The sequence below is a fragment of the Pyrus communis genome, chromosome 14 (assembly GCF_041283825.1).
Source record: "Pyrus communis isolate YQ-2024b chromosome 14, ASM4128382v1, whole genome shotgun sequence".
In the NCBI taxonomy this organism is placed as follows: domain Eukaryota; kingdom Viridiplantae; phylum Streptophyta; class Magnoliopsida; order Rosales; family Rosaceae; genus Pyrus; species Pyrus communis.
This window is the reverse complement of record NC_142578.1, coordinates 13875477-13947565: the sequence shown is the minus strand read 5'-3', so window position 1 is coordinate 13947565 and position 72089 is coordinate 13875477. Positions and strand designations below refer to the sequence as shown.

The 72089-nt window shown below is 37.4% G+C and overlaps 2 protein-coding genes across 7 annotated transcripts; one reads left to right on the top strand and one right to left on the bottom strand.

Moving 5' to 3' along the window:
* The first annotated feature begins 29461 nt into the window (after positions 1–29461).
* Positions 29462–33325, top strand: UBC22 (ubiquitin-conjugating enzyme 22). Of its 3 annotated transcripts, none has more exons than XM_068452053.2 (7): positions 29462–29692; positions 31145–31284; positions 31774–31918; positions 32016–32093; positions 32295–32407; positions 32520–32623; positions 32767–33325. In XM_068452053.2, exons 2-7 carry the CDS (start codon positions 31282–31284, stop codon positions 33131–33133), a joined length of 810 nt encoding a protein of 269 aa, XP_068308154.2. In that variant the 5' UTR covers positions 29462–29692; positions 31145–31281; the 3' UTR covers positions 33134–33325. The 3 variants fall into 3 exon arrangements, with proteins under 3 accessions (XP_068308154.2, XP_088540875.1, XP_088540876.1); XM_088684749.1 differs by having other exon boundaries at positions 29524–29692; positions 31132–31284; XM_088684750.1 differs by having other exon boundaries at positions 29527–29687.
* A 2110-nt stretch (positions 33326–35435) lies between these two features.
* LOC137713857 (protein kinase and PP2C-like domain-containing protein) lies at positions 35436–64655 on the bottom strand. Of its 4 annotated transcripts, none has more exons than XM_088684447.1 (6): positions 62334–64655; positions 42060–42605; positions 41886–41955; positions 41657–41786; positions 36261–36530; positions 35436–36042 (listed from the first exon to the last, which is right to left on the bottom strand). In XM_088684447.1, exons 2-5 carry the CDS (start codon positions 42109–42111, stop codon positions 36474–36476), a joined length of 309 nt encoding a protein of 102 aa, XP_088540573.1. In that variant the 5' UTR covers positions 42112–42605; positions 62334–64655; the 3' UTR covers positions 35436–36042; positions 36261–36473. The 4 variants fall into 4 exon arrangements, with proteins under 4 accessions (XP_088540573.1, XP_088540574.1, XP_088540575.1 ...); XM_088684448.1 differs by having other exon boundaries at positions 35436–36195; positions 36282–36530; XM_088684449.1 differs by having other exon boundaries at positions 36282–36530.
* Positions 64656–72089: the final 7434 nt, after the last annotated feature.

Genomic DNA, 72089 nt, shown 5'->3' with positions numbered 1-72089 from the left:
TTGGCACGAGTTTCATGCTCATCATAGTAACGAATGCCTCGTCAACACTTATAGTTTTCATAATGCTTAATGATCTTTGATTGTATCTTTATTGTGCTTTTCACGTAAAGGACTTTTGGAGAATGTTGTGAATTGTGTTGCGCAAACCCATCCAATTCATTAACTTAAGGAAAACTTGACGGTTAATTTAAGCGGACCTAATTAACCCGGAGTGTGGAGTTTCACAACTTATCGAAAGACCAACTGAGAATCAATATTGTATGCAAGTGTAACATGTGTGGAGAAGAACCCCTTGGCTATTCCATCATCCATATTTTCATCACATTCATATTTACGTTTTGCCTTTAATTACAATTTGTCCATTTAATTTAATCTCGTTCAAACACAATCCCCCCCATCTTTTGTTAAGTCTTAATCATTCGTATTTGTTTTATTTTTGTGTTTTCAAGTATTTAAGTCTTGTGTACTTGTTTTGAGTTCTTGTTAAGTAAGTTAAGTGTTCTAAAAATTAGTTTTATTTATTTGAATCAAGTATTTAGCACCCCTAGTTAATCCCCGGTTAGAACGATCCCTACTTACATCATTACTACAATTGTCACAAATAGGGTTTAGTTTGTGTGCGTATAATCTACGTATCAGTATCCTTACCTGAAATGGGTATGGTTGAACTTCTAAGGACCTCACGAGCACCAATATGTAGTTTGTTTCCTCGATCTACCACGATTTCGAATTGTTTTGGTGTTGTCCGTACATATGGAGAAGAAGATAGGAAAGGGAGAGAGAGAGAGGGTCTCGGGACAGATAGGGTCAACAAGAGAGGGGGATGAGGATGATGATGGATGTGTGGCTGGGATGCAACCAACCAAGAACCCAAAACAACCACACAAACAACAACTATACATTAGGGGCAAAACCGTCATTTCACCCCTACAGTACGAAAAGTCCGGGACAGGCTGTCACACATTATATACTTGTTCCCCATGTTTTCATTATGTTCCAATACTTCATAATATATGTGTCATTCTATTTTGTAGTTTATGATGAAATTATATATATTTTATGTCACGCCCTGACCCCGAAATATTTATTTTCGGGAATTAATTTTGTTGATAGGCCCAAATTAAAATCATTGCTAATTTATTTTTATTAATCTTAATCCTCTAAGTCAAACATTCAAATCCTTACAAGCTATCCATATTTTCTTAATGTCAAAATCATATCCTTAAATTAACAATTGAATTCACTATCATTAGTCATCATTCACCAAATAATTTCCTTCATCCTATGTGTAATTCATAACCATTATTCATTTACCAAACATACAATTCATACTTCCAATTTAAAACCATTTCCTTCTCTTAGGTCAAAATTTCATCTAAATATCAATTCTCAATTATTAAATCCCACTTATTTTATGGTTGGATCTAATATCTCGTTAGACTGCCTACGTACCCTAAACAGGGATCAAGCCATTCGTGGTTCACATTTTCAAAATTTTAAACCCAAAACTGAAAATATCCAACATATACCACAATCGTATTAGCATTCAAACCACATCAATCTAGATCTCAAAAGCATGATTCGAATAATGAAATTCGCATAAAAACACCATGTCGGCTCCCTAGCCGTGCGCCGCCGCACCCGCCACCGCCAATGGTGGACGACCGCCTAGGCTAGCCGGAAAATACAACTATTTCTAAAAATTCCCAACTTTTACAAAAATGAAGATCTCAAAGAGTAGAGCAAACTTTATACCTGAGGCCAAGTCCAATTTGGCCTGGAAAGGCTCCAATTTGCCTCGAACCCACCGGAAACCTGTAAATGGATGGCCTCGATTCGTCACCTCCGGTGCTCCGCCGCCCTTACAATTGTTTGGGCTTTGTTCCATACCTCTAGGGAAGTTTATTGGTGATAGTAATTTGATGGAATTGTTATAGAATTGGGGAATCGAAGACACGGATGCATCGCATCCACTGGTCCGGGTTACGCTAAATCAAAGCCAATTCCCCAATATTTTAAGTTGAAATTGGAATGAGAGTCACTGAGTTGAGTGAAGGAGGTGGTGATGTCCAACTCACCAGAAAAATGCCAGAATTGGCGTTGGAGCTTGATATCTCGGACCGGGTCATGCGGGTCAAAGAGGAGACCCCGTTTCCTTCTCTCCCCTTCCTCATTTCCCTCATTTCCTTCTTTTCTGATTGGGCCATGCCCAATTCCTTCTCTCACAGCCCGCCACGTGGCTCCACTCCTCTCTGCTCCAGAAGATTTGGAGTCCTCCAGAAATTGGTCAAATGACCATTTCACCATTTTCTTTGCTCGTTTATATCTTCGTTATAACTCCGTTTCACGAACGATTTGCGCTCACGTGTCGGTGAGGTCGGGCTCTATTCAAAAATATAAATTATGACCTAAAAAGATCAACAGATTTTAAATAATTAATTTCCAACTTCAAACTTCGTAACTAGTATAATTTAAAATTAGATTCAAATAAATTAATATAATTTCTCAAAAAAGCAACATAAAATCTCGATAACACATTACGTAACTTATAATAATTTTCAGAAACAAAACTTCAAAATTTCCCAATTCTATTTCCATAATCATAAATCAATTTATTCTCGATTTTCTCCACATATTCATAATTATGAATATGTATTTCATATATTTAAATTTTTTTCTAGGGTATTACATTTTAAGTATAAACATATACTTATTTACCTGAAATATAATGGATTTTGTTAAATCTGTCTAGTCCGCCTAGGTGCTAGGCCCCAGCTCACCACCCAACTAGCGCCTAGCGTCTTTTAGAACCTTGATTGGGACACATACCTTGATTACTGTAGAGATATATTTTGACTTGAAATTAAGAGATGATGGAGAAATGATTAGGAATGCTACTGGCAGCAAAACATCACAACTAATCAAAACCAATTTTACTAATTAGGACAGTTTCTATCACCAAAACTTGATCATGAAAAAATCCAAGTAATGCTGCCTTGCTTTCTTTTTCTCTCACCCCCCCTCCCTCCCCTTTCTTTTTCTCCCTCCCTCCTCTAACCATTTTTATTTAATTTGATCAACTATGTTATTGATTGATTCTGTGTTTCCAGCATTTGGATGGTTTTTTTTTTTTTTTGGTGAGAAGGGCCTAAGTGGCTCTAATCCTGTTTAATTATGTTTATTGTCGTCATTACATTACATTAATTGAGTGTCCTTGCCATCTTTCGATCTTTCATTTTCATTTTCGTGATACACAGGTATGTTGAAAACTTTCCCAATTCATCTGTGCTTACACAATTATACAAGTGTGTATGTACAACTTTATACATGCATATGCGGAAATACATACGTTTGAGCTTGATTTTTTTTATGTGGTAGAAACTAACACACAAATTAAACCCTATAAATTATGCAATCATAGCACGAGTAAATAGGGATCGTTCTATTCTGGGGATTATAAGGGTTGCTAACCAACACAAATTAAACTTATAAAATTGAAAACTAAGTTAAACTAACAACAAAACAATGGGGGGGGGGGATATTTTGGACGAATTTAACTAAAACAAAATTAAATGACAGCAAGTAAATTAAGTTGTGAATGAAAATATGGATGAAATGATAGCTAAAGTATTTTTCTCCACACATGAAACATATGCATACAAATCGATTACCAGTTATTCTTCCTATAAACCATGAATGACAATGCCCCAAATTAACTGTGAACAATACTAATTAACTCTTAGATTTTCCTAAGTTCATTGAATTGGACTCAGCGACACAACCAAATTATTCTTCTCAAGTTCCCTAACTATGAAAAGCATGATAGAGATACATCTCAAAGATCATTAAGTTTTGTGAAAATCATAAGCATTGACAAAGCATGCATAACTATGAAAAACATGATACTCCTGCCAAGAATTTACTTAACTCAATCATAACTAGTGACTTTTACTACTTACAAATATAAGTTCAAAACGATTAGGTGGAATTCCCTTATATTCTAGCATCAAATCCCTGCATACAAACTAAGTATGCATCCTTAATAAACATACGAGAATAAGTTTTCTATAAAGCATATAAGTAAATTGCATTCATGTTTTATGAAACAATAACTGGATGGAATCAATTTATATAAAACATATGATCATGGCTTCAAATTCACCTCTAGCTAAAAAGAAACTTAGTTACACATGTTTATCATAACTGAAAAGCAATCTAAAATAAACATTGAAGCTTAAAACAAAGATAGAAAGAACTTTGAAAATTCTAGCAACTTCAATGGACGAATGGTAGGAGCGGCACACCCTAAATCGTTGTAGGAATTTCATATATATAGGGGAAACGGCTGAATCCAAGGAGGAAAGGGTTTTGGCGTTTTAAATTATTTTAGAACTTTAAGAAATAGGTGGAAAGTGTTGGAATATGATCAAGATTCTTCCTTGCAGCTGGAGATAAGATAAGATAGAATAAGATAAATTTCCTCTCCAACTAGGATTCCTCTTTCTTGTGTAATTCCTTGTCTTCCAAGTCTCAACTTTAATTTCTTCAGAGTTTAGCACATGTCTAACACCATTTAAACACCAAAAACGTCTAGCCCATATGCTATCCACGCATGTTATCCAATCGTAGTCCAAAATTGCTCCAAATTGCTCCATTTAGCTATTTATTGTCATCTTTACCAATTGGACCTACAATAATATGAAAATAACTTAAATTAGCAAAATAAATGGAAATTAACTAAGTAAATACAAAGAAATAAGATAACAAAGTCGGATAAATATGCTCTTATCATTTTTATTTTGGATTTATATGTTGGTTGTGAGATTCTGGCTGTTTGAAGTTTATGATTTTTATTTTTATTTTTTATGAAAGTAACTTATGTTTGCTTACTCGACGGTGGTTATTCCGATGTAGTGGTTGTTGGGGAACTTTTAAGTCGAGGTGGACTTGGGCTTTGAGAATTTCCTCTTGTCTCCCTTGGTTCGGTTTAGTAATAAGTCCCGGAATACCTCGAAAGAGTTAGCTTGTCTTAGGAAATATCCCGATTAGATCAAAGAGTCGAAGATAGCATGATTTAGGCAAATAATGACTTGACTGAGAAAAGCGTGGTGTGGAAGCTAGAAGTTCATCAATTTAGCATGTTTAGAGAGAGTTGGTGTGGTTGCATGGTGTTTTCTGGTAGACAATCTGGGTTTCCTAGGGTAACAACAAGGCTTATGATGGCTGGGATTTTAGTGGAAGGTTGTAAGAAATACTAAGGTTGCATGGATGATGATTCTTTAGGCTTGGAGTATGTTTTTGGGTTAAATATAACTCTCTGGCTTATTTCCTAGGTGGTTTTTTCTTCCTGCGTTTCTTCTATCTCTTTCTGTTACTTCTTATGTGTTCTAACTCCCTTCTTTATGTAAGTGAAGGGCTCTTCTCTAGGTTTCAAGGGAAATTCCCTTTATGGCTTGATCTTCCCCTTCTTTCTCCCTAAGCCTCATATTATTCCTTTTTTGGTGTAAGATAGCTGCACTGTTAAGACCTGCATTTTGCTTCTTCTTTAGACACATCTTTCCCAGGGCGACCTTCCGCATGAGCTAATTTTGGTAGCACGCTTCACGGCTTTCTCGCATTGGTTGTTTGTGCAGGCTGGGAAGGGAAAGTTAGCATTAAATGCCTGACTTACTGGGGTTAACATGCATTTAATGCAAGAATCTAGTTTAGTCATAACTAAAGGAGTTGGCTTGCTAGGGAAAGAGGTAAACTAGGCTAGTTTTCTCTCAAAGATGCTTGTGTGAAACAAGGTTCTAAAAAACGCTAGACGCTAGTCGGGCAGCGGCTAGCACCTAGTGTCTAGGCGGCTAGGCGGGGTCTAGTAATGTGAAATATTATAACACTCAAATTAAAATCCTATGATTGTAGTGTATGAAAGTAGGGATCGTTTTAGACCGGGGATTAGAAGGGATGCTAATCTACTCTAAACTGACTTAAAAACACAAAACAAAACTTAAAAACACTTAACTAGACTTATATGACTCAAAACAAACTAAAAAGACTCAAAACACACAAACTAAGTTAAATTGACTCGAAACAGACTCTAAGAAGTTATTTGGACGAATTTTAGACTATTAAGACTCAAAACACTAAATTGGACAGATTTGAACACATTTCTAACTAATCTAACACACTTAATTAAAGGGGAGATTGATTTGGACGAAATTGAAGTAAAAACAAACAAATTTAAAGACTCTAAACAATTTGAACGAAATTGGGTGAAATATGGGTGAATGGCTAGCTAGAGGGTCCTTCTCCACACATGACACACATGCATACAAATCGATTTCCAGTTATTATTCCTTTAAACCATGAATGACAATGCCCCAAGTTAATTGCATCGCACAACCAACCATCAGATTTTCCTTATTTCATTGGATTGAATGAATACGCATTACAACCAAATTATCTTTCTCAAGTTCCCTATATGAAACGCATGATAGAGATACATATCAAAAGTCATTAAGTTCTATGAAAATCATAAGCATTGACAAGGCATTCATCACTATGAAACGCATGAGACTCCTGCCAAGGATTCACTTAACACAATCATGACTAGTGACTTCCACTACTTGTGAATATAAGTGAATAACTATTACGTGAAACTCCTTTATATTCTAGCATCAAATTCATGGATGCAAACTAAGTAGGCCTCCTTAATCAACATACAAGAATAAGTTATCAATCAAACAGATAAGTAAATCGCATTCATGATTTATGAAACAATAATTGGATGAAATCAATTCATATCACATATATGTTCATGGCTTTGAATTCACCTCTAACTAAAACGAATTTAGTTCCTCATGTTCGCAAAACAAAGATAATTAAACTTAAACATTAAAAACAAAGATAGAATACACCTAGAAACACTCCAGGTGGCTCCTCCTTCCTTCCTTGCTGCCCACAATGGGGATTTGTGTGAATTTAGGCTCTTGAGGTGTGGTGGATGGTGTGGTGTGAATTTGGGGTAGAGGGTGATGGTTTATGAGTGTTGCGGCATCATGTATTTATAGGGTGAAGGGAAGGCACGAAATTAGGCTGAAAATGAGAGGAATTAGGACTCCAAATCACCAAAGAACAAGGACACATTCAATCAGATTCCAAGGAGGACAAGGAATGGTCATTGTGGTAGATTCTAGAACTTCTAGAAGGGTTACATGTAGCATAAACTTAGGGCACGAAAATAGGGCTTCTAGAACCTAATATTTAGGTGATTTAATGTGAAAAAGAGTCCTCTTTGAAGTTGGAATTAAGGTAGGAAAATATTAGGATAGGATAAGATAAGATAAGGTTGGATAAGGTTTGGTTAAGAAAAGGAAATTTGGATAATATTCCTTCTTTGTAGCTGATTCCTTATCTTCCAAGTCTTCAATTTAATTCTTCCAGATGTTAATCACATTCCTAGCCTCTCTTGATCTTCAAATTCGTCCATCCACCTTGCTCCATGCATGTGCAATCCATTCCAAGCCCAAAACTGCTCTAAAATGCTCCAAATTACATTTTCTTGCCAACTTTGTCAATTGAACCTAAAAGCACACGAAAATAGCTTAAAACACTCTAACAAGTAGAAATTAGCTATGTAAATGCAAGAAAACAAGCTAACTAAGTCGCATAAATATGCTCCTATCATCTAGGCGGACGCCTAGGCGGATTTAGGTAATTTTTATGTATATCTTGTAAATAAGTGCATATTGACACTTACAAAAAAATTATACTTGTATGAAATCTATGGATAAGATAATAAAAGAATGATAAAATGCAAAAAAAGTATCCAACAAGTCCAAAACACATTAAGCATATATGCCATATAACCATAGTGAGGAGTATTATAGGATGACACATGTACAACAAACTCACAATTTAAAACCACATATTTAGCGGATTTAAGTAAATTTATTATATATCGTATAAATAAGTGTTTGTTCATATCTAAAATATACATAATTTTATTTAGAATGATAAGATAATCAAATTTAAACATTAAATAATATGTTCTTTTTTAAAGCAAGAGCTTTAGCATTTTAAGTACATAATAAAAATACATATGGTATGGTCTTAAAAAATAATAATAAAACATTACAATAAAAAAAGAATGAAAAGTAATAACGGGGTTAAGATTGGAAAAAGAAAAGGGTATAAAATGTAGTAAAAAAAATGGTGAGGACCATTCAAAGAAAACATGCAGGCTGCAATAGATGCTCTTCCTAGATGAAAGATGGTGGAACCATCTTAATTGAATCATGCAAATTGAATAATGATCCATGTTTACAACCAGACAAAAATAGAAACAATATTAAAAACAAAATAAATATGTTATAGTCGTAATAAACAAATTAGCCTTATGCAAAAACAACGATAAAAAACAAATAAACAAGTTAAACAGCGCAGGAAACTAGAAGAAAAAAATAGATAAACTAATTAACTAGCACAAGAACCAAGGAGAAAGAAAATAAAGTAAAGCATCATCTTCATCTTCCTCGCGCTGAGTTGCACAACGGCTCTGCAACAATTTTTTCCAAATTCCGGTGTGCTCTACATATGCTTGCCTAGCCTCCGCCTAACACCGCCCAGACATGCATAACTCTGCCTAGTCCCGCCTAATCCCACCTAGGCGTCCGCCTAATATATTTATGATTTTGTGCCCGACAGGGCCGGTCCTGAGTTTTTTGGTGCCCATTACAAAAGCTCAAAATGTGCCCTTTTTTAATACGGAAACATATGTTTTAAAAAAAATATTTAACAAGGATAATCACATGTATGTGTAAAAAAAATCTTCACTAATAGCATGCAAAATGGCTTCCAATTTCTATCATGTATGTGTAAAACTTTATTCACTTCAACCAAATTATGATTAAAAACAGATGGATAATCACATATACAAACCTGCAAATGGCTTTTGACTTCATCATTAGTAAGCCCATCAACCTTCATTAACTCTCTAATTTGTTTTGGTGTAGCAGCTGCAAGAAAAAAAAAAACCAATCACAAAACGCATTAAACACACATCCAATACATCCCAGTCCAATCAAATATTCATCCAGTCATATAAAATAGAGGTATTCATCCATTTACCCCTGAACTTTTAAGGATTGGCCAACACAAATCTCCCCATGCAACATTTCTAGAAAAATGCTTTCAAAATCTTCACTGCAAATCCACAAAGACAAGTAATTAATGTTTCATATCAATCACATCGACAAACAAACTAAACAACCTCCTCAAAATTTTAACCCAAAAAATGTACCAAATTTGATATTTATTAACATAATCAAAGCAACTAAACAAAAACCAAAATTGAAAGTAATAAAAATAAATTGACCCATAAAAAATACACAAATAAAATGTATGAACAAAGGTCAGAAATTAGAGAGGGAGTGTATTAATACATACATAGAGGAACCAATTCCTGAGAAATCTGATGTCAAACCTGTACTGAGCTTAGTGAGATCCGACCCGGAATCCCTTCCAAAGTGAAAATCTTCTAGGGCTTGCTTCACAGACCTGGTTCGGTAACTAATTTTAGTAACAATTTGAAGAAATGGAAGGGTAAGAGAGTGAGAGATTTATCAATTTTGCAGAGTTTGGGAGAAAACAACAGACAGCGGACAAAGTGGGGGTGGGGAATTGAAAAAAAAAAGGGGACAAGTGGTCCCCTTATGTTATTTTTTTTAATGCCCAAAATTTGGGCCGTTCTATGTATTGTCAAAATTTGGCTCTTGCCTTCCAATCCTTATTTTGGCATCTGGACAATTTTTTTTATACCTATTTTGGGCTCTGGACATTTTTTTTCATACCTAATTATTTGTATTTTTTTTTTCGTGGTGCCCTTTTCAATTTTGGGCCCTGGACAGTTACCCTAGTAACATTGGGCCTAGGTCTGGCCTGGTGCTCGATTAAAAGCTAATCGCAGCGGCAACCGAACTCCCAGAGCCTAGGCGGCCGCCTATACCGACTTTTAGAACACTGGCGTGAAATACAAAGGGTATAGGCTTGGATCTTTGGGCCCCCAAGCAGCCTAAAGTCCTCCATGACCTTGATTCCATGTAGGCACGATAACCTTCCAAACCATCCACACCACAATCCACTTGACAAGCCCCGAATATATGACTTGGGCTTAGCATGGCAACGATTAGCATAAGGAAGCATCAGCATGGCGTGAGTATTCGGCTTAATCACCATGGCATGGCATGTTTGTAAATATATTTCTTGTCGATCCGGCGCCTTGGCATGTGTTTGAGCTTGAATGTAGGCTTTGCATGACAATTGGGCCTTGAGACTTGGTTGGATTGGTGTGTGACATTTTGGGGCCCCAATAGTGGTTAAAAATGGAAGTTTCACTCGTAGTACGAGATTAATTGAGGTTCATACATGCATCATTGGTGTAAATTTTGAGAGATGGAATTATATATATGTGTAAAGTCCTTTCTTATTGTGAGGCTAAGCCCACCCTCACCGTTAGTGTTGATAATATCATTTGTTCAAAAAAAAAAAAAAAAAAAACAAACAAACAAACAAACAAACAAACATACAAACAATCATTTGACAACTATTTGAATCACATTATTATGCGCATATGAAAGACCTTTTTTTTTTTTTTTTATAACCAACACTATATGCCTATTAAGATGTTTTGAACATATTTAAAAATAGAGAAAATAATATTTAATAAACAACTGATTGAATCACATTTTTGCTAGCCCATTGTGAGGTCAAGCTCACCCCTCCCCCTTAGTGTAGATAATATCATCTATTAAAAAAATATTTGACAACTAATTGAATCACATTATTATGTGCGTGTGTTTGGACTCGATTTTACACTATCGCCCCGAGTAATCAAGGCTGTTGAGTGAGCATAGCTCTCAACCGTTGGATGGAAAAGTGGAGATAATTTTGTTATTGTTAAAGGATAATATTATGGTTTTTATCATAATAATTATCTTTTAATATGAGTTATCTTGGCATTTTCTTAAACTAGATAAATAGAATGCGAATTATATCCCAAATAAGCAGTACAGTTCGAATTGATTTGCGATGTTTGACGGCACTAGGAAGCTTAAAATGAATTTGGAATTCATTTGATCAGAATGCATGCACGACGACAATAAAGATGATGGCTTTTGGTGATGATGTGAGGATGAGATGAGAAACCTAGGTAGGCTAGGTTTTTAATGCATGGTGATGGTGTTGTCAGATTGAGTGCAAAGTCGTGAGAATTGATGGTGGGATTACAGTGTGCATGCCGTGTGGAAGACTACCAACTATATATATATATATATATATATCGAATTTGGTTGCATTTTTTACTAAGTTCAGAGTCTTGGGAGTAGTAAGACTTATCCGAGGCTTAAGTTAGTGGAAGAGTTTTAATAGCATGGTAGTCTTTATCAGCTTATCAACCAGCGCGTACTCGTCCCTATAAATACAAGACACCGTGCAACATTTCAAGCACCTCCAATTCAACACATAACTGCCCTGCGCAAACCTCTTAAACATCTTGAGATTTTTTATTTTCTTCTTTCGCCAACACATCTTCAGTTTGGATAAACAGCAATGTGAAGGCAATCGGTGAGCATCTTCAGTTTGGATAAACAGCATTATTGCCGTAGAATCATCTGACCAAGGAGCACCTTCAGTTTGGATAAACAGCACTGCGTCGAGGCCGACTGGTTACCTATCCAAGTCTCGATCGAGGAGGGTTTCCAAATCCTTATTGGCAGAGGTCATCTTATTAGCCTTCTCGGTAAGGTAAAGTATTATAAGTTACTACATTCGGCACATTGAACGCCGAGTGATTTTATGATTGGATACTCACAAGTGAGTTTCAGAGTTCGGCATTCTGAAGGCCGAATTGCATTTACTATCAAGACATACAACTCTTTTGAGTACCTATGTCCATATAATTTGGAGCCGGTTCGATGTGCTTGTACTCTTACGAATATAATCACCGTGATCGAACCCGTCGCCGGTGATTCGTGAACTTTGTAGAACTAGGAGCCTTATCTTCAGGGTCGAGAACCCGAAGGCCGAGACGTGTTCTTTCCTCGGCTGCAGTCGCAAGATCAAGAAGTCAGCAATGCACTCAACGTAACATCAAGAAATTTTACTCCTTGGCTGAGCTCGATCGACGAGTTGGCACGCCACGCATCAATCGAATGACGTAGTTAGCTTATTAGTTACTCGGCCTGTGCGGCACGTAGGCTTGGTAGTTTTTAGGGTCAACATATTGGCATGCCCGGTGGGACATGTGCTAAAACTACAGAGTTCACATGATAAATCAATATCTCAAAGAGGGTGAGATTTGGAACCTATTCAAGGAAATTGTGGAGCAACAAAAACACCTTGATTGGATCATCGAAGCAAATGAAGAAAGGCAAAAATATTTCTCTCAAATGAGAAAGGTGAAGGTTCATCACAGCTTACAAGATCAATGGTTAAATGAAGATAGAGCTAGATTTTATGAGTGGCTCGATAAGAAAACGTCATTTGGGTTCAAATCAATTCCATTTGAGGAATGGTTAGATCAAAAGGCCAGGGGGCAATTTTTTGCTCCGGCCACAACCAACATTCGGCCTAAAAAGATTGTTGAGACGGCAAAAGAAGAACCTCGGTCACCTATTTTTTCGATCGAGACTGAAATTGTGGTAGGCCAAGAAGCCAAAGCTCAAGTTTCTGAGCCACAAATTGACTTAGAAAATGATTCGTCAGAAGAGTGCTCCAATGACAAACAAGGCAGAGACATTGGCTTAGCTGAAAAAACCACGCCAATCGACATGATTATTGGTGATAAAGTCGAAATAGAGAAATTCTATTCGGCTAAGTTGTTTGAATTAAAAGCTAAAATTAACAAAGTAATTACGCTTGAAGGGCATAATAATTGTTCAACACATTCGGTGCCCGAAAATGAAAAATATTTCGCCAAGTCAAATATATTTGGAGATCATTTTTTATTCGGCTCAATGCAAAATTTGATTGGCTGTGTTGATATACAAAGATCTCGGCTTGGAATAAAGCAACGTTGGCCTCCTCCTCATCTTTCTAGTTTGACCACTTTCGTTTTTCTTTCGTAAAAAAAAAAAAAAAAAACAAATTATTTTCTTAACCATTCAGCTCCTCGCCCGATGCATAAGAAATTAAGGGGGGCACAAGTGGTATATTTCGGTGGTAAAAATTATTTCGCTGAGAATGAGTGAATTAAAATAGATGCCTGGGAAAATTGATGCTCAGTGCAGAAATCTCTATCCTACAATTCAAATTAATTAGGGATAACCGGCATATGGGTGATGGAAGGGTCACGCGGCAGTGCATCTACGATTGGATTAATTTCGTGCAATTAATCTACGCATGGGATAAAGTTGAAATAGTAATATGATGATGTGATGCGATTAAGACAAAAGAGGCAGTAGGCTTCAGCCTATGGACATGTTTGACATGAGGAATCATGATTTGTTTCCAAGTTATGTTAGAATACGTGTCAACAACAGGTGATATATAGGTCTTATTTACTAGGCCAAGGAACATCCCATGTGGCACCGTTGATCAGTCAAGACAAGACCACTTTTATTGTCAAATACACACACACACACACACACACACACACACACACACATATATATATGCCAAATTTTTGCCGAAGTGACCTCTTGAAACTTCGGCCATATAGGCGTTGGCAGATTCAAGGTCTTATATGCCAATTTTTTGCCGAGCTTGGCACAAGTTATCTTGGTAAAATCATGGGGTCTCTCCCATAACATGGCACGTATACAGTGAAAGGCTATCTAAGTGGAAGTTGCAGAGCTGGGCATGAGGCTTATTCATACAAATATCAGAGCATATATGAGCTTTTGTCGAAGTCGGCGTAAATCAATTTGGTGGTTTGCATCACCCAAGTCAGCGGGAGGATTTTGTCCTCGACTATATATTTCTTTGACCATAGCTTTGGTGATAGACTTCTTCGGTAGAGCCTTGGTAAATTTTTATTCAGCGGTGGATGCTCATTTTTCCTCGACCATATATTTTTTTGGTTTAGCTTTCGGCCGTTTAGGCCAAGAGTAAGCAAGCTGGGCGGTGGATCTCAAAGGCCGAAGAGTGATCAGGAAGAAATTCGATGAAGTTGGATTTGTCAGTCGGTGGGTCTACACGGCCTTGAATCTCAATGGAGACATTTGTTTTGGTTTTCCTCGAAATTCTTCAGCGATGATGTTAGTCGATGAGTTTAGCAGAGACTATTTGGTGGAGCTGGGAGTCAGAAAAGAATAAAATATGATAGATATATGCATGGCCGACAATATCATTCCAAGTTGGACAGAATAGGCCAAGATTTGATTTTGTTTTTTATGGCCTTGGTTATATATATATATATATATATATATATATATATATATATATATATATATCTGTGTGTGTGTGTATGTGTGTGTGTAATAATGCTGACGAGCGGATGGCTGGATAACAAGCCAAACTTGGCCGAGCTGTCCACATGTGATTGTTTCAGAAAAGTGATTGCAATATTCATGATGGGTGACAGGCCGAGATATCAAGAATCAGGTTCTTCTCAGCCCAGTTTTTCTCGGTCCTATTTGCATTTTGACCGCATGAGTTGGATGGTCGAAGTAATTACAAGGTTTTTCTGGCAAAATTGCCAAGCCTTGTATAGAATTGTGGCAGTTGAGGAAGACCACAGTGTTGGTAGAACATACATGTTATTGCCAAGGAACAAAGTTTCTTTTTCAGCGATACGATGGGATTTTGTTGGCTACGAACAATTAATTTCCTTAACTATTCAGCATACAAGCCGAAAATTAAGGAAACTGGGGGGCAATGTTTGGACTTGATTTTACACTGTCGGCCCGAGTAATCAAGATCGTAGATTGAGCATAGATCTCAACCGTCGGATGGAAAAGTGGAGATAATTTTATTATTGTTAAAGGATAATATTATGGTTTTATCATAATAATTATCTTTCAATATGAGTCATCTTGGCATTTTCTTAAACTAGATAAATAGGATGCGAATTATATCCCAAATAAGCAGTACAGTTCGAATTGATTTGGGATGTCTGACGGCACTTGGAAGCTTAAAACGAATTTGGAATTCATTTGATCAGAATGCATGCACGACAATAAAGATGATGGCTTTTGGTGATGATGTGAGGATGAGATGAGAAACCTAGGTAGGGTAGGTTTTTAATGCATGGTGATGGTGTTGTCAAATTGAGTGCAAAGTCATGAGAATTGATGGTGGGATTATAGTGTGCATGCCGTGTGGAAAACTACCAACTATATATATAGATATATATATATATATATATATATATATATATATATATATATATAATTAGTGGTTGTTTAGATAAACACTATTTGTTCAAATCCAAGCATGCAGGTTATCTTGGGATTCGATGTGGTAAGGCTAAACACAATGATCGAATTTGGTTGCATTTTTTACTAAGTTCAGAGTCTTGGGAGTAGTAAGACTTATCCAAGGTTTAAGTCAGTGGAATAGTTTTAATAGCATGGTAGTCTTTATCAGCTTATCAACCAATGCGTACTCATCCCTATAAATACAAGACACCGTGCAACATTTCAAGCCCCTCTAATTCAACACACAACTGCCCTTCGCAAACCTCTCAAACATCTTGAGATTTTTTATTTTCTTTTTTCACCAACACATCTTCAGTTTGGATAAACAGCACTATGAAGGCAATCGGCGAACATCTTCAATTTGGATAAACAACACTGTTGCCGTAGAATCAGTCGACCAATGAGCACCTCCAGTTTGAATAAACATCACTGCGTCGAGGCCGATTGGTTACCTATCCAAGTCTCAATCGAGGAGGGTTTTCGAATCCTTATTGGCAGAGGTTATCTTATTAGCCTTCTCGGCGAGGTAAGGTGTTACAAGTTACTACATTCGACACATTGAACGCCGAGTGATTTTATGATTGGATACTCACAAGTGAGTTTCAGAGTTTGGCATTCTGACAGATGAACTACATTTACCATCAAGACATACATCTCTTTTGAGTACCTGTGTCCATATAATTTGGAGTCGGTTCGATGTTCTTATACTCTTACGAATATAATCACAGTGACGGAACCCGGCGTCAACGATTTGTGAACTTCGCAGAACTAGCAGCCATGTCTTCAGGCTCGAGAACCCGAAGGCCAAGACGTGTTCCTTCCTCAGCCACAGTCACAAGATCAAGAAGTCAGCAACGCACTCAACGTAACATCAACAAATTTTACTCTTCGGCCGAGCTCGACCAACGAGTTGGCACGCTCTGCATCAACCGAATGACGTAGTTAGCGTATTAGTTACTCGGCCTACGAGCCACGTAGGCTTGGTAGTTTTTAGGGTCAACAGCGTGCAAAAGACCATTTTTATAACCGACACTACGCGCCTCTTAAGATGTTTTGAACGTGTTTAAAAATAGAGAAAATAATACTTAATAAACAATGAATTGAATCACATTATTACTAGTCTATTGTGAGGTACTAATTATAAAAATTAGAAAAAAAACAAAAAACTGTACAAAAAAATTAAATATTAATAAACACTGTTTATATGATGAAAATACCCTTGCATTATATGGTACATTATTTTGGGCTGCTTTTGAACTCTTTTGTTTTGGGGGCATTTTTGCCCAAAATTTTTTGGTGAAGACCGTGACCCCAAATGGGTCACGCGCATGCAAAAAGTATTTTTTGAATCACAACGTGCTACACGCTACTTACACATTTTAAATGTATTTATATGCGTGAATTGCTTCAATATTTTTTTTATGACAAAAAAAAAGTCAAATATATGGACTAAATGAATAATATTAGATCATGCTAGAAGAAACCCTCATAAACCAATTAAAGTAGCTGAATCCACATAACAAAATCGGTCTTTCAATTTCTAGTTACATTTTGTTGAATTTACATTAATAGAGAAAATAAAATTTAATAAACAACTGATTAAATCATATTATTGATAGCCCATCGTGAGGCTAAGTTCACCTCCACCCCTTAGTGTAGATAACATATTTTGTTCAAAAAAAAAAAAAAAAAAAAAAAACGATCATTTGATAACTAATTGAATCACATTATTATGGACGTGCGAAAGGCTTTTTTTATAATAGGCATTACGTGTCACATCTCGAGCCCGCTCCACCACCGTAGCATGATATTGTCCACTTTGGGCCCCGACCACGCCCTCACGGTTTTGTTTCTGGGAACTCACACGAGAACTTCCCAGTGGGTCACCCATCATGGGAGTGCTATCGCACGCTACTCGCTTAACTTCGGAGTTCCGATGGAACCCGAAGCCAATGAAATCCCAAAAGGCCTTGTGCTAGGTAGGGATGGGAATATACATATAAGGATCACTCCCCTTGGCGATGTGGGATCTAACAATCCACCCCTCTTAGGGGCTCGACGTTCTCGTCAGCACACCACGGCCAGAGTTAGGCTCTCATACCAAATTGTCACGTCCCAAGCCCGCTCCACCGCCGTAGCACTATATTGTCCGCTTTGGGCCCCGACCACGCCTTCACGGTTTTGTTTCTGGGAACTCACACGAGAACTTCCCAGTGGGTCACCCATCATGGGAGTGCTCTCGTGCACTACTCGCTTAACTTCAGAGTTCCAATGGAACCCGAAGCCAGTGAACTCCCAAAAGGCCTCGTGCTAGGTAGGGATGAAAATATACATATAAGGATCACTCACCTAGGTGATGTGGGATCTAACATTACGTGCCTCTTATGACACACCTCGACCAAAATCAAGGCGTGCTGGACCCCCAACTGGGAAATTCTAGTGTGAGTTCCCAGAAACAAAACTGTGAGGGTGTGGTCGGGGCCCAAAGCGGACAATATCGTGCTACGGTGGAGTCGAGCCCGGGATGTGGTAAGGGCCCGAGCCGAGATGTGAGATCTTAAGTGTTTAAAAATAGAAAGGATAATATCTAATGAACAGCTGATTGAATCACATTATTGTGAGCGTGCGAAATGCCTACTTTATCACCTGCAGTACGCATCTTTTAAGATGTTTTGAACGTGTTTGAAAATAGAGAAAATAATATTTAATAACAACTTATTGAATCATATTATTGCTGACCCATTGTGAGGCTAAGCCCAAACCCCTCTCAACTTTAGTGTAGATAATATCGTTTGTTCAAAAAAAAAAAAAACAATCATTTGACAACTAATTGAATCACATTATCATGCATGTGCAAATCACTTTTTTTATAACCAGCACTATGCGCTTGTTAAGATATTTAGAACGTGTTTAAAAAGAGAGAATGGGGACATTGGGTGGAATAGGGACATTGGGTGGAATGGGGTTAGAAAAAATTGAATTTGGAACAACCTTACATGAATTGGTTGGCATAGGAGCAATAGGTGCTTGCGGCAAGGGTGGTTCCACCCTTCCCGTGGGTTGGGTGTGTTCCTCTTCCTCAAATTGTAATCTTTCATCTTCCGTGTAATTTGATTTTGATGGTTTAGGGTTTGTTCCAACCTCCTTGCCACTTCTCAAGATGATTTCCTTGGCAGTTTCAAATCTTCCCTTCGGATTTACAATGGTTGAACTAGGGAGTTTGCCTTGGTCTCGAAATTGTCCTACGAACTCCGTTATCTGCCCAATTTGCTTTTCCAAGTGGTCCAACCTTTTGTCTTGATTTTGCATTGCTTTTTCTTGATTTTGCATCACTTTGTTTTGATTCTCTTGCCCCTGAGACAAATTGGCAAGTAACTTAAGAAGTGTATCATTATACAAAGACGTACCTAAATTTGTTTGGGCAAGTTGTGGTGGCTGCATAGGTGTTGTATAGAACTCCTCATATGACTGCCAATATTCTCCTTGTTGAGCCTCCTTGGCTTGATTTTGTGAGCCCTGCACCAAAGAAATTAATTCATTAAGAATTTGATTATAATTTATTGACGAACCTGAATTTGGTTGGGCATATTGTATATGAGGTTGTGGTGGCTGCATAGGTCTTGAATAGAACTCCTCATATGGCTACCAATATCCTTCTTGTTGAACATTTTGAGGTTCCCACCAGATAGAGTTTGAATGATCACTCCAATCCAAATTGTAAGTATTGGAAAACACGCCGTTCCTTGATTGATTATGATCAAATGTACCAATTCTTTGCATTTGGGACCTTTCCATGAGCTGTGACAAAAGAGAAGCATTATCAAGTGCCATGTTGTGCTTCTTTAGTACCTAAAATCAACAAAACAAAACAAAACACAAATCAGAAACTAAAACTAAAATATATAACAGAAACAAAGGGAAACAACGGGGGATTAGCAAAGTTGCTAATCCCCGGCAACGGCGCCAAAAATTTGATGTGATAAATAATAACACTCAAATTAAACCCTCTTTTTGACAATTGTAGTATAGATATAAGTAGGGATCGTTCTAGGCCGGGGATTATGAGGGATTGCTAATCTAATGAAAACTGACTCAAAGATACAAAAATATGCTTAAAAACACTTAAACAAACTCAAAGACTCTTAACTAAACTTATATCACTCAAAACAAACTCAAAAGACTCAAAACAACACAAAACAACACAAAACAACCAAATAGACTGAAACTAGACTATAAGACTCAACTTGGACGAAAATAGGTTTGGTTTTGACTCAAAATACTCAAAAACACACTTTAGCTCAGATTCTAACCTAATTGACACTTAAAACAAAGGGGGGTTTTGGTTTTGACGAATTTGAACTAAAACAAAACAGAAACTAAACTAGACAAAGTTTTGAACGAATTTGGGGAACATGGATGGGTGATTAGCTAGCTAGAGGATTCTTTTCCACACATGACACATTTGAACACAAATTGATTTCTAGTTGCTTTTTCGATAAACCATGAACCTCAACACCCCAGATTAACTGTGACATCACTAATTAATCCTCAGATTTTCCTTTAGTTATTGGATTGGATGACATCATACGACAACCCAAAGCATTCTTCAAAAGTTCCCTACATGACATCATAATAGAGATACAATCAAAGATCATTACGTTCTATGAAAATCATAAGTATTGACAAAGCACTTGTAACTATGACATCATGATACTCATGCTAGGAATTTACTTAACATGATTGTGAAAACAACCTTAACTACTTGTGAATATAAGTTTGTAACGATTATGTGAAACTCCCTTATATTCAAGCATGCAAATTAAGTGTGCACCCTTAATCAACAAACAAGAATAAGTTATCCATCAAACGGTTAAGTAAATTGCATTCACAATTTATGAAATCACAACTGGAATTAATCAATTCATATTGCAAATATAATCATGGTTTCAAAGTCTCCCCTAGCTAAAACAAGTTTAGCTCCTCATGTTTACAACAAAACAAAGAGAATATAAATTAAACATTGAAAACAAAGATTGAATACACCTAGAAACGCTCCAACAATCCAAGCTTGAATGACCAAAACGTCCAAGGCTTCTCCTCTCTTCTTTCTCCTTCTTTGTTGCGGCACAAGGGAGTTTGGGTATGAATTATGGTGATGGATGGATAGGTTGGATGGTGGTAGAGGGTGGATGATGGCTGAATGAATGGGGAGAATGAGGAATAATTCGAATGGATGTGTATGGATCTCTAGAGTCTCCAATATGTGCGGCAGATTATGTATATATAGAGGGAGAAAGGTTAAGGCATTAATTAATTAATTTGGGAATGTATTAAGACTCCAAATCGTCCAAGAAAAGGGTAACAAATCAGAATTCTAAGAGGAAAAGGGAAGGAAAGTTGCGGCATTGACTAGAAGAAAAGGGGAAAGAAGATATGTGGTAGATTTTGGAAGAAAAGGGTAAGAAAGGTGCGGCTCCATCTTGGACTGGGATTAGAGCTTTTAGGACATATATTTAAGTGTCCCAAATTGATTAGGAACCCCTTTTGATAGCTGGAAATTAAGTAGGAAAGATTAGGATTAGGAAAGGTCAAACAAAAATGGGAAACCTTGGCTTAACTTTCCTACTTCAAGTAGGAAACCTTCTTTGACTAGGAATCCTTCTTAGATTAAGAATCCTTCTTAGATTAGGAATCCCAATATCTTTAAGTCTTCAATTTCATCCATTCCTTTTGCTCCAAGCATATACTATCCATTCCAATCCCAATTTTGCTCCAAAATGCACCTTTTTGCTACCTTAACCATATGAACCTAAAAACACACGAAAATAGCTTAAACTACTAAAATAACTATGAACTAACAACATAAATGTACGAAAACAAGCAAACTAAGTCGCCTAAATATGCTCCAATCAATAACTATTAGGTGAAATTCCCTTATATTTTAGCATCAAATTCATGCATGCAAACTAAGTAGGCCTCCTTAATCAACATACAAGAATAAGTTATCAATCAAACAGATAAGTAAATTGGATTCGTGTTTTACGAAGCAATAACTAGAGGAAATCAACTCATATCACATATATGTTCATGGTTTTGAATCCACCTCTAGCTAAAAAGAAATTAGTTCCTCATGTTCACAATTAAACAAAGACAATTAAATTTAAACATTGAAAACTAAGATAGAATACACATAGAAACGCTCCAACAATCCAACGTCTTAAATGGCAAGCACAGCTCCAGGTGGCTTCTTTTTCTCCTTCCTTGCACAGTTGCGGCACAATGGGGATTTTCTAAGTTTATGGCTCTTGTGTGTGGTGCGAATTATGGTGTGAATGTATGGGATGTGGTATATGATAGGTGCGGCAGAATGTAGTATTTATAGGGCTAAAACACACGGCATAGATTCATTGTTTTGGAGAAGAATTAAACACTCCAAATCCACAAGGAAAAGGCCATCTAGAAATTAGAAACCAAAGAGAATAAGGATAGGGGGTGCGGCAGATTTAGGCTTCTAGAAAGAGATAGGTCTTCTAGAAATAGGTTTTTATATGTCTAAGTCTGAAAAGAACTCTCCCTTGCAGCTGGAATTAAGGTAGTAAAAGATTAGGATAGGATAAGATAAGATAAGGTTGGATAAGGTTTGGATAAGATAAGGTTGTTTGGATAAGGTTCCATGTTTCTTGCTCTTTCCTTATCTTCTTTGTCTTGAATTTGTTTCTCCAGATTTGTAGCATGTTCCTAGCCTCTTTTGACTTCAAATTCGTCCATCCACCTTGCTCCATATGCAAGCTATCCATTCCAGCCCAAAATTGCTCTAAAATGCACCAAAATGCACTTTCTTGCCTCTTTTGCCATTTAAACCTACAAACACACGAAAATAGCTTAAATCACTATAATAAATATAAACTAACTATGTAAATGCAAGAAAACAAGCTAAGTAAGTCGCATAAATATGCTCCTATCAGCCATGCAAGGGCTAAACACCTTTCCATCACTGTGGTAAACGGCCACTTGCTACTTGGTTGCTTAATTTGGATGTTCCCAAAGTTGTCTAAGAGAACCTGTTGCCTATCAATGAGTTCTGGTATCCTTTGCCTATACCTCAGAGTGGGATTTTTGATACCATTAATTATAGTGTCATTAAAGTTAACAGTGGGTACTGGTAGAGATATTGGTATATTCATGCTTGTTAAAACCAAATTCGTGCACCGTCGTGAGTGGTGGAGATCCATAAATCCATGTAACCTGTAAAAGAACAAACAACCATGAGCAAGCCTTAGGCACAAGGGGGTTGGCGGTGGGTCGGTGTGCCGGCCAAAGGCTCTTCAATGGTCAAGTTTGTAAGCAAGTATAAGACTCAAGTAGTGGGCAAGATAATTCGAGTGTAGAGATTGTGTTATTGGAGACAAATCCTAGATAGGTGTATTTGTACGAACCGAGAAAGAGATTGCGTTACTAGAGACAAATCCTAGATAGGTGTATTTGTATGAACCAGGAGAGATACATTTTTAAGACAGAATCCTTATTACAAGCCGGGATAATCCTAGAGGATATCTAGAAGTAGATATTGCACCATTTAGGAGTTATGATTACTTGCGGCGCACACTAGGGATAGGTTCAAAAAATTGAAAACCTAACAAAAAAGGGGATCGGACACTGAACTGACATCGAAAAATTAAAATCCGATAAAAAACCGAATCAAAAAATAAAAAATAAAACCGAACCGAACCGAATCCCTTTACACTTAAAACGACCTTATTTTATGTTTAGAGTATTTAAACCTATGCCTCATCTGCTCTCTCCTCTCATAGCTCATTGCTCACTCACAAGTCACAACCTCACCCTGCAATTTTCTTATTATTAGTCTACCAATGCTCTCTACTCTCATACCCCTGCTGCTCCACTCACAAGTCACAACCTCACCCCACAATTTTCTTATTTTTAAATATTAGTCTACCAATGCTCTCTGCTTTCATACCTTTGCCGAATCCCTTTAGTACAGCTACCTTCTCACTTTCCTCATTTTCTTATTATTAGTCTTCAAATGCAAGCCTCTTTTATAAACTACATATTAAAAAAAATTAGGTTTTAATGTTTTATAAAAAAGTAAAAAATAAAATAAAGGGAATCGAACAAAACCAAACCGAAGAAATAAAACCTAACCGAAAGAAAATTGAACCGAATCGAATGGAAGTTTCGGTTTGGTTTTGGTTTTGGCAAAAAACCAAACCCACTCCTAGTGCATGCAAATCCTTAGATTGTAGGAACTCCAAGACTTATCAAGATCTGACTGATTCCATACTAGATCAGATCTCGTGTCTTGCGGAACAAGCTTGGTTATTCTAGTGAAGTTGCTTTGATTGAACTTCTGTGGTGGCACCGTTGCTCCATTTGATCCAACTTCGCTCGGAGCTAGTGAGTCCACGACCGAACTTCTGAAGTAACAATATTCAGATCGACAAATTGGGTCCATATATTCACTGTTCTAGAGAGGTGGAAAATCTGGTCTCACATATATAATGAAAAAAACACCCATAGTAGGTAGCCTTTTGAAAAAAGCATATAGACATGGATTATTTTTTGGAATGCCTTCTGGAACTTAACATCAATCTCTCTTTCACAACTGAAACGTAAATTGCATCACTTAAGACTTTGAAACACGATCATGTCTCACTTGGTCACATTCCATCAAATCTGTTAAGAAATCTGTTAAGTCTCTAATGTGGCACAAGTCCACTTAGTGGCTGACATGTGTTGCCACATCATTGACACATAAACTTAAAAAAATTAATATTTTAAAAACATTAAAGAATCACTTTTAAAAATTAGAGAAGGAAATTAGAAAAAAGGACTTGTGAGAGCGAGGGAAGTAGCGGCGGAAGAGAGAGGCTTGCGGCTGCGGCGATGTCAGGTGGTTGCATCAGTCCTGGATCGTATTGTGAATGCACACAAGCCTTGTTGTGTTCTTCGCCATAATCAACTCGGTCGCCCTTCATATAATAGAACAATTCACGAGCTTTGAAGCTTCAAAAACCCCCACTAAACCATGTTATCTTCAAAAGGCGCAGAACAAGAACAACTATTAAGATATAAATCATGAAAACCACCGCATTTATTGCAAGTAGATTTGATGGCTCGTACTTTTATATAGAGGATTTGAACACGAAAGAAGCCCAAAAGAACCAATAGAGCAGAGTCGCGTTTAATTTTAAACTCGTTCTCTAAACCCTAGCCGCTCTAAAACCATGGGTGTCGAATGAGCAAACACCAGATTTTGTCCCCTTAGCCTCGTCCTCGTCCCTTTTGTTTTCGTTTTTGGTTCTACTTGCAGGTGCTTGTGTTCGTGCTTCAGATATGTTGACTCTTCTCCAGTGTATCAGTCTTGGTTTGGTTTGCGCTACGTTTCCTTCGTCGAATTCAATGCAGAGTTGGTTTTCATCGGGTGATTACCTATGTGGTCGCTGGAAAGGTGATGGCGGCGGTCGAGGTCGTGTTGTGCAGGTTATCTTCTGCATTTTTGCTGATTGGGCTTTAGCCATCCCCATCTTTCAATGGATCTGCTTGCTTTGTTTTCGACCACAAAAAAGAATCAATAGAGCAGAATTTAGGTTGTTCTAAAAGAAAAATTGTGAACGGTGTACTGGTAAATAAAAAAGAAATCTTCTTGAGCAGTTTGGAAAAGCATTGAAGATTCGCATTCAACATAAACTGAATCAAGTAAATACACTAAGAGTAACCAATTAAAAGTTAGGGTGAAAAATGGATTTACAATTTACAAATACCTCTGACTCTTCAACTTCTTCTTCTTCTTCTTCAACCCCCAGAAAAGCAAAACTTAGAAGGCTCCTTGCTACAGAACGAAAAGTCTGAAGCTTTATTTTCTCTTTAAAACCAAACCTGAAGCTTTTCTACGTACGCATGAAAGCCCTTCTCCGCTGCCCTTCATTCACAATTCGTTTCTTTTAGTTTTAATTTTTTTAAGTGATCTTTTGTAAACATTAAATATATTTTAAGCTGATGTGGCAATGACATGTAAAACACGTCAGCAAGTAGTGGGCTCCACTTATGCCAAAGGGACCAACATATTTGACGAACATATGTGATAAAGTAATACGAAACTCGAGTTTCAAAGTGTTGAATAACGTAATTTACATTTCAAGACAAAGACATTGCAAAACATAAGCTCAGAGACAACGGCGTTTTGTAAAAGAAAAAAAAAACCGAATAATACAAAAATAGATTATAAAAAAATAAATCTGGAATACGGTATACGGTAATACCTTGACAGAACAGCTAGCCATAGCTTTGTAGGTTTGTTGCTGTTTGCAAAACGGAAATTAAAAATAAAAAAGATTCTGCAGGTTGCTGCCGCTGCTGGCACCTCCAAGGCTCCAACGGCTAGTTTGAAAGATGACCACTCAACGGTCTCTAACCCCTATCTGCTAAAGAGTGTATTTTTGCTCACCACTATTTACATGGTGTATACTTATCATCCTATTTATCACCGTTAGATGAGTTTGAATGGTGAGATTTGTGTAGCACAAACACAAATCCCAACATTCAAACTCATTTAACGGTGATAAATAGGATGGTGAGCATACACTATGTAAATGGTTGTGAGCAAAAATGCTCCCATCTGCCAAATAGACCAAAAGAATCATATATGTATGTTTTGGGGCCATGATCTAATTTTTTTAGGAAATTGTATTATTAATGTTGGGTTTTTGTTTATCTTCAGTTAAAATAATATTTATAATACTCAATTAAAAACTAATAAATTTTTTAATCATTTAGGAATTGTGTTAATTAAATACCTTCACAATTCATTCCAAGAGACACATGGATCGTACCATTGATCTATTGTTATATGCTTTTTCTGGGAGTTGAAGAGGGACAAGGATTGTTTACCCTCCCACTTCTGGTGCCCTCCCGTGCCCTCCTGTTTTGTGTGGTCACGGTTAAGCCACATCAACATTTTATATTGTTTTCTTTATAGAGATAATAAGACAAAAATGAATAGTAATATAAAATGTTGATATGTGACCATACAAACAGGAGGGTACGGGAGAGCATCAAAAGTGGGAGGGCAGGCAATCCTTGTCCATTGAAGAGGAAGGTAGGTTGGACATACGTTTTTTTTTTTTGCCAAACAATTGTTATATTAGATATTAAATTAGAGAGCTAATGGGGTTTGAACTCATTTAGTAGTGCAAGAGCAACATTCCTCTTTAGTACCATGGTAGAGGGCCACTTGTAGGTGAACTTATGTTGAAGGGCGCACACACAAAGGAGGAGGGGATCAACTAATCCTTTATGGGTGTGTTTGTTTGGCTTCAATAAGTTTCACTGGATTGGAGAAGATTATATATTAGTATAGGCATGTGTTTGTTATAGACAAGACTAAATTTAATGGGATAAAGGAGGACTCACCTTGACTAAATCCCTCATTAGAAGGTCTTAGCAAGGCCCCCCAAAAACAACGGGATTGATAGCCTCGTCTCCTTCGTTTGCAAGTGTCCCACAAACCAACATGAGCAGCATCAGCACCCATTCTCCAATGACCAAACCAAAAACAGCTGTTGCCGATCTCCATCGCCACAAACCCAGTGTTTTTTTTGGCATCTAGGTCGGGGATCGGGGTTATTTCGCCATCTGGGTCGACCAAAACGACGACAAAGATGGGTCTTTTGCTACATCTGCTACGTTTTGCCCCTCCCATCTCCTTTTTCCTTGCATCCCACAACCAGAAAATCTAACCCATAAAACCCAAAAAAAATATGTGGGATGAGCTTGAATCAACTATGGGATTGATGTGGAAAGCAAACCAAACCCAGAAAACATAAAAATCCCTGATCACAGATCTTCCCTATCTTTCACCTTCGAGCCAATTACACATGCACCCCACCCAACTCCTTAATTTTCACTCTATTTTGCTCTGTGGTTTGTTTTTGAAGACATGCAGTCGATTATGAAGTTGTGAGAGGAAGTGAATGGGTGAGATGGTGGGGGAGAAAGAGTTGGACGGGAAAGGAAAAGGAAAGAGATGGGGAAAAATGAAGAGAGATAGTTTGACCAAAGAAAAAGGGAGAGATAGAGTGAGTTCTAGAAAATGAAAAAAACAAAAACAAAAAAGAAAAAAAAATTGATTTTTATTATCTTGCTTTTTAGTTCGAGACTATACCAAAGACTTCACTAAGTTAGTCCAACTTAGTCTATTTTAAGCCAGTCCAGCTTAGTCCCTAAAACTAATTTAGTCCGAGATAGTCCCCCCAAAAGTTTGAAGGAATATGCCTGCATGGACTTGGTTGTTACCTTGTGTACTTGGCACTGTGGTGGCAACATTTTCCCTTTTTATTTTTTTATCTTTTTCATCATGTGTATCAATCCATATAAGTTAGGGGTAGGTAAACGGGCTTTGGACTCGAGGGTTGGGATGGGTCCAAATATGTGGGAAAAAGGGTCCTCGACGCTAAACCTTTGTCTCTTAGTGTATGCTGTCAGTTAGTCTCTTTCTCAGTCTGTCGACTCTTAATCTCTCATACCCAAATTCGTAGTGCAACTTCGTCGTCTCAAGTCTTCACCCCTTTGCAAGATTTGTACACCTATGCATCCATAAGAATCGGCCCATTATGGGTGAGGTTAGATTCGGTTTCATTTTTAAAATAACACGATCCACTCCGTCTCGTCCCGTTTCATTTAGATTTGGTTTCATTTTTAAAATAACACGATCCACTCCGTCTTGTCCCGTTTCATTTTCAAACGGGTTTGGTCCCTTCAATTTTGGTTGGTGGCTTAGCGCCTCCGAATCCATTCAATATATAAATTTTTGCACCATATTTGGTAGTCCAATAATTTTTTTTTTTTTTTAACAAACGATATAAGCTACATTAAGGGGGGAAGAGATAGGTTTAGCTTTGCAATGGGCTAGCAATATTGTGGTTCAAAATTGTTTTTGGCGAAAATCAAACCTAAGACCTCTTACTTACAAGTGAAGAGGAATACTACTAGACTGTAGTACTAAATGACGGCACTCCAAATATTTAAACACCTTCTATTGTTTGTTTGTTTGTTTTTTTTTTTTTTTTGTTCATTTGTGGGGTTCCTAATTTGTTTTATTGGATATTATTTTTCTCTTTTTACTTGGACACAAGTAAATACTAAACAGAGAAGTCACCGATGTTTATAAATACATAATTCGTTAAAAAGGTTGCGGGGCGTAGCCGCGCCAATTCACTTTTTACTTTTCTTTTGGTTTTTTTTAAGTGGGGACTACAAGTGAAAAAAGTCAGGATTTTGAGCATCTCTAATTGAGTCTTTAAATTAGAATAACCATCGTATAAATTAAATATAAAATAAATATTGGGACTAAATAAATTCAATTGGATTAGAAAGTGAGTCCTTAATGTATAGGAACTCACCAGATACTTAATGTATATAACCATATATAGGGACTGTACAAAGTATCTCCAAAACCACCACTTTTGAGTACTCATTTAAGAACTTAAAGAGAATATTTGTGTCTCCAAACGAATCGCCTCTAATTAACGAGTCCTTATAGTAAAATCCCAAATTTGAGGTTTTTATGATTTTATATGAAAATTTGATTAGGTGTACAGTGAAATTTGAAACAATTAATGCATTTAATTGTGACCAAGAAAATAGATAAAAACGGTGTGTCTCGAAAATTAATGACCATTACTAATAGTCATATGACTTGTGATTTGGGCGAATCTTTTTATAAACCAGCTATAAATAAAACCTCAGAAATTAAACAATTTGGATCATTAAGTCGAGATGGAGTTAAAATAAAACTGATTTTTACTTCATTCTAACCCGAGTGGATAAAGTAATAAAAGTCGAATTGGGATTAAGTCGACCTGAGTTATCGAACCCTAATTAAAAATTAAAAAATGGGCGGCTAACCGCAACAAGGCGCGTGTTTGACACTACCAACAGACAATCCAACGTCTTTTTCATTATTTATTCCCTTCTATTCAAACGTTGCATGGTTTTATTTTAAATTTTAGAGTATTTTATAATTAATTTAAAAGTAAGTCAGTAAAATTTGAATTATTTGTCTAAATAATAATTCAATATATATTTTTTTTCCTTCCTCAAATTCAACCCCTTCAATCATTTCAAGGACAAATCGCGCTCTCTCTCTCTCTCTCGAGCACGCACAGTCTCTCTCTCTCTCTGCTCTTTGCATCGCGGCCCTTAGAGCCCTCAACCATCGCCTTGAAGGACAGCAATCGACCTAGGTTTTTTTGGCGATTTCTCATCTGGGTCTGGTACATTTTTTTCTTTGGTTTCTGTTTCCGCTTTCAATCTGTCTTTCTGGACGGTCAGTTTGGTCAATTTGGTGTTTCTTGGATGCCTTTGTGTTCTTGATTGTTGAGTTGTATGGTTCTGATTTTGTTTCTTGAGTAAATACATATCAATCTGTAATTTGTATTTTGTGAAATGGGAAAAAAAGGGGATTTTTGGGCATCAGGGTTTTGGTACTTTGATCTGATTTAGGTTTTCTCCTTTGAGGTGCTTTTCTTGCTTTCTGGGCAACAGGGTTGTTGTTCCCGTGGGTGTTAGCTTGAAAGATAAAGCTTTCTCCTTTCTATCTCATAGGAAAGATGAGCAATTTGGGTTTTGTTGACTTTATCATATTTGTATGGATATTGATTTGAAGTGAGTGAGCTGGTTTTGTTAATGCCTTTAGGTCTTAGTGGATTTCAGGATTTAGCTGTTCATCGCTCGTGTTTTAGAGGTTTCAAAAGTTATAATAGGCTAGCTTTTGCGCTTCTCTTGACATTTTGTCGTCTTCGTTCGTTGAACGCGCTGTCGTGTTTGTCTTAAGTTTTAGCTTGAAGTAATCATGCCTGTAATTGGATTGTAATGACTAATGATTTTTGTCTTTGTGAACATTTCTTTCAAAATATCTTGTTTCCAGAGCTGTATTGATTTATATTTTTGTAAATATAGCAATTGGAGAAAAACAGGCCCAATCTCGTTTGCAGCTTTCCAAACCATTGATCCCCTAACTGACACTCAGACAACCCTTAGAAAGCCAAAACAGTTTCGTGATGTCATGCTCAAATCATCTGAACTATGCCTTTATCAGGAAACTAAGTGGTCTGCTTTAGTTTTGCAAAGGAAAGTTAGGAAATGAGAATGTAAAAAAAATAGGGTACAAGATGAAAAAGTGAGGGGAGAGGACTTAATTGTTGCATGTTTGAAATCAAGTCAAACTTGATCTGTGAAGTTAGGTGATGTGCCGTAACCATTTAGGTTGCTTCAGTTGTAATTGTAAGGGACATATACAGGATTGGATTGATAGTTATGAGGAATTTATGCTTCACAATGCTTTAGGGAGGTAATGTCATGTCCAATATAATCATATTACTTTGGAACCTTCATAATCAATCAAACTATATCGTTCGATTGATTGGCTCTTGGTATCCAGACTCTTGCACGGGCCAAACAGTTTTTGCAAAATATGTTCATATGTTAGTCACGTTTGTGGTCTCAGTTATTCTTAATCTCTACCAACCTACTTGCTCGCTGTCTGCATTACAGTTTCTATGTTATTGTTGGCAATCAAATGCTAATAATACTCTGTTTAACTTTTGAGAGGCAAGGGTTTGTGCCTTGTGGTTGTTTATTAGTCTTCTATTTTTCATTATGAGACATGACTGATCTTACTTCTACTTTCCTAATTTTTCATATTAAATGTTAGTTTGTTATTGCAGGTATATCCACTTACAACTTGCCATATTCTAGCACTCTAATCAGTGCAGTTGGGAATTTTGTGGCACATAAATAAGCTGAGTTGCTGGTTCCCTTTTGGTAGCCAACGTTTCTTGAGGACTTCATTCCTTTTTTTCTTATGGTAATGTTCTGTCTCTGTACATAAAAATTCATTCTTTTGGTTTTCATCATTGCTTAACTATAATAAAATATAACATGATAGTTATATGGACAAGTATGGTCCGGTCCATACACTGGCACTGGACTATTAAAGGCAGATAGATCTTTTAATGGCATGCCTATTCTCACCCAAAACTAATTTGAGATTTTTTTCATTCTACTTTTAAGGGTAGATGATGGTTTAACAATCAACATCAATCTGTATGCATGGAACTCCATTCCTGGAGTAAATAACTAATCCTTGTAATATTGAAACATCACCACGGGAATATAGCAGTTCAGAGTTTATATGCACAAATTGTTTGTTTTGTTTATATGGAGTCTATATTTCTCCTTTGAAACAAATGGATTGTCACGATTGTTCTTAGCTACAAGTTTCCACCTGATGAATTCTTCTTTTTCTTCCTTTCAAACTCTTCTTACAATTCTTTTGGTCATGTTAACATTTCAGGCTACGAATGAAAATCTCCCACCAAATGTAATTAAGCAACTTGCGAAGGAATTGAAGAGTCTTGATGAATCCCCTCCTGAAGGCATAAAAGTTGGTGTTAACGATGATGATTTTTCAATCATATATGCTGATATTGAAGGGCCAGGCATGTATAATTATTTCTTGGCGTAAACTGTAATTTGCTCCTGCAGCTTTTGAATAATTTTGAGATGATTACTGAGCTACGATCTTGGCCTTTGCAGCTGGTACTCCTTACGAGAATGGTGTTTTCCGCATGAAGCTGGTATTGTCTCGGGACTTTCCACACTCTCCTCCTAAAGGTTGGTTTGACTATGTTTTATCATAAATGACATAATCGATAACACTATCGTTTAAGTGGACATGTCATATTTCTGTTGCCTCATTCTGTTTGGAAGCATGACCATACAACTGAAGAAAGGTTTTTGTTGATGGAAGGCTTGATATCATTTAACTCTTTAGTCCCTATTTGGATTATAATTTCTGGAATATAATTGTTGTAGGCTACTTCCTGACTAAGATTTTCCATCCAAATATTGCGACTAACGGTGAGATTTGTGTCAACACCTTGAAAAAAGATTGGAATCCAAGTCTTGGATTGCGACATGTTCTGATTGTAAGTTCCCTTGATGGTTGTTGACTTTCTTTCATTTATGCTTATTCATCTGAGATATTTGTGTTCCCTTACAAACTCTAGTTGGTCTTGGCTTCGTGCTTTGTGATAACAGGTAGTCAGATGTCTATTGATTGAACCATTTCCAGAATCAGCGTTGAATGAACAGGCAGGCAAGATGCTGCTTGAAAATTATGAGGAGTATGCAAGACATGCAAGGTGAGTTATAGTCGTGGTGTTATTTGTATGCCTGGTTTTTTTTCAGTTGCTTATGAATAGAAAATGAAAGATACATATGCCGACTATAGATAATATTGTTGCATGACTATGAAACTTAAGTAGACTTCATCTCTTGCATGTAGGCTTTATACTGGAATCCATGCAAAGCCGAAACCCAAGTTTAAAACGGGAGCTATTTCAGAGTCGACAACCGCACTGAATGTTGAACAAACTAACACTTCGACACTGAATGCTGATCAAAAGAACACAGCACCTGGTGCTGCCTTGCCAGTGATTTCTGCATCCCCATCCCCACTGGCGCCTATTACAGTCACCACTAGAGGAAACGGGCAGGATCAGCCAGCCGTTGTAACTCCAATGGAAAGTGGGTCTGCTGCCGCTGCATCAGCAGCAGCAACTACTACAGTGAGGAAAGATGGCGGATTGACAAAAGCACAGGCGGACAAGAAGAAAATAGATGCGAGAAAGAAGAGTTTGAAGAGATTATGAAGTTAAGAGGGATAAATGATCGATTGAAACTTGTGTTATGCAGTTTGTGACTTATTTGTCCTTGTTGTACCTCCAAAGAGCCGAAACGTGTGTAAGAAATACATGAATTTGGGAAAAGTGATGGATTAAATTTACCAGCCTTCCTCTTCATTTGGGAAATACATGAATTTGGCAAATATGTTTTGGTTTAAATTGCAGTTCAACCTGTCATCTTACCCGTAACTCGCTCTTGAAAACCTGGATGGACCTGTTGGTTTTTAAGTTTATTATTTTAAAAAATAATGGTTTATCATTTAATTATTTTACAATGAAAAAGTATACTAATTTCACATGAGCTGCAATGAGCGGGAATCAAACTCAAGTGTAAAGAGGGGAGCACGATGTTTTAGTTAATTTGGCTACACTTAAATTTGCGTTTCAAAAATACAATGCAATTTCTTAAAACATCTCTAAAGGAGATGTCAAATCCTAACTGTAGATATGACTGCATATTTGACATCAAAAATCCTTTAAACCGAAACGTTACTTACTGATTGTATTTGAAGCTTTTGTGTTTAAGAGTCAAATTTGACCAATCAATGTCAAATTTGTTTTTTATTAGTTTAATGTGGGTCTCTTATTCTGCTAACATTTCAACACATAAATTTTGTTTCAACAATTTTTTAACAAATACAACCATCTAAAGTTATACTTTAATGAAAAAATAATGTTTAATATAATATTTGATTACTCAGTTGAAGAAACATATAATTTGATATAATACTTCAAATTATCATATCAGCTATTAATTGCCATTCGACTTCTATCGTGCTTGTGTTTTAACTTCGTATTCAAATCTCAAATTCCCCTAAAAAAAAAAAAAAAAAAAAAAAGAAAAACACATTTGCAGCTTTATTAGGACACACGAATCAACCTAACAAAAACAAATTCACAACACCCACCGAAATAAAGTTAAAGTTAAACAAAGTAAGTCAAGACGCAAGAACCCAGGCAACTTTTTCCATAAACGACAAGTATATATTTCCCGCTGGTGGAAAATCTGAACTAGATGGCATCTTCCGACTCCCTATTTTTATGAGTGGTTTCAATTTGACAAGGTAAAAATATCATTTTGGTCAATTATTTTCAAATTCTTTTGTTTTAGCACTCCATGCAAATATTGGTCAGTCAAGTGCATTCTGCTTAGCCAACTGGGTGCCTGCTTAAACTCACCTAAGCACCGCTTAAGTCATAACTCTGACTTAGACAGAAAACCGATAACTTTCATTTTGCATTTTAATTTTTCAATAAAATACAAGAGACTTGTTGAATACTTGGATCAACACTCATCATATGCTTGTTCATCATGTTTTCAATATGTTCTAATACTTTATAATTTATGTCATTTTATTTTGTAATTTATGCATCTTAATATAATTATGTGTTTTTTTAAGTATAAACAGATACTTATTTGTACAGTATATATTAAATTTACTTAAATCTGCTTTGTCCGCCTAATCCCTCTGCCTAGCTACCTAGGTGCTAGACTTGAACCTGTCTCCCGACTAGTGCCTAATGTCTTTTAGAACCTTGTATATTCTATGATTCTTTTTACTTTCTGCATTTTCATTTCAACTTTATCTAACAAACAACGAGGGCCTACGTATAGACGGTTTTGGTTTTGAAACGTGTTATGGGATAGCTTTAGGATGGATGTTAGTTAAAGGCCTAAAAGACACGTTGAAGTTGAAGTGCAAGTTTTGGGAATGCAATGTTAAAAGCACTCCATAGGAGCTAAATACTGGTTAAATCCACCTTCCGAGGACCTTGCCTCCGTATTTGACAACCCTCTCATCATAAGGCATCCACAAGGCCATACTGCTCCAAGGCTAGGTTGGTTTAAACTGGTTTTTGGTGCATATACATTCACAACACACTTTCACACACGTCTATCGTTGCGAAAATGGCCTCAACCTGAACTGGGTTTTGGTGTTTGTAAACAGATGAAGCAGCATTTGAGCAACCACGCGGTTCAACTACAGCAATCATCCAAGACAATACTACTGCTTCAGATGGTAAGCATCAACTTGAGAACGGTGAAGCCAGAGAAAAACATAACGGCACAGATCTCATTCAACGCAATAACGCTGCGTTAGACAGCAAGCATGATTTGGAGAATGGAGACACCAAAGAAAAGATGTTTGGAACAGATCCAGTAGTTGCAGAAATTAAGATCCAACACCAGGAAACAAGCACTGCAGTTGACATAAAAAACAAATGAAAGAAAAGTCGAGGTTGTGGAGGCAACCCAAGCATGAAGATCTCAAACACCAAGAGCTGTTTTACTTGTAACTAAACATGTACAACGTACTATTAACATACAAGTAGCATTTCGTTCAAGTTGACCTTACGAAAACAACATGAGCAATCCGGTGAACAGTTTTACTAATACTGGATTACCAAGGCTGTCTCACTTGCAATTAAACATATACAACGTACAATGAACATACACGAGTAGCATAAGCATTTCGTTCAAGTAGGCCTTACAGAAACCGCATCAGCAATTTCCGTCATCCACGAGCAAGTGAAAACACTCACTGCCATGAGCAAACTCTTCACCATGTGCAGCCTTGCAATGCAGGTACAATCACTCCAAATAGCACTGCAAGTCCCCAATTCTTCCACCCAGCAGCCTCATTCAACCCCATTTCCAAAACCCAGCTACACACCCCCAAAACCCCAGATACACACTCAAAAACCAGCATCAAACATACCTCAATCCTCCTTGTTCCATTGACACACCCTCACGCTTCGAATCAAGGAATCGAAATCCTAAGGGGATTCCAGTACAACCACTGGACCCAGAGTCCAGAATGAGTGAGTACCTGATCCAATGATGATTCTGTGTATTTGTTGAAACACATTCTCTCCTGCACATTTTTTTTTTTCACAATGGAAGCTGATTATTTCTGCTTTCCCTCTCAGACAAATTTTATGAATTGTCAAATTTATTTATCTAATTAATTATAAATTGTACTCGAAATAAGGTTCCCTAGTCAGCATGAACCAGTTGGAAATATAACCTACCCATAAAACAAACAAAACATACAAGATTAGATCAAACATCGTGATATCTGAAAGCACAAACCTGAAGAGCAGCACTACCCACCTCCAATTATCGACTTGCTATCTTACGTCTCCCCCTGCACTAATAACCCGATCACTCTCCACGAGACAGCTCGCAATGTGATCCTATTCTGAGGAATAAAACCCTGTACTAAACCAGAACGACCAAACAGGAATGTATCAAGTCCTAGTCACCTTGCTTAGAACAAAGGGGTGGCCAGCCCAGCACCACACACTATTGTCCTGCAATCTCCTGCATTAGCCACAAAAAAAGTTTGTTTCTAGCAATAAGTGTTGAATTGTAATCTTGTCTTGGCCCAAAGATAATTGATCCGGCCCATACACAAAGAAAGATCCATGCACATGCTAGAGAATTCTAGCAAAGTTCAAGTTGGTGGAAGAGTCTAGAAGAATGGTGAGGATTCCACCAACATACAAGATTAGTGTAGATAATTCTAGCTTAGGAAGGTAGTGGAATTATCTAGATATCTCTAGCATGATGTTTTCATGCTTCTCCAAGGTTCCATCCATGCCTATAAAAGGAGAAGGCATCCACACCATTTGGAACAACCAAGAGAGCAAGTAGCAAGAAGTGAGAGTGTCAAGTAAGAAGTAAGAAGAAGCAACAAAGCTTCTAAGAGTGTTTGAGTGTTTCCTTTTGTACTAAGTTTGTGAGTGAATAAAAACCTTGTGTAATACTTTGAGAATTCTTCCTTTCTCTTGCCTATCAATTCCGCTGCGTTACATTTTTCTTTGTAAGATAAACCTCTCCAAGTAGTGAAGCATTTTTAAACCCCAACAAAGTGGTACCAGAGCTATGGCTAGCAATGCTATGGCAGCCTTCCAAGTTCCAGTGCTCGACAGCAACAACTTCGATAATTGGAGTATCAAAATGAAGGCCCTTTTGGGTGCACACGATGTCTGGGAAGTTGTGGAGAAAGGCTAAACTGAGCCAGAAGATGAAGCTACTCTGTCTCAACCCCAGAAGGAGAGTTTGAAAGATTCAAGAAAGAGAGACAAGAAGGCTCTCTACCTCATCTACCAAGCATTAGATGACAATGGCTTTGAGAAGGTCTCGAGTGCAACCTCTGCCAAGCAAGCATGGGAGAAGCTTCAAACCTCTTACAAAGGAGCCGAACAAGTGAAAAAGGTTCGTCTTCAAGTATTAAGAGGTGAGTTCGAATCTCTACAAATGAAAGGGTCTGAATCAATCTCTGATTATTTCTCAAGAGTCTTAGCCGTTTCCAATCAATTAAAAAGAAACGGAGAAAAGTTAGAAGATGTTAGAATTATGGAGAAGATACTACGCTCGTTGGACCCCAAGTTCGAGCATATTGTCGTGACGATTGAAGAAACTAAAAACTTGGAAGAAATTAGTATAGAGCAATTAATGGGTTCGCTACAAGCATATGAAGAGAAACATAAGAAGAGGCAAGGGAATGATGAGCAGCTCCTTAAGACGCATGTTCAGCCAAAGAAGAAAGAAGAAAGCTTCGACAACGAGAGAAGCCGATATGGAAGAAGTCGTGGTCGAGGTCGCGGACGTGGACATGGGCGTGGATGTGGTTGGAACTTAAACAACCATAGCAACTACGAAAGAGGAGAAAGCTCAACAAAAGGTCGCGGAAGAGGACGCTCAAACTCAAGGTATGAAAAATCTCAAGTTCAATGCTATAATTGTCAAAAGTTTGGGCATTATGCTTGGGAATGTAGAGCTCCAAACAACAGACTTGATGAGAAGGTCAATTATGTGAAAGAAGAGAAAGAAGAGAATGGTGTTGTGCTACTAGCATGCAAGAACAATGATGGAGACCAAGACTATACATGGTACCTTGACACCGGCGCCAGCAACCACATGTGCGGCAGAAGAAGCATCTTCGTAGAGCTCAATGAATCAGTGAGTGGTAACGTTTCTTTTGGAGATGAATCCAAAATACCCGTAAAAGGAAAAGGTAACATCCTTATTCCCCTGGAAAATGGGGGTCACCAATTAATTTCGAATGTCTACTACGTGCCCAATATGAAAAGCAACATTTTGAGTTTGGGTCAACTCTTAGAAAAAGGTTATGATTTTCATACGAAAAATTATATCCTTTTTCTTAGAGATGACAAAGGAAGATTAATTGCCAAGGCGAAAATGTCAAAGAATAGGATGTTTCCCATGAACATTCAAAACGATGTTGCAAAGTGTCTCAAGATATGTTACAAAGACATATCTTGGCTTTGGCATCTTCGTTTTGGGCATCTTAACTTTGGGGGATTGGAGTTATTATCCAAGAAGGAGATGGTGAGAGGCTTACCGTGTATCAGCCACCCTGATCAAGTTTGCGAAGGATGTTTACTTGGGAAACAGTTCAGGAAAAGCTTTCCAAAGGAGTCGACCACAAGAGCCCAGAAGCCACTCGAGCTCATTCACACCGATGTGTGCGGTCCAATAAAACCAAGCTCTTTGGGTAAAAATAATTATTTCCTTCTCTTCATTGATGATTTTTCAAGAAAAACCTGGGTGTATTTCTTGAAGCAGAAATCAGAAGTCTTTGGAGCATTCAAGAAGTTTAAAGTCGCTGTAGAAAAGGAGAGTGGTTGCAAGATCAAAGCCATGAGATCTGATCGAGGAGGAGAATTCACTTCGAAGGAATTTCAAGAGTTTTGTGAAGAAAATGGAATTCGTCGACCTTTGACAGTTCCAAGATCCCCTCAACAAAATGGAGTGGCGGAAAGAAAAAATCGAACCATCCTCGACATGGCTCGAAGCATGCTCAAAAGCAAGAAATTGCCTAAGGAATTGTGGGCAGAAGCTGTAGCATGTGCTGTCTACCTATCCAATCGGTCTCCAACAAGGAGTGTGTGGGGAAAAACTCCGCAAGAAGCATGGAGTGGAAGAAAACCAGGTATTTCTCATCTAAGAGTTTTTGGAAGCATAGCCCATGCACACGTACCAGACGAGAGGAGAACCAAACTCGACGACAAAAGTGAGAAGTTCATCTTCATCGGCTATGACACCAATTCAAAAGGCTATAAGCTGTATAATCCAAACAATGGGAAGACGGTGAACAGTCGAGATGTGATGTTCGATGAAGAAGGAGAATGGGATTTTGGCCCGCATGCAGGTGATCTTCACTTCTTTCCTCAATTTGAAGAAGAGAATGAACAAGGGATGATGGAGCAAGCAAGAGAGGTTCAACAAGAATCCACTACTCCACCTGCTTCACCAACATCAACCAATCATGGTAATTCATCAGCATCAGCATTGTCAAGTGGGAGTCTAAATGAAAGAGAAGTACCACGCACAAGAAGTATACGAGATCTTTATGAGGTAGCTGAAAGACTTGATAATCCTACACTTTTCTGTCTCTTTGCTGATTGTGAACCAGTCGACTTCCAAGAAGCAGTGCAAGATACTAAGTGGAGGAAAGCAATGGATGAAGAAATTGAAGCAATCCAGAAGAATGATACATGGGAACTCACTGTTCTTCCGAAAGGACACAAAGCCATCGGAGTCAAGTGGGTGTACAAGACAAAGAAAAATGCCAATGGAGAGGTCGAAAGATACAAGGCAAGACTAGTGGCGAAAGGCTATAGTCAAAGAGCCGGAATCGACTATGATGAGGTATTCGCACCCGTTGCTCGGTTGGAAACTATACGATTACTAATTTCTTTGGCAACTCAAAACAGTTGGAAGATTCAACAAATGGATGTGAAGTCCGCCTTCCTAAATGGAGTCCTTGAAGAAGAAGTCTACATTCAGCAACCGTCAGGCTATGAGATCAAAGGGCATGAAGACAAAGTTCTGAAGCTGAAGAAAGCCCTCTATGGGTTAAAACAAGCGCCACGAGCATGGAATAGTCGCATCGACAAGTACTTTCAGGAAAACAACTTCATCAAGTGCCCTCATGAACATGCTCTCTACGTCAAAGTCAAAGATGGAGATATTTTGATTGTGTGCTTATATGTGGATGATCTAATCTTCACTGGGAGTAATCCAAGCATGTTTGAAGAGTTCAAGCGAGTGATGACCAAAGAATTTGAGATGACCGACATCGGGTTGATGGCATATTACCTAGGCATTGAAGTCAAGCAGAACGAAGAAGGAATTTTCATCTCCCAAGAAAGCTACACAAAGGAGATACTGAAAAAGTTCAAAATGGACGACTGTAAGCCCGTGAGTACGCCAATGGAGTGCGGAGTCAAACTAACCAAGTATGACAAAGGAGAAAGCGTAGATCCAACATTTTTCAAAAGTCTAGTTGGAAGCTTGCGCTACTTGACTTGCACAAGACCAGATATTCTCTATGCTGTCGGATTAATCAGTCGCCACATGGAGAATCCCACAACTACACATTTGAAAACGGCCAAAAGAATTCTTCGATACCTCAAAGGTACTGTTAACTTTGGCTTGTTTTATTCAAGTTCTGATAACTACAAACTTGTTGGATATAGCGACAGTGATTGGGCAGGAGATTCCGACGATAGAAAAAGCACTACTGGATTTGTGTTCTTCATGGGAGACACTGCATTCACATGGATGTCGAAGAAGCAACCGATTGTCACTCTCTCTACCTGTGAAGCTGAATATGTAGCTGCTACTTCATGTGTCTGCCATGCAATCTGGTTGAGAAACTTGCTGAAAGAATTAAGAATGCGACAAGAAGAGCCAACAAAGATCTATGTCGACAACAAGTCTGCAATAGCTCTAGCAAAGAATCCAGTATTCCATGACAGGAGCAAACACATAGATACCCGTTATCATTTCTTAAGAGAGTGCATTGCAAGAAAGGATGTGCAAGTGGAATACGTGAAGTCTCAAGACCAAGTTGCCGACATATTCACCAAGCCACTCAAACAAGAAGACTTTGTTAGACTAAGAAACTCAATTGGCGTCACAAGACAAGATTAAGGGGGGATGTTGAATTGTAATCTTGTCTTGGCCCAAAGATAATTGATCCGACCCATACACAAAGAAAAATCCATGCACATGCTAGAGAATTCTAGCAAAGTTCAAGTTGGTGGAAGAGTCTAGAAGAATGGTGAGGATTCCACCAACATACAAGATTAGTGTAGATAATTCTAGCTTAGGAAGGTAGTGGAATTATCTAGATATCTCTAGCATGATGTTTTCATGCTTCTCCAAGGTTCCATCCATGCCTATAAAAGGAGAAGGCATCCACACCATTTGGAACAACCAAGAGAGCAAGTAGCAAGAAGTGAGAGTGTCAAGTAAGAAGTAAGAAGAAGCAACAAAGCTTCTAAGAGTGTTTGAGTGTTTCCTTTTGTACTAAGTTTGTGAGTGAATAAAAACCTTGTGTAATACTTTGAGAATTCTTCCTTTCTCTTGCCTATCAATTCCGCTGCGTTACATTTTTCTTTGTAAGATAAACCTCTCCAAGTAGTGAAGCATTTTTAAACCCCAACAATAAGAGCAGCAGCTGCAGTGCAACCAGGGTGCCAATCCTTCTGGATAACTCTCTTGGATTTCCGGTATAAACCCACCTCAGCTCTAAATATTATATCGGTCTTAACGAATGCCTCAAACAATGCACTGCTGGGACTGCATTTAGAGATAAAGTCAATTACTCAAATAAAGTATACACTGTCAAAAAGCGCAAAAAAAAAAAAAAAAAAAAAAAAAAAAATGAAAGTAACAAACCTGCTAATCGAACTCATAGCTTGCAGGAATCCTGGAAAAGCTCGAGCTGAAAATTCAGCAGCTGCTGCACCTGCATTTTGTTATAGTTATATCCTTGTAGCACAGCATCGGAATCAGGTTGCCAGTAGAATTACCAAATACACAATTATAATTAGATAAATCATCAAAACTCACCTCTATGACCATGAAAAGTACCAAAAACATGGATATCCCTTTTATTACGCATGTGTGGCTAAAGGAAATGTGTGTCCTCCACGGTCTCCCTTCTGCCACATGTAGCAAAGGATCCCCAAGAAAGTACAGAATGATATGCCAAAGGATCATTTGAAGCCCGAAGCCACATTTCCAAACCATGCTTAGGTTCACAAGCTCTTTTGATGGAATTTCTCCCTCAGTAAACCAGTTAATCCCCTCTTGATAAGCTTCAAGATTGTTGGCAACATCTCTAGGCTGATTACCAAGAGAATTAAGAGAGTCGTGAAAGGAAATATCTGGCTCCTTTCTTTTCTTTCCCTGTTCCAAAATTATAGCAAGTTTAGTAACTATGACATTGAAAGAAGGCATGTTTTGAGAATTTGCATCCCAACATCTCAATATCAATGACAATAAAGTTGATGGCACTCCAAACTCAGGATCAGCAAGAACTGGCCGCAATTCATCTGATACCACTGCTGCTGTAAGTTGCTGCTCTTTGTAGTTCATCTCCAGTACAGTGTGCGCCTGCCAGCATTATACACCAATCAGCTAGTAGCTACCATGAGCTATTCAGTGACATATTTGAGTAGTCACGTTCATAGTTAAAGCATTAAAGCTATGAGAAATTTATGTTGGGTAAAAGCATAATTCCATCAGAAGATGCTGCTTTGAAACTCAAGATCATAATACTGATACTCAGAACACGAAATACATGCATGAACGCATCTATAGATGGCAAGAATTCTTACTAAATATTGTTGAATTATAAGTATTTGAGCTGAAAAGTTTTTAGAATAAGTTTGTGTTTAAATTGGTGTATTCACTTGTGCAGAATGAGGCAAAGTGTAAATGTCTAGTTTTGTAAAAGGGCCATGAGTGCCATGTGTTGTTAGATCCATGAAATTAGAAAGATGTGTGTCTAGGATGAAATGTAGAGGTTTATGTGGTCCCAAGTTAAGGACCTTCAGTTAATGTAAAGCACGTTAGTGCTCCTTTCTGAATAGAAGAGAATTATTCCTCTGCAAACTTTCTGCAGAGAAGAAGAACACAAAACCATTCGTTTCCTTCAGTCTTTTGTTCATCGTTTATTCTTTCTGTTCAGCTCCATATACATCAAAATACTCATTGATTCCAGAAACACTAACATGGTATCAGAGCCTAGTTGGATTTAACAATCTGGGCGTAAATCTGTGAAGTTATCGAGCTCAATCGAAGCTCTCTTGAAACTCTGTGAAGGTTGTCGATTCAGATCAAAACCATGTCTGGATCTGGAGGATCGGAAGTGAGGACTCCAATCTTCTCCGGTGAGAACTACGAGTTCTGGAGAATCAAAATGGTGACAATCTTCAAATCACATGGGTTGTGGAATCTGGTGGAGAAAGGAGTTAAAACGTCTGATTCGAAGAAGAAGAAGAAGTCTGAAGGATCGTCGGAGGATGATGGAGATGAAGAAATGTCAGCTGTGTTGATGCAAGACGCAAAGGCTTTGGGAATCATACAGAATGCAGTCTCGGATCAAATCTTCCCTCGAATCGCCAATGCCGAGTCAGCGAAGATGGCATGGGATTTGTTGTATGGAGAGTATCATGGTGGTGATCAGGTACGATCTGTGAAATTGCAGAATCTTAGAAGAGAATTTGAATATGCTAGGATGCGAGATGATGAGTCTTTGTCTAGCTATCTTACACGGTTGAATGATCTAATCAATCAGATGAGAACATTTGGTGAATCTTTGTCGAATGAGAGACTAGTGCAGAAGGTCCTGATTAGTCTTAGCAAACCTTATGATTCTATCTGTTTGGTTATAGAAAATATAAAGTGTCTAGAGACTGTAGAATTGCAGGAAGTAGTTGCAATCTTAAAGAGTCAAGAACAACGGTTCGATTTGCATATGGTTGATGCAAATGAGAGAGCATTCTCTTCACTCTCTGTGAATCCAAAGGAGCAGAACAAGAGTGGTGGTCATTCGAGTTCATCTAGAACTCAGAGAAATTGGAATTCTAAAGGCAAGAAATGGGAATCAAAACCCAAATTTCAGCAGAAATCTCCTCTGCACAGTTATCAGAGTGCAAATGCATCTCAGTCAGTGGGTCAGGAGGTTGCAAAGCCTCAGTGCAAAGTGTGTTCTAAGTATCACTTTGGTGAGTGTAGATACAAAGGGAAACCAAAGTGTTTCAACTGTGATAAATTTGGGCATTGGGCTAGGGAGTGTAATGTAGGCAGGTCAGTGCAAAAGGCAAATAATGCAAGTCAACTGGAGATGACAGGAAATCTGTTTTATGCAAACAACACTGTCACAGAACCAAAGGTGAATGGAGAGTGGTATATAGACAGTGGTTGTAGCAATCATATGACAGGAAATGTAGATTTGCTTGTTGAGGTTAGAACCAATGTAGCTGGTAAAGTTCAAATGCCAACTGGAGATCTTGTGAATGTTGCAGGAATGGGATCTTTAGTTATTGATACAAATAAAGGGAGAAAATATGTTAGAGAAGTAATGTATCTTCCCGGGTTAAAGGAGAACTTACTCAGTGTTGGTCAGATGGATGAACATGGATACTTCTTGGTGTTTGGAGGTGGAATGTGCAATGTGTATGATGGTCCATCACTAGAATGCCTGGTTATGAGAGTGAAAAAGAAAGTGAATAGGTGTTATCCACTGACTTTGTTCTCTGAGAATCAAATGGTGCTGAAAGCGAGTGTTACTTACTCCACTGAGATTTGGCACAGGAGATTTGGACATTTACATTTTGGTGGTCTCAAACAATTGAGAGACAAGGAAATGGTACATGGTTTGCCACAGCTTGCAGATTACAATGGAGTCTGTGAAGGATGCCAATTTGGTAAACAGCACAGAGAAGAATTCCCTAGAAATCAAGTGTATAGAGCAACTGCTCCACTTGAATTGACTCATGTCGATTTGTGTGGACCTATGAAGACTGAGTCAATTGCTGGAAATAAGTATTTCATGCTGCTGATAGATGATTTTACCAGAATGGTTTGGGTCTATTTCTTGAGATATAAGTCAGATGCGTTCAACTGCTTTAAGAAATTCAAAGCTATGGCAGAATTACAAAGTGGTTTCAAGATTAAGACATTGAGAAATGACAGAGGAGGGGAGTTCAAGTCTGCAGAATTTGATCAGTTCTGTGAAAAAGAAGGATTACAAAGACAGTTTACTCTTGCATATACTCCACAACAAAATGGAGTAGTGGAAAGGAAGAACAGAACAGTGATTGAAATGGCGAAATCTATGTTGCATGAGAAGAGGATGCCATACTTTCTTTGGGCAGAAGCTGTGCATACATCTGTATATATTCTGAATAGATGTCCCTGATAGGAGCATATTCATGCGACTTAAATGGCTTGTTCTCGTGCATTTACGTTATGTTTCTCTCGTTATTTTAGTCCTTTATGCTTCTTTTGTGTGTTTTCAGGTTCTAAGGGCCTAGGGAGCAAGAAAGTGCATTTTGAGGCCATTTGGAGCATTTTTGGGCATGGATTGGATAGCTTATCCATGGAGCCAAGAGGATGGACGAATTTGAAGGCCTTGTATGCACTTGAAGACACAAAACAATGGCTCTAGCCCAATCAAACACATTATGCCATACAAACCAACCTATTTTAGGCCCATTCTATGTACTTAAACCCTAGCCCTTTAAACTAATTCATTTATCACTTATCAAACCATTCACTTATCACTCACCACATATCATTCACTTATCACTTAACATATCATTCATTTATTTCACTTCCATACTCCTCTTAATTCCACATGCATTCTCACACATGCACATCATTCACTCACATTTCCACCATTCATTCTTTATTCCTTTCCAAACATCTCACATGCATTTCCACCTTCCTACTTCATCATTTCACCACATTCTCCCTCTTTAACTCACATGCATTCATCATAATTCACAACACAAAACAACTTCATTGTTGTGGGTTCCCATTTCCTTTCCAAACATCTCACATGCATTTCTTCATTATTTCCTAACCCTACATGCATTATTTATTGCATCTTCACATGCATTCACACACACTTTACATGCATTATTTATTGCATCTTCATTATTTCCTATATGCCATTTTCAGATTTCCACCCACTAACCTAGTCATCAACACATGCACTTCCACCTTTCATCCACAATGATTCATGATTCATTCACTTTGCATCCTTTAAATCACATACTTTTCCATCATTAATTAGCCACTTGCATCTTAAACAAACAACCATATGTTCCCTCCACTACTCCTATAAATACCCTTGCATTCATTCATTCAAGAACATCTCATTCACAACACAACACCCCTCAAACACTTCCATTCTTTCCTTAGCCGTGAGTCCCCCCTCCCTACTAATCCAAACACCAACCATCTTTCCATTTCCATCACTCCTCACTCCATTCCACACTTCCATTCCCCCAAACCAACTATCCTTAGACCTTATGCTACAACAACGAGGAAGAGAAGAGGACCTAAACGTTCATACAATTCAAGTTTGAGTTGTTGGAATGTTTAGGTGATTCTTTGATTTCAATGTTTCATTTTAATTCTCTTTGTTTTGTACGTATAAGGAATGGAAGAGAAGAGTGCCTAAACGTTCATACAATTCAAGTTTGAGTTGTTGGAATGTTTAGGTGTTTCTTTGATTTCAATGTTATGAAGAACTAATCCCCCTTTAGCTAGGGGGTAATTCGAAATAAATGTTTATGCTTGCATTTTGATTTGATTACTTCTAATTGCGTTTCATAAGTTGTGAATTCAATTTGTTTAACTATTTGATTGATAACCTATTTATGTATGTTTATTGAGAGTGCACGCTTAATTTTCATTCATGAATATGACGCTAGAATATAAGTGAGTTTCACCTAATCGTTATGAACTTATATTCACAAGTAGTGGAGGTTGCTTATAAACAATCGCGTTAAACGAATTCTTGGCATAAGTTTCATGCGTATTCCATAGTAACGAATGCCTCGTCAACACTTATAGTTTTCAAAGAACTTAATGATTCTTGCTTGTATCTCTATTATGCAATTCATGTAGGGAACTTGTGGGGAATGCTTTGGGTTGTCGTATGCAATCATCCAATTCATTAACTTAAGGAAAACTTGACGGTTAATTTAAGCGAACCTAATTAACCCGGGGTGATGAGTTTCATAATTTATTGAAATGCAATTGGAAATCTTTTTATTATGCAAGTGTAACATGTGTAGAGAAGAACCCCTTAGCTAGCCATACCATCCATTCATTTCCGTCAATTTCATATTTACAATTTGTTTTCTTTACAATCTATCCATTTTAGTTTAAATTCGTCCAAAATCAATCCCCCCATATTTCGTTTAAGTCTTAGTCTTAATCTTTCTTATTTTTAGTTTTGAATTCTTCGAGTTTAGTATAGCATTTTAGTTTGTGTTTTTAAAAGCATTTTGAGTCTTTTGATTTGTTTTAGTGTTTTAAAGTTTAGTTTTACATTCTTTGAGTCTAGTTTAGTGTTTTATATTATGTTTTTACGTTTTTAAGTCAAATCCAAGTGATTAACAATCCCTCCTAATCCCCGGTCCAGAACGATCCCTACTTATACTTATACTACAATTGTCAAAAAGAGGGTTTAATTTGTGTGCGTATAAATCTCGCATCAAATTTTGGCGCCGTTGCCGGGGATTAGAAAATTTGCTAATCCCTTGGATTGTTTGTTTCTGTATTGTCTTTTAGATTTAGTTTTTTTTTTTATTTGTGTTTTGTTTGTTAAGAACAAGATGGCACTTGATAATGCTTCTCTTTTGTCACAACTCATGGAAAGGTCCCAAATGCAAAGAGTTGATATATTTAATCTTCAATCAAGGAATAACGTGTTTTCCAATACTTACAATTCGGATTGGAGTGATCATTCAAACTCTATGTGGTGGGAACCTCAAAATGCTCAACAAGGAGGATATTGGCAGCCACCACAACCTCATATTCAATATGCCCAACCAAATTTAAGTTCGTCAATAAATTATAACCAAAAGCTTGATGAATTAATTTGTTTGGTGCAGGGCTTACAAAATCAAGACAATGAGGCTCAACAAGAAGGATATTGGCAGCCGTATGAGGAGTTCTATTCAACGCCTATGCAGCCACCACAACCTGCCCAAAGGAATGTAGGTAATTCAAATGATAATGATACGATTTTTCAATTACTTACTACTCTGGAAAAGCAAATTGGGCAGATAGCGGAGTTCGAAGGACAATTTTGCGACCAAGGCGAACTCCCTAGTTCAACCATTGCAAATCAGAAGGGAGAATTTGAAACTGCCAAGGAAATCATGTTGAGAAGTGACAAGGAGGTTGGAACGGACCCTCAACCATCAAAATCAAATCACAAGGAAGAGGAATACACCCAACCCACGGAAAGGGTGGAAACACCTTTACCGGAGGCTCCTATGCCATCTAATACAGGTATGGTTCTTCCAAATTTCATTATTTTTAACCCTATTCCTTGCAGATTCATGACTTCCAAGGAAGAAGAAGGTGAAAAAGACATCTTGGAAGCCCTTCCAAAGGTGACAAGTAGGGAATGTCATGAATCCATCAAAGAGGACGTTCTTGAAACCACAAAATCCAAAGAAGTTAAATTTGATGACATTGGACAAGTAATAACCATCACTTGCAATCTGGCCAAGTCCAATATCCCTGAAACTTTCAAAGGAGTGGTATTTGTCATTGAGTTCTTGTCGGACAAAACAAGTAAGTATTTTTTTCCAAATTCCATTAGATTTTATACTAACTTGCTATTTTTTTTGAATCAGGCACCTACACTAGAATTCAAACCAATGCCGGTTCACTTCAATTATCACCTTCCATTCAAGGACCAATTCTATGCCGTTTGATTTTATTTATGTTAATAAAAAAAAAAAAAAAAAAAAAAAAAAAAAAAAAAAAAAAAAAAAAAAAAGAAAGATACTAAACATGGAGAAAGATGGAGCTTCACAAAGGTTGTTTGCGTGAAGTCCCACTACGAGGCGCAGAAGCGGAAGGCGCAGAAGCGGGAGGCATAGAAGCGGGAGGCATCGAAGCGGAAGGCATCGGAGCGGGAGGCATCGGAGCTAGAGCATTCCAAGCCTCAATACTTGGCCAAGCGCTGGATGACCCAGGAAAAAGGTGCCTCTGGAGATAAGACGCAAGCCTTTGACGGTCACTGTGAATTCGACCCTCAGATTCTTGCAGCTCATCAAGCTTCCTCTTCATCCCCGACGAATAGTTATTTGCAAGCACATGCAAACTTCTATTCTCGTACTTAAGCTGCTGGATCTCTTGCTTAAGTCTTTCCACCTCTGCCATCAACGATTCCACCTGACGGGAGCGGGCAAGCAGGCGTAGGCCCATGTTGGACACAGAGCTCGCACACTGAACACTAAGTGCGAGAGACTCTTGAACGGCCAACTCATCGGACCGTCCTGACAGCAGCCTACTATCTTTTGGAGTGAGGAGGTTTTTAGCTACTATTGTAGCTGTTGTGGCGTCCTGCATCACAGAGTCTTCACCTGAAAGAGGACCGTTAGAAGATAAAAAAGAAGGGCGCCATACATTACCTTGACGGGGCGCAACCGGATCGCTGCTGAGACTCAAATCTAAGCTAAGGTTCGATGAGTTTGCCATTTTTTTCAAAAAGTGTTCAAAGAGAAGGGGTGGATGGAGTTAAAAATTTCACAAAGGGCCGGAGTCGAGTTTCAGGAATGGGAAATCTTCAGAGTGTGTTTGTTGTGGTGATCGATAGCTCAATAAAAAAGCCAAGGCGACGCGTCCACCGATTCAAAAAGCCGGAATTTCCGGCGTAATTTTGGCGACGCTTTCTCTGCTTTTCAGAAGACGCGTTCAACTTTGTCAAAAGATTTCTTCTTTTCAGACAACACGTGGAGGCCATCACCGCAACTACATATCTTTAGCCGACAAGCGCAAAGTTCGGCGACGCTTTCTCTGCTTTTCAGAAGACGCGTGCAGCTTTGTCAAAAGGAGTCGCATCTGCACTACCACGTGTCGTTCAGAAAGCGAAGGGGCGTCGTTCAGAAATCGAAGGGGCGCCTGCTCAGAAATCGAAGAGGCGTATTCAAAGATCGAAGAGGCGCCACTATTTCAAAAAGCCGGAATTGCGGGATCAAAACGTTTGTCGACAAGGGTAAAAAGTACCACCACTTGATATTATCTCTATATATGTCGACCTTCGTCTTTTATGGCAGGGCAAACCTGAAGAAAATGCCCAACTCTCCCTCACCTCTGAGGGCGCACTCCCAGCAAGGCCTTTCAAAATACTCAATTCTTTCTTCTTCCCCAAAGATGATACCAGATGCCTGGAGTACATATGACCCAGGAGGAAACGGCGGATTGAAGCATGTGCTGATTCATCCACCGCTTCTTCAAAGCAAAGGTATCTCATATCATCAAGGTCAAAAGCAAAAGTATCTCATATCATGCTCTTTCCCTGTCTTTTTCTTTGTCCTTGTTCTTACTCGCATGGCAAAGTAAAAGAAGCAATCAGCCGGCACTTGGAGTCAATCTTCCGATCTGGAGCCAACTGCCTGGAATCTATTCCTGATTGCTTACCTAGCGTTGCTCTCGAGTAGTCATCTTCAACGGTTGATACACTTCCGGAGAAGGGACCACTTCTGCAAAGGGGAGCGAGTAAGGCAAGTGAAAATGATACATTGAAGCATGTGGAGACAAACATAGGCTGAGTTATCCTCCAACCCTTTTCAATACGAATTGGAAAGATTGAACAAAGAAACAGACCAAAAGGGTATGCTCAGACCTTCGGGGGAGACCAAATGAACCATCCTGCTGCCCAGTTCAAGAAGTAGCACAAAGGAAAATCAACGATGGGCAGAAACCAGTTCAAGAGTAAGCCTGTGGAATCACAAAGATCAAAAGCCTCAATGCAATTACCAAGGAGAAGATGGAATTTACACTCTATAACCAGATTTGCGTCTCTAAACTCTTCTCTTTGTTAATTACATTATGCCATGTTTAGTATGTTTAAGTGCTTTTTGTGTATTTACTTATGCTTTGTGTGAATCTATGCTTAAAACATTGAGGACAATGTTTGATTTAAGTGTGGGGGGGTAACTAAGTATATTTGATGCAAATTCGTTGGATTTTATCGCCTATCACTTCACATGTTGTGTCTCACTGTTTTAAAACTGTTTTAGTGTGTTTTGTCTTAAAAATTCGAAAGTCCCATAAAAATTTGAAAAATTGTTTTGAAAAACCCAAAAAAGAGTTGTTTTAAAGTTGTTTTTGTGTGTGTGTTTGTGTCTTAGGATACCTTCCAACACAATGATAAGGATTTGGTTTGTAATTGCATGACTGTTAAAAAGAGTTATTAACATAGAGAAAAGTTTGATTTACTCTTGGTATATGCTTGGTTATGGTTATAATGTATAACTTCACATGCAATCATAAAAGAAAATTTAGTTTTTGTAACATGCCTGAAGGAAGGAACTCAAACAAATGCTACAACCCTGAGAGACTTGAGCCTATAACGTTCTTTGGAGAGTATAATCTGTGATTTCTTGTTTTCTAAAATCGTTGCATGATCTCATTATTCTTTGCTTGGTTACTACTTAGAAGGCGTTTCATCATATAGTTCCAAATGCTAGAACTCATGCCCATTTCATTCAAAGCATGTTATTGATTTGCATAACATATATCAAGATGAAGTTGTGTAGTTGCCACCATAGCCAAATAGCCTCGCTTCCCATATTTCGTATATGTTGTAAGTTTTACCCCCGTTGAGCCATGTTAACCCATGTTCTTTGTTAACCCACTTTATCTTCACCTAACCTAGAATATGACCGTCCTTACCCTTGTTCTTAAAAGATAGTGAGCATGACTTAATTGAATTCCTTTTGAGTTACATTATGAAAGAAAATAAGTGTGGGGGAGAGAATGTTTAAGTGTTTTTGTTTTGAGATTCAAAAGAAAAAAAAAAAAAAAAAAAAAAAAAAAAAAAAAAAAAGAGAAAAGAATAAGTGATTGAAGAAAGGTTCCAAAACACCAATTCTGGGCGTAAATTGTCTAAATTCTCCCTTTTTGTTCAAAAGTTGAGTTTTCATTCAAAAGTGAATTCTAAGTTGATTAAAATGCTTTGCTCACTATTTCTTTAAGAACCTTTGTTTTCCATATCCCTTCTTTATCCACATACCCCAAGCCCCGTTACAACCCTTGACTTCTATCTTGAGTGTTGTGTATTTCAATTTGTGGAGTTTGAACTTGGTATGAGCTTATGGTGTCACTGGTTCTCGCGTCTAAGTAGTAGCATTCCATTCATGAGATCATATCTAAACTTGATTATTAACTCCAGAATTTGCGTTCTTTGTGATACATATATGTGAGTGTCGTTTTCATGTTTACATCAATCTTCTCACATATGACTAGATTAGGGTGTGTAGTTAGAAAATCTGAGTAAAAATTGAGTGCATATCTTGAAAGGAATTGAGCAAATTCTCTAAGGCATGTTACTACATTCAAAACATGGTTTTAAATGCTTAATTGTGAACTAGTATATGGTGACTATGATTAAGAATGTACTTAAATGTGAAGATGACTAAAATCTGTGAGAATGATGATTTTTAACTTGTCATGTGCATTGGAAATCCCTAAGACGGTTGTTGGAAGGTTTAGGTTGTGTTTTACGTGTTTAGTGTCGTTTTGTTTATTTGTTTTTATTCTGTTTTGCTCGAGGACTAGCAAAAGCTAAGTGTGGGGGTATTTGATAGGAGCATATTCATGCGACTTAAATGGCTTGTTCTCGTGCATTTACGTTATGTTTCTCTCGTTATTTTAGTCCTTTATGCTTCTTTTGTGTGTTTTCAGGTTCTAAGGGCCTAGGGAGCAAGAAAGTGCATTTTGAGGCCATTTGGAGCATTTTTGGGCATGGATTGGATAGCTTATCCATGGAGCCAAGAGGATGGACGAATTTGAAGGCCTTGTATGCACTTGAAGACACAAAACAATGGCTCTAGCCCAATCAAACACATTATGCCATACAAACCAACCTATTTTAGGCCCATTCTATGTACTTAAACCCTAGCCCTTTAAACTAATTCATTTATCACTTATCAAACCATTCACTTATCACTCACCACATATCATTCACTTATCACTTAACATATCATTCATTTATTTCACTTCCATACTCCTCTTAATTCCACATGCATTCTCACACATGCACATCATTCACTCACATTTCCACCATTCATTCTTTATTCCTTTCCAAACATCTCACATGCATTTCCACCTTCCTACTTCATCATTTCACCACATTCTCCCTCTTTAACTCACATGCATTCATCATAATTCACAACACAAAACAACTTCATTGTTGTGGGTTCCCATTTCCTTTCCAAACATCTCACATGCATTTCTTCATTATTTCCTAACCCTACATGCATTATTTATTGCATCTTCACATGCATTCACACACACTTTACATGCATTATTTATTGCATCTTCATTATTTCCTATATGCCATTTTCAGATTTCCACCCACTAACCTAGTCATCAACACATGCACTTCCACCTTTCATCCACAATGATTCATGATTCATTCACTTTGCATCCTTTAAATCACATACTTTTCCATCATTAATTAGCCACTTGCATCTTAAACAAACAACCATATGTTCCCTCCACTACTCCTATAAATACCCTTGCATTCATTCATTCAAGAACATCTCATTCACAACACAACACCCCTCAAACACTTCCATTCTTTCCTTAGCCGTGAGTCCCCCCTCCCTACTAATCCAAACACCAACCATCTTTCCATTTCCATCACTCCTCACTCCATTCCACACTTCCATTCCCCCAAACCAACTATCCTTAGACCTTATGCTACAACAACGAGGAAGAGAAGAGGACCTAAACGTTCATACAATTCAAGTTTGAGTTGTTGGAATGTTTAGGTGATTCTTTGATTTCAATGTTTCATTTTAATTCTCTTTGTTTTGTACGTATAAGGAATGGAAGAGAAGAGTGCCTAAACGTTCATACAATTCAAGTTTGAGTTGTTGGAATGTTTAGGTGTTTCTTTGATTTCAATGTTATGAAGAACTAATCCCCCTTTAGCTAGGGGGTAATTCGAAATAAATGTTTATGCTTGCATTTTGATTTGATTACTTCTAATTGCGTTTCATAAGTTGTGAATTCAATTTGTTTAACTATTTGATTGATAACCTATTTATGTATGTTTATTGAGAGTGCACGCTTAATTTTCATTCATGAATATGACGCTAGAATATAAGTGAGTTTCACCTAATCGTTATGAACTTATATTCACAAGTAGTGGAGGTTGCTTATAAACAATCGCGTTAAACGAATTCTTGGCATAAGTTTCATGCGTATTCCATAGTAACGAATGCCTCGTCAACACTTATAGTTTTCAAAGAACTTAATGATTCTTGCTTGTATCTCTATTATGCAATTCATGTAGGGAACTTGTGGGGAATGCTTTGGGTTGTCGTATGCAATCATCCAATTCATTAACTTAAGGAAAACTTGACGGTTAATTTAAGCGAACCTAATTAACCCGGGGTGATGAGTTTCATAATTTATTGAAATGCAATTGGAAATCTTTTTATTATGCAAGTGTAACATGTGTAGAGAAGAACCCCTTAGCTAGCCATACCATCCATTCATTTCCGTCAATTTCATATTTACAATTTGTTTTCTTTACAATCTATCCATTTTAGTTTAAATTCGTCCAAAATCAATCCCCCCATATTTCGTTTAAGTCTTAGTCTTAATCTTTCTTATTTTTAGTTTTGAATTCTTCGAGTTTAGTATAGCATTTTAGTTTGTGTTTTTAAAAGCATTTTGAGTCTTTTGATTTGTTTTAGTGTTTTAAAGTTTAGTTTTACATTCTTTGAGTCTAGTTTAGTGTTTTATATTATGTTTTTACGTTTTTAAGTCAAATCCAAGTGATTAACAATCCCTCCTAATCCCCGGTCCAGAACGATCCCTACTTATACTTATACTACAATTGTCAAAAAGAGGGTTTAATTTGTGTGCGTATAAATCTCGCATCAGTCCCACAAAGGCTTTAAACAACATTACACCTTTTGAAGCTTATTCTGGTAGAAAGCCAGGAATAGCTCATCTGAGAGTTTTTGGATCTCTGTGTTATGTTCATGTTCCAAGTGAACAGAGACATAAACTTGAACCAAAAAGCCTAAAAGGAGTATTTGTGGGATATGCAACTTGTGAGAAGGGGTATAGGGTATTTGATCCATTATCTAAGAAGCTGTTCTTGTCAAGAGACATTGTATTTGATGAAGAAGCTGTCTGGAATTGGGAAGAGGACTCAGGGTCAACATTTCTTAATACTGGAAGTTTCATGCACAGTGATATAAGCACAGAGAGTAATGACAGAATGGTGTTGTCCCCTACATCACCTATTCTATCTCAGTCTAGAAGAGCTCCTAATAGTGAAGACTATGAATCTGAATCAAGGTCACCTATCTTAGGTGAATCTTCAAGCATGTCAAATGTAATTGAAGGACAAAATCAAGCATTTGATAATACACCTTTGAAATGGAGGAATCTGAATGATGTATTGGCTCAATGTAATCTGTGTATCATGGATCCAGAGAAGTATGAGGATGCCAAACAAGATGAGTCTTGGTTAAAAGCTATGGAGGATGAGCTGTTTATGATTGAAAAGAATGGCACCTGGAAACTTGTTGACAGACCAACTGAAAAACCTGTTATAGGGGTCAAATGGGTCTACAAAACTAAGTTAAATCTTGATGGCTCAGTGTTGAAGAATAAAAGCAAGGTTGGTTGCAAAAGGCTATGCACAAAAGCCTGGTTTGGACTACAATGAGACTTATGCACCGGTTGCTAGGTTGGATACCATTAGAACATTAATAGCTTTGGCTGCACAAAAGAGCTGGAAAATGTATCAGTTAGATGTGAAATCAGCTTTCTTGAATGGGGTTCTACAAGAAGAGGTCTATGTTGAGCAACCTGAAGGTTTTGTAGTGAAAGACAAGGAAGAAAAGGTGTACAAACTTCATAAGGCCCTCTATGGTTTAAAACAAGCTCCGAGAGCTTGGTATGGTGAGATTGACAGCTATTTCTCACAGTGTGGATTCAAGAAAAGCTTGAGTGAACCAACTCTGTATATAAAAGCAAGGGGAGAAGATATTCTAATTGTGTCTATCTATGTAGATGATATAGTCTACACTGGTAGTTGCAAATCAATGCTAGAAGAGTTCAAAGAAGATATGAAAATGAAGTATGAGATGACAGATTTAGGTCTCCTTCACCACTTCCTTGGGATGGGAGTGATACAAACAGATTCCAGCATCTTCATTAATCAGAAGAAGTATGCAAGCTCTTTACTGAACAAATTTGGTTTAAATGAAGCAAAGATTGTCTCAACTCCTTTGGTAGCTACTGAGAAGATATCTAAAGATGATGGAAGTGGATCTGCAAGTGATGAATTGTATAGGAGCATTGTGGGAAGTCTCCTATATCTCACTGCTACAAGGCCGGATATAATGTATGCAGCTAGTTTGTTGGCCAGATACATGCACTATCCTACCAACAAACACTATGGAACTGCAAAGAGAGTACTCAGATACATCAAGGGAACTCTGGACTATGGCTTAGAGTATGTGAAAGGAAGAAAAGCTTGCTTAATTGGCTTCTGTGATAGTGACTGGGGTGGTTCTTTGGAAGACAGCAAAAGCACATCAGGATATGCTTTCTCATTTGGCAGTGGTGTGTTTTCCTGGGCTTCAATCAAGCAAAACTGTGTTGCACTCTCAACTGCAGAGGCTGAATACATAAGTGCATCAGAAGCAACTACACAAGCAATATGGCTAAGGTTTGTTTTGGAAGATTTTGGAGAATTACAAACTGTAGCTACTCCCCTTCACTGCGACAACACATCTGCCATTGCTATCACAAAGAATTCTGTGTTCCATCAAAAGACAAAACACATTGATAGAAGGTATCACTTTATTAAGGATGCACTGCAAGAAGGAATCATTGATCTGGTATACTGTCCCACTGAAAAACAGGTTGCAGATATCTTCACAAAACCTTTGTCTAAGGATCGGTTCAACTATCTTCGAGATATGCTTGGTGTGAAATCAGCTCAAAACTTAAAGGGGAGTGTTGAATTATAAGTATTTGAGCTGAAAAGTTTTTAGAATAAGTTTGTGTTTAAATTGGTGTATTCACTTGTGCAGAATGAGGCAAAGTGTAAATGTCTAGTTTTGTAAAAGGGCCATGAGTGCCATGTGTTGTTAGATCCATGAAATTAGAAAGATGTGTGTCTAGGATGAAATGTAGAGGTTTATGTGGTCCCAAGTTAAGGACCTTCAGTTAATGTAAAGCACGTTAGTGCTCCTTTCTGAATAGAAGAGAATTATTCCTCTGCAAACTTCCTGCAGAGAAGAAGAACACAAAACCATTCGTTTCCTTCAGTCTTTTGTTCATCGTTTGTTCTTTCTGTTCAGCTCCATATACATCAAAATACTCATTGATTCCAGAAACACTAACAAATATAAAGGCAGGTAGTCAGACAGAATAAGTATGTAACAGGATAGAAGCAAAGACTCAGGCGACGAAGCAGCACCAATGTAGGAGCGTTTGCAGTGGCAATGGAGGGCGGGAATCTTATCTTATTTTCTAGTTCCTCTTCCTTAGACTTCTACCCTAATTAGCTATAATTCCATGTCAGCCTCTATGCCATTTTATGATTATAAGGCATCCACCTTCGTTTAAGACCCTTGGATTTGATAATCCAAAGGCTAAAGATCTGTAAGAATATTTATGAACTTGTTTGTCTCAAGATCCTGGTCCTAGCAACCACAAACTAAACACTGAGAGTCTAAGAAAAACAGAAAACATCTTTTCATTGAAATGAGCAGTAAACTGATATGATGAAACTGTGATGCTTTGCCTAAATTTTTCGGAGGATGGGATGGTTCCCCCCACCGAGATATTTTTGTACTTGGATGCTCTATTCAACATAAAACCTCTGTAAGTTGATACTATAAAATATAAACCACATCAAATGAAAAGTTAGCAGTTTCGGAATTCTAAACCCTCCTTCATCCATTAAATATGTTGTTTCCAAGTAATGAATCAATGTTAAACAATACGCTGCCATAAAATCAAGTTACCAGAGACATAAAATTAAAAATAAAAATCCAACGGAATATGGTGGAAACTTATTTCTGCATAAACCAAAAATGAACTGAAACTTTTAAAAACTAATCCCTTGGGATATTTATATTATTCAACTAAAGAGGTCGCACGTGACCTCAACAATCAATGCAATCCGAAGATCTGAATAGTTGGACCTCATTCAAGGATCCAACATGATTTAGTCATCTAACAATAACATAAGAAATGGACGAACACAACGTTTTTTCTTGAAGAACAAAAATGTTTGCGGTGATAATCAAATGGTCAAACAATTTTGGATTTCAATGATTTTTCGCAGGGATGATTCCTAGATGGTGATCTAAAACAGGGACAGTTTGGATTCCAATGATTCTTATGTATAAGTGCAGCCATGCTATTAGCAACAAGAGTCATATGACACATCAATCCAACTGCAAATCAACATCTCTTAATATATAGTAAGTTAAGCAAAACACAATTAAGAAAGGTGTTGAAGTTACTTTGGGTGCAAATATAAGGATAGTATAGTGGCACAAGTAAGGGTGTCGAACCACAGGGACTGATAAACAACTTAGTAAAACTTTTGACTCTTACATATTAGCATTAGTTAATGACTCCTATGATTTAAAACTGGGGAGGTTTAAGTAATTTTGGAAAAGAAATAAAGACAGAAAGAAAAGGGGAAAATTAGAACTATCTAAAAATAAACCTAAGACATGAAATAGGTTAGAGACGTTTTTAGGACATAAACTTGACTTGAAATGAGCTAAGGCCTTCCCCTAAACATTCATGAATCAATGAGATGATCTTTTAACTTATCCATTTCAAATGCACAACTAAGATGTTCACATATCTAGCATGGCATATACTCAGATTGTATGAATTCTCACTTTCTTTGCATGTGAGATGCATTGCATATACATCAAACTTATATTTGTAGGTGCAACCTAGCATGTCATATACTCAGATTTAGCACCTAGAAACTCATTAAGAACAAAGAGGATTATGAACATCACATGAACCCTAGAACATGGCATTTATCCTAGATTTTCATGGAATCAACTTACATGATTAGTTCTGAACTTAACCACATGTTGCTAAGGAATGAAAGAAGATATGGCAGTCATCCTTATCATTCTTGATGCGAGATTTACTTGACACTCAAATTAAACCCTCGTTTGACAATTGTAGTAGAATGGATAAGTGAGGGATCGTTCTAGACCGGGGATTAGGAGGGCTTGCTAAAACCTTCTAAATTGACTTAAAAACATAAAAACTAAATTAAAATACTCTTAACAAGACTACTATGACTCAGAATGGCTTTGAAAAACTCAAATTGTCTAAAACAATCAAATTGACTCAAATAGAAGCTAGAACTTGATTTAGACGAATTTGCAATTGTTTCTGACTCCACAAGCTTAAAGATACAAAAATAAAACAAATACGAATGATTAAGACTTAACAAAATAGGGGGGGAGGAATTGTGGTTGGACGATATTAAATTAAAAAGACAGAATATAATTAAAGGCAAAATGTAAATATGAATGTGATAAAAATATGGATGATGGAATAGCCAAGGGGTTCTTCTCCACACATGTTACACTTGCAAACAAAATTGATTCTCAGTTGGTCTTTCGATAAGTTGTGAAACTCAATGCTCCAAGTTAATTAGATCCGCTTAGATTAACTTTCAGATTTCCTTAAATTCGTTGGATTGAATGGAATACGCATTACAACCAAATTGTTCTTAATCAAAGTCCCTAACTATGGAATACGCATGATAGAGACATTTAACCAAGATCATTAAGTTCAACGGAAATCATAAACATCGACGAGGCATTCGTTACCATGGAATACGCATGAAACTTATGCCAAGAATTCGTTTAACGCGATTGTTTATAAGCAACCTTTACTACTTGTGAATATAAGTTCATAACGATTAGGTGAAATTCACTTATATTCTAGCGTCATATTTATGCATGAAAATTAAGCTTGCAATCTCAATAAACATACATAAATAAGTTATCAATCAAACAGTTAAACGAATTGAATCCACAACTTATGAAATTCCAACCAAACGTAATCAATTCAAAATGCAAATATAAACATAGTTTCGAATCACCCCCTAGCTAAAGGGGGTTTAGTTCCTCATAACTTTGAAATCAAAGAAACACCTAAACATTCCAACAACTCAAACGTGAATTGTATGAACGTTTAGGCACTCTTCTCTTCCCTTCTCATACGTACAAAACAAAGAGAATTAAATTTAAACTTTGAAATCAAAGAAACACCTAAACATTCCAACAACTCAAACTTGAATTGTATGAACGTTTAAGCACTCTTTTCTTCCTCGTTGTTGTAGCACAAAGTCTAAGGTGAGCTTAAGGGCTTTAGGTGTATGTGGAATGGAGTAGGGAGTGGTTGGAGATGGAAGAATGAAGAGAAAATATGCAGAAAATGAAGTGGGACTCACGGCAATGGAATGGTATTTGTGTTGTGTGAAGTGTTGTGAATGGAAATATGAGATATGAATTGAATGGGGAGTGAATGAATGAATGCTAGGGTATTTATAGGGGTAGTGGAGGGAACATATGGCTGTTTGTTTAAGCATTTGTGTGGAGGAATGATGGAAAAACAGCTAGGACACATGTGAAAACTGGAATTGCACAAGGGGAGCAAAGGGAACCCACGACATGGATGGATTTGCATGTGTTTGGGAAGCTTTCTTGCTCATTTTCTGGATGCAATGATGAAGAGTTTAATAATTAATGCATGTAGGTGGTTGAAATGATGAAGAATGAGTGGTGGATGTGTGAATGATTGAATGTGCATGTGGGTGAATGTGAAGGGAATGCATGTGAGGATGCTGGAAATGCAATGGAACTCACGGCACAAAGGTTCTTTGGTGATGAATGTGGTTGATTTAATGGAGGAACAAGTGCATGTGTTGAATTAGTGGTGCATGTGATTAAAGATGGAGAAGGTGGTGTAATGATGAAGTGGAATGGCTGAAAATGCAAGGGGGAGTGAAGGCCACGACAAAGGTGTTTTGGTGCATGTGTTGGCTGTTTTGTTTGTTGGTTAAAGCTTGTGTTTGCATGTGAATGTTGTTTGTGTGAAGTGTGTGTGAATGTGCATGTGTAGATGCAATAAATAATGCATGTAGGGTTAGGAAATAATGAAGAATGAGTGGTGGAAATGATGAAGTAGGAAGGTGGAAATGCATGTGAGATGTTTGGAAAGGAATAAAGAATGAATGGTGGAAATGTGAGTGAATGATGTGCATGTGTGAGAATGCATGTGGAATTAAGAGGAGTATGGAAGTGAAATAAATGAATGATATGTTAAGTGATAAGTGAATGATATGTGGTGAGTGATAAGTGAATGGTTTGATAAGTGATAAATGAACTAGTTTAAAGGGCTAGGGTTTAAGTACATAGAATGGGCCTAAAATAGGTTGGTTTGTATGGCATAATGTGATTGTGGATTGGGCTAGAGTTTAAGTACATGAAATGGACCCAAATTGCTCCTCCTTGCATGGCAAGGAATGGTGTTTGTGTTAAGCCCATGGCAAGGTGTTATGTGATTGGGTTAGGGCCATTGTTTTGTGTCTTCAAGTGCATACAAGGCCTTCAAATTCGTCCATCCTCTTGGCTCCATGGATAAGCTATCCAATCCATGCCCAAAAATGCTCCAAATGGCCTCAAAATGCACTTTCATGCTCCCTAGGCCCTTAGAACCTGAAAACACACAAAAGAAGCATAAAGGACTAAAATAACGAGAGAAACATAACGTAAATGCACGAGAACAAGCCATTTAAGTCGCATGAATATGCTCCTATCAATTCTCAACAGAAAGCAAACATAAACAAGGTAGCTAAGCTTGAAAATATGTGTTTAAAACAATTGAGACAGAAAACTGATTCTAGCTTGCAAATGAAATTGATAAACTAAAACTACATCATAACATTAATTCAATCATGTCTAGGGCTTCAAAGCAGCCCTAAGTATCCATAACCTAAATTAAAAACATAACAAAATACATAAAAGTTAGGAAAGCTAGAACCTAGAAAATGCTCAAGGCTGAAGACTCTTGCTCTCTCCAGATTCTGTGTTTTTCTGATTTTTTTTCTCCTCTTCTCCCCTCATGTTGTGTATTTGTCTCCTATTAAAAGGCTTAGGAGTTATCTAACATCTGACACATTTACATCCTTAAATTGAATCTCATTTATAGCTCATTACAATCAGCTTTTAATATAGGAGTAATTGAAAAATAGCTGTTATCAGAATTTGTAACTAAACAGCTCCTCTTTATTCTGTCATAATTTCTTGTCGAAACCTCCAAATCACAAGCTGTAAAGACCATCAGAAAGAAGACTTCCAGGGCTTTCCAACCATATATGGCTCATTTTCTAATTCGTTCTGAGAACTTCAGGGCAAAGCTCACAAGTTGGCTGTTTTGCAAGGGCATTTTCAGGTGGATCTTGGGCCACTCGTGGGCTATGGTCTGGTCTTTGGCGAGTTGGGCTTCAAACTATCCATCCTAGGCTCTTAAGATATTCAAAATAAGATGATTTCTTCAAGCCCTTACTTTCATCCTGAAACACAATACAAACAACAAAATACCTTGTGAAGCATAGAAATTTTAAGTCAAAAACCTAAGTAAAAGAGGGCATAAAAGTATAACTTTATGCACTCAACAAAATGCCACTTGGGCTTTTGCACAAAGTTCAGTGTATGAAACAACACCGGTAAGAAGCTCACTGCAAGAGGATCATACTGAAATTTCATATTCATGGGAAAAAGAGGACAAAAATTTAAACTGCGTACTAGTCTATAGGATAATAAACATTAATAATGATACTACTACTGAAAAGTAAATGATGCAGAATAAAATCTTAGAGATATTTTCGTATAGTTTATTTGTATATTCCTGTTTCTAGTAGTGTTAGGATTACCTTTCCTTGAATTATCTCTTGCCTTTCTGTCTTCTAAACCCTGATCTCCCCTTCTGTTCTAGATTTCTCTTCGGTCTATCTGTTCGATCTGTTTTCTTGTTCTCAGTTCTTCTATTTCTCTTATATTCAGACCTAGTTCCTCTTGTCTTCTAAATCTCTTTCTGATTTCTAAACTTTGGTTACACAACTATTCATTGTGATATGAAAACATTTATATTTATAATTGTATAACTATATTTAATGTTTAGGTATTTTGCACGAAAAATCTTTGAATGCACTTGATCTTTCGAAGAAATGTGGATCCTACAAGGTGCCCCACAGTGTTGTTTGAGGGATCCCTCAATTGAAACTCTTTGTATTTGGGGTTAGGATGTGTATGATATATTGATTCAAATGGTTGCTCGACTTGTTGAGAAGGTGACTCAATTCATGTAATAGTGAGACTCATATAGGAGTGGCATAAAGGATCCTAAGGTATTTGTAGTATATTCCCATTATTATTTCTGACTATCAGTACCTCAGAGTTGAAGGAAAACTTCATGCAAGGAATTATTTGCACTTCATTATGTTCATAACAACCGAGGATGAATTGACAGATATCATAACTACGGGCTTCAGGTGGTGAAACATTATCTAATATCCGCTGCAGAAGTTGTGAAATCTCTTTGATGGCACGATTAATGTTGCACAGTTGACCTCAAAGTCTATTTGTAACATGTACTATATGTATTGGAGAAGAGTAGACTGAAAATAATCTCCAAATTGTTAGAAATGTGCCCTAAAAGCCAATCCTGTTGTAATCTTTTAAATCATTTCATGTTAAGTATTGATTAAGTTTAATCAAAAGGGCAATTCTTTTGTTCATAAAGGCCTCTAGGAGTAAATCCTGTGATGCATAATGCGTCTAAGAGCGATTTCTTGAATCCTACCGGTGTGATTCTTGTAGTTTGGATATGAAGCCCCTGGAGTGAATCCACACCTATCTCTAGTTTTATTTCTTTTCTCTAAATCATCCGTTTCGCTGCCAGTACTCCTATATGGAATTTATCAAGATTCATATGCATACATATAAATACCAAAGCAAATGCAATTCCTTGTGGAATTTATCAAGATCATCACAAGTAGAATGGATGGGTTTCTTGACAGCAACTCCCAACCCCTAGTCGCACAATTAGTCCCATAATCCAAGCAAAAAGAATCAATTAATTAGCCAAACAGAGGCTTATGAGGGAGTGTTAATAATTACCTTTACCTCGGACAATGGATTTGAGGAGAGTGTAAAAGGAGGGTGGAGGATGGAGGAGAGAAATGGAATTGCTGCTGCATTTCTCTCGACCCAACACTGCTCCCTCTCCGCCTCCACCACCATACTAGAACATAGAAAGCGTCAACTGGGAGCATGGACAGATCAGATGCTACTCTTCTTCTCGATCTTTATTCCAAGGTGGAGAGTTTGTGAATTAAATAATGCATAAAGACCCCAAATTTTTAAATCAAATTTGCAAATCAAATAATATGTCATTAATAGAAAATAAACACGTTAATCAAAATTCATAATCCAATCATCAACATCCACATTATTTGGTTTAGAGATTTAGTCTTCTTAGCATTATTCCTTCTGAATTTGTCTACTCACAACATAAAGAGGGTACCATAAAACAGACATGGGTCCTCTCCGGATCCATGTATCCTAATCCATCAAATCCAAGTATCAGACTATTGAAATTTAATCCAACAGTTACAATAAGGGGCCCACTTTAACTATTGAATCAAATGTCAATAGTTCGGATACATGAATTTGGTAGATTTTGATACTTGGATCCGGAGAGTACCCATGTCCCCATAGAACTATCATCTTCTTGAACATGTAATTTTATGTGGCATATTCTTGTTGAACGCAGTTAATTTATGTCTACACATTTACATGCACATAAGTTCTGGATCAAAGATTTTGTATATGGGATTTAGGATTAAATCTTTATTTCTTATTTACATTACGATATTATTAGAAATCGACGTCCATGTGATGTATTGATCTAATGTAATTAAAATTAAAATTTCTATTATTTTAAAATTTGTTCTTCAAACACAAATGAAACATCAAGTTGATGTTCTACAAAACTTAAGCTAAATATTATTTTCTTCGTTTTTTGTTTTTTAAGTTTATTTTCACAAAACAATATGCTAAACGCATTTTTGTATGTGTAAAATGAAAAACTGTTTTGTAAATCGTTAACAAACAAGTCCTAATTATGTGAAAACATTGATTTCATAATGAGCTACTAAAAACAATTAAATCTTGGGCCTTATAATTCTTAACTCAATTCAAAATGTGGCTATAGGTAGAGCTGTACATGAGTTGAGCTGAACAGAGTATTACTGTGTTCAAGTTTGGCTTGTTTAATTTTTTTTTTTTTTTTTTTGAACTCGAAACTAGACTTGGCTTGGTTCTTATACGAGCCAAGCTCAAACGAGCTTAAAAATTTTGAGCCCAATACCGAGCTCAAGGTGTTTCGAGCTATTTCTAATATTAAGTTGGTTCGGTTATTTAAAAAAAAAAAAATATATATATATATATATATATCATATCTTGAAAGGGTTATAGTGTTCTATAAAAGAAGAAAAGGATAATATTATGATGTAGTGTTATGTATATATTGTTGTACACATATATGAGGAAAGGATCCACATCACTAGATTTTGGACAAAAGTTAGAAAATTATTTTTCTCTCTCCTTCTTTTCCAAAAAAAAAAAAAAGTAAATTAAAAAAAAAAAAAAATTTTGTTTACAAGTTTAGTCTCTCTAGCATTACTCTAAAAATTAAGAATCATTTACAGACATTTCGGTGAATCTCTCTAGCATCACCTTCCATTGCTTTTCTTTTTCTTGGTCAAATCGATTGTTGTTGCAAGTGGCACCAACCCCAAATGGGTTTGCTTTGAAGACGAGGTCTTTAAAATCAAACTTGGATAGAAGAGGCCAACGCAAATAATACTCAATGGTGGACGCCAATTTCACAAACAAAGTTCGGCAATTTACTACATAACTCATCTGAAAACTTTTCGCGTACAACGTCCGAAAACACCTAATCATAAAGATTTGGCTTGTTCAGTGTTATCCCACTGAAATTGTCAATTAGATTCGGATGACTATTGCCCAAATTTCAATTGAAAATTCGGACGAACTGTGACGACCCATCCCTAATTTTACGTTTTTATAAATTTAAAAAGCATGAATTGACGAAAATGCCCTAGATGCGAGATTATTGACTTCCATTGACATCCTTTCGGGACGTGTGCAAGTTACCATTTTACCGTACTTTCAAAGTTATCAACAGAATGATCGTGTAATCATAATTTGAATCAAACCGGAGTTATGATAGGGGTTTTATAGAGCTACAAATCCGAAAAGTACTTTTGTAAAGATTACTATTTATTATTTTATATATTTCTCATAATTATTATATTAACTTTTTTAACATTATTTGGTTTTTATATTATTATTTTAATATTAGTTTATAGAAAATAAGGGGAAGGAAGGAAAGAGTTGCGGGAGAGAAGAGAGAAATTAGGGGGACAAATCAGAGGAGGAAAAAGGTGGGTAGGAAGCCAATAAGAAACAAGAGAGGGGAGAGAGGTGTGGAACACTAGATCCCGTCAATCCGTACACCCCACCCGACTCCAACCCGTTTTCTGGTGACTTTCTGTCACCGTTTCCGTCAGATTTCTGGCGAGTTGAAGTTATCCAACACCACCACCAGACTCACCGATGTTCTCTCTTACTTTCCCATCCAAACCTAACTGGGTTTGACCCCAATTTTGTGATGAACTGCACTGGTGGGTGCAATGGACACTCGACGGCAATCTGTCGATCTTGCTAGCATCGGCGACAACCACCACACTCATTCAAGTTCTCTCAACCTCATGAACAAGGCCCAAACAAGATTGGGGGCGTTAGGCAAATTGAGGACGAATTAAGGGGCACCCATTTCTAGGGTTTCCGGCGGATTGAGGCAAAATTTAGGTGTTTCTCAGCCGAATTGGACCTCAGCCCAGGTATGAAAATTGTTCCCCTTGACTTGCTCTACATGCCTGTAAAATTTGGTTTTGAAAATAGTTGAATTTTTCGGTGAGCTGAGGTGGTCGGTCACAGTGTGCAGTGGCACGCGGGCCGAGGCACCCCCTGACTTTCCTAGGCTAAATTTGATACCCCAATTTCATAGGTGAAGTCCAATTGATGAAATCTCATCGTTTGAACATAGTTTTGATAGAGACTGCCACTTGATCCTTATGTGAATTGACGATTCGACCGTTGGATTGTCACCAAACCTTATACATTATAGTATGTAATATTTGAGGACCATAAAACTGACGGATCAGGAATCCATCGTACGGATCTTCCCGAATTGGATTTGTAAGTTCATAAAATAAAACGTTGATTGCCACTTGAATCGTGATTGGCGGAGATCCAACCGTTGGATAGTGGTAAGATTTTAGTATGTTGTTTTAGAAGCATAATGTGAATCTTGGAAGTTACGGATCAGAAATTTGAGGTACGGATCATTCGGATCGAGTTACGTAGGGTTGTGGACCCTACCATTGACCTTTGACCGACGGTTGACTTTTGGTCAATGGGTTACAAATCATTCTAGAATGTCCTTGGGGATGTGTTTTATGTAAGCAAGGTTCTAAAAAATGTTAGGCATTAGTTAGGCGGCAGGCTGGCGCCTAGCACCTAGGCGGCCTAGGTGGATTTAGGTAAATTTCTTGTATGTCTTGTAAATAAGTGCATATTGACACTAAAAAAAATTATACTTTTATGAAATCCATGGATTCATAATAAAAAAATGGTAAAATGCAAAAAGAGTATCCAACAAGTCCAAAATTTAAAAAACACATTAAGCATATATGCCATATAACCATATTGAGGAATATTGTAGGATGACACATGTACAACAAATTCACAATTTTAAACCACTTAGACTTATATAGGATTTATTTTATTTTATTTTTTAATTTCATTAAAAAAAAAAAAAACCGCCTAGGCACCATTGATAACTCATATATTTCATGCATTTATACCATCCATTTTCTAGACTCTTTGTGACGTTTTTGAGTTAAACTAGTTGCATTTTACCTTATTTTGTGTTTGTTTGTAGTTACATGTACTTTATGATCAATCTGAAGGCAAAAGAAGTGAAAACATGCCATTTTTGGGGTTGATCCTTATTCAAATGTGGAAAGAAGTTTAGTAGCCTGTTTTGAAGCCCAAATAAAGGATCCAAGATGAACCTGGCTTGTTAGAAGACAAGGAGCAAAATGGGAAAGGAATTGGAATATCTAACCTGATTTGGAGAAGCTAAATAAGGAAAAACATTCAAAACTTTGGCTTAATGGTTGGGATCACCTTGCAATCAGCTACAACCCCATTTAGCCTATAAATACTAGGTTTCAGATCACTTTTTTACAAGCCCCCCTTGGGGTCGCCCAGAGCTGTCTCTCTTCTCTTTCTTTGGCCTTTCTTTTAGAAACAAAACCCTATTTCCCTTCACCATCCGCTGCCACCGAAGAAACCATGCAACCACGCTGTTCTTGGAAGATTTCAACATCATAATTGCTTCAAGGGGGCTTCTTCTATGAACTTTAGTTTCACTCATGTTGTTCTTGATATTTATATATTTTGTAATCATGTTGTGTAATCAAGTTCATAGTTCGGGATTTCGATGTAGCCTTGCAAAACTATTCTATGTTATTAAGTTAAAGTATCGATTCATTAATCTGTTTGTATGTTTCATTCACTGATTTTATAGTATAATTTGTTTGTTAATCTTAATGTTTGATCACCATTAGGGCTGCTTATGAATTATTTGATCAAGGTTATACACATCATGCTTAATCTTGGTAGACATGTGAATGAATGAAGAAACTACCATGCATACATCCTGCCATGTGATTTCTTTGGTTCTTTGAAGTTTTCTTGTTCTTAATGGATTCTTACTTGCTAATCTATGTTGAACATCACAACTAGATTGTAGATTAGGAGTACTTGATCACAACCACAAATCAAATGGATGATCATAAATAAGTGAAACGAACCCTAGTTGCAAATTGGAGAGTTGAATGCGTTTTGATTTAATTTTCATGGAATTGACTTGTAATGGTGAAATCGGTATCCCTAGTTACATTCCCATTGTTTTTTAATCATTCTATTATTCATATTTACATTTTCTTGCATTTTAAGTTACTTGACTTCTCAAATCAAAATCAAAACTCAATTTGTTAGTTTCATTTTTTAGTTAGGGTTCACATAAAGCTAGTAATTTGTAGAGGTCTAATCAGTCCCTGTGGTTCGACACCCTTACTTGTGCCAGTACACTATCCTTATTTTTGCACTTGAAAGGAACACAACAGTCGCTTAGAGCCCATCTGATTTTGCCAACCAATTTGCAAGAAAACGCCTCGACTCACCACCACCCAGAGCCTAGGCCTTTTTTTAGAACATTGTATGTAAGTTACATGTTCTATCGATAAGAATTTTGAGACGTGATTTGATATTTGTTCTAGGCGACGATCGTTCATGACCCCTCGATATTCGTGCTACGGAGTTGTAGCGTGAACTTCAGGTGAGTGGGTCTTTTCCTTTTTATAGTGTGTGTGTGTGTGTGTGTGATTGATATTTTCCATTTATGAATTTGAAAAAGAATTTCTTACGTACGCCTGGATTAGACTAAAGTTTATAAGAATTAGCGAAATGATGGAATTTATGAAATATGCTACATCCTACAAGATGCATTGGTATGCTTATAATCTTTGATGCTATAATTATACCTACGACTATGAATATTGGTATGTTGATTAGAACTATCGAATCACTGTGACGTGACTATATTTGTGTTATCTGCTCATCGTTTGCTGCGCCCGATGTTAGTGCTCGCTTAGGGTCAGGGCTAGTCTTTCACATGTATGTTCACATCCACACTACACGCTCGCCTTGGATCCAAGTAGGTGCCAGTCTTGTCATACAGGTTGCAATAGGCAACTTCGACTCGTATGTGACCGCGAATAGCACCAGTCTTAATTGATTGTAGCACTAGAGTGTATATTATGATTACACCCAGTCTTGTTCATGTCAGAATACCTCTGTATGAACTTGTGTGTCAGCATGTGTTGATCAGCACCCATTATGATATGTTACTTATGTGAGATTTTGTGATTTTGAATGTCATGCCCTTATTTACGAGATATTGTGCCGTAATGAATTCTTGAGATTTTGCAGGCTACGATAAGTATTCTCTTATTATACGTAGTATGTATATTTTGGAAACTATATTGGTTTTACAGTGAGGGGTTACTATGTTTTCGAAAAGGGTTTTACAAAGATTTGTTTCTAGGCCCACTCACCCTTGTTTTTCGCCCCTCCAGGTTTTAGCAGCTGAGTTTTCATGTTGACAAGGATTATTGGCAAATCTTGGTATTGGGATTACATTCGTGGGTATGATTCTCATCCTCCTAACTGTACTTTACTTATAATCTGACATCACGTGTGAAATGAGTTCTTTCCCGCGCACAAGTGCACTCTTAAAATTAGGCACTTTTAGGTTTAAATTTACACACATTTTCCACATCACTACACTTTATTGCTTCGTCACGTTCCAAGTGTCGACCATCATAACTCGATTCGAAGTCCAAGTGGACATTCCAGGTTGGGGTGTGTCACGAACCACAGTCCAACCTTTGCCTGAACGAGCAAATATTAATTGTCCAGACGTGAGTTTTGTAGAGCATATGTGTAAATGTGGCTATGTTAGGGATGTAAGGAAATAGGCTTTTGGATAATTGAGGTCGTTTTTGAAATTTACAAAAATGATTGTTAGAATATGAGTATGATTGTGAGTGCTAGAAGCCGGCTATAGTGTTTCAATTGGTATGGGAAGTTCTTGTTGTAGATTTTAAAGTTGTCCTAACCAGTTCACAATTGAAACTTTAATTAAATCTTGATACTTAGCACTCATAGTTGGATTGGAATTGTGTGTTTGTTTCCTATGTTGATTTTAATAGGAAAATCACGAGGATTACTTCAATATAAATAATGATCTCTGCTCTCACAAAACATATGCTTAATATTTAACTAACACCTATTTTTAGTTTGAGAACTTTTGGTTTTGCAAAAGAGGATATGGTGCATTGTTTAGAAGTATGCTTTGGCTTCTTCTTCTACTGCTTCTACTAGTTAGTTAGTTATTGTGTTTATCGAATTATGATTTAACATTGTATAAATTCGTGGTTCATGAGTGTAAACACGAAAAAAAATTCCTACAACAGGAAACAAGAATACGGTGTACAAAATATATTTTATGTTTAATGATTTTGGGGTTACAATCTCTTTGTAATTTGATCCTCTGATTCTATCTTCGTAGGGTGTAGGTTTGTGGATGAGCTGTTGATCCAAAGGGCCGTCGGGGCTTGATCTAGGGATGAACAGTTGATGAACGGATCTTCGAGGGCTTTTGGGCTTGATCTTGAAGACTGGGTGTATGGATTTCTTCAAGGGGGCCGTCGGGGCTTGATCTTGAGGGTTGATGGATGAGCGGATCTTCAAGGGCTTTTGGGCCTAATCTTGAAGACTGATTGGATGTGTGGATTTGTTGAGGTTGTTGATCCAAAGGGCCGTTGGGGCTTGATCTTAGGACGAACGGATGATGAACACTTTCTTCAAGGGGCCGTCGGGGCATGATCTTGAGTCGGCGGAAGTTCTTCAAGGGCCGTTGGGGCTTGACCTTGAAGGAGGGTTTGACGAAGAACGAAGAGTGTTTTCTTGATCCTTCGGGATTTTGCTTGAGAGCTTTAGAGTTTCAAGGCTTCAA

Excerpts from the sequence above, each read along its gene's own strand:
- LOC137713857 (XM_088684446.1), bottom strand. The coding sequence starts at position 64,594 with ATGGTGGTGGAGGCGGAGAGGGAGCAGTGTTGGGTCGAGAGAAATGCA. Across the intron at positions 42,606-64,471 it reads ATCCATTGTCCGAGGTAAAG|GCGCACACTGTACTGGAGAT; the intron begins GTAATTATTAAC and ends TAATGCTGGCAG. Across the intron at positions 41,956-42,059 it reads TACTTTTCATGGTCATAGAG|GTGCAGCAGCTGCTGAATTT; the intron begins GTGAGTTTTGAT and ends AACAAAATGCAG.
- UBC22 (XM_068452053.2), top strand. Across the intron at positions 31,919-32,015 it reads TGCTGATATTGAAGGGCCAG|CTGGTACTCCTTACGAGAAT; the intron begins GCATGTATAATT and ends TGGCCTTTGCAG. Across the intron at positions 32,624-32,766 it reads GAGTATGCAAGACATGCAAG|GCTTTATACTGGAATCCATG; the intron begins GTGAGTTATAGT and ends TCTTGCATGTAG.